At 34.2% G+C, this 72,089-nt stretch overlaps 1 protein-coding gene across 1 annotated transcript; it reads right to left on the reverse strand.

Moving 5' to 3' along the window:
* Positions 1–25,230: 25,230 nt before the first annotated feature.
* On the reverse strand, positions 25,231–49,773 carry HNF4G (hepatocyte nuclear factor 4 gamma). Its single transcript, XM_030763518.2, has 10 exons — positions 49,638–49,773; positions 46,415–46,586; positions 42,897–42,991; positions 40,103–40,209; positions 38,381–38,536; positions 34,453–34,540; positions 32,246–32,398; positions 31,881–32,117; positions 30,803–30,925; positions 25,231–26,136 (listed from the first exon to the last, which is right to left on the reverse strand). Exons 1-10 carry the CDS (start codon positions 49,771–49,773, stop codon positions 26,015–26,017), a joined length of 1,389 nt encoding a protein of 462 aa, XP_030619378.1. The 3' UTR covers positions 25,231–26,014.
* Positions 49,774–72,089: the final 22,316 nt, after the last annotated feature.

Genomic DNA, 72,089 nt, shown 5'->3' on the forward strand with positions numbered 1-72,089 from the left:
CAAAATCAGTATCTTGAAGATGTATTTGCACTTCCAAGTCCATTGCAGCATTATTCACAATAACCAGATATGGAAACAACTTAAGTTTTCATTCATGCATAAATGGATTAAGAAGATGTGACATATAAATGTACATATATTATATATGTATACATAAATTTATGTATCATATCTTTTTATACATACATTCCATTATACATATGTGTGTGTATATATATATGTATATATATATAAAATGGAATATTATTCAACCATGAAAAAGAAGGAAATCTTCCATTTGCAACAACATCAATAAATTTAGGAAACACTATGCTAAGTGAAATTAACCAAAGAAAGACATAACCATATGACTTCACTTATACACGGAACTTTAAAAAATAATTAGAACTCATAGAAACAGAGAGTACATTGGTGGTTATCAGGGCTTGAGGGAAGAGTGGGGCAGATGGGGAGATGCTGCTCAAAGGGTCAAGTCTTCAACTATAAAATGAAGAAACTCTGGGGTTCTAATGTACAGTATGGTAACTATAGTTAATAACAGTAACTATAGTTAATAACTATAGTTAACAACAGTGTGTTGTATACTTGAAATTTGCTAAGATAGTAGAACTTAAGCCTTCTCACCACACACACAAGAAAGATAAATACACAAGGTTGATAAATGTGTTAATTAACCAGATTATGGTAAATATATATATATATATATATATACATATATACATAAAATCGTCACATTGTAGGGCTTCCCTGGTGGCGCAGTGGTTGAGAGTCCGCCTGCTGATGCAGGGGACGCGGGTTCGTGCTCCGGTCTGGGAAAATCCCGCATGCCGCTGAGTGGCTGGGCCCGTGAGCCATGACAGCTGAGCCTGCACGTCCGGAGCCTGTGCTCCGCAATGGGAGAGGCCACAACAGTGAGAGGCCCGCGTACGGCAAAAAAAAAGAAAAAAAATATTATCACATTGTACACTTTAAATATATACAATTTTGTTTGTCAATTATACCCCAATAAAGCTAAAAAAAAAAGGAAAACTATATCTGAGTAACAATTCCATCTAAAGCAATGAGAGAACAGAGATGACTAGCAATTTACAGCTATATTTTATGACGTCATATGCTAAAATATGACTGGGCACAGGGCTTCAGAGTAAAGAAAACATTATCTTTATATATATATATATATTTTTTTAATAGCAAAGATTGGGATAAATTTAGTCATTAAATGAAATCTTTTTGCTAGTTGATGTTTTATGAATAGCTTACATAACTGGCAGAGACAATTAAAAACATTACTGAAATATCCCTTGGTTAGCCAATTGATCACATGCTTCATCTGAAGAAATTCACCATATACACCCTGACAACAAAATAACACACACAAAAATTATTCTAACATCCAAATTAGCTTCACTTTTCTTCTTATTGGTTTTGTGTTTCCTTCCACGAGTTTGTTACACTCTCAATAAGTCATTTAATATTCTTAGCACATTTATTCCTCTATAGAAATGCAGCTACTGTTTGCTTTTATTTCTAAAAATGTTTTTTTCCAGCAAAGTTTGGAAACATCTCTGAGGTATGTTTAGGGAGACAGGTACCTATTTTAGCAAGCTATTATGAAAAATAGCATATACACTTCCAAGATTTCTTGAAAAATATATCTCCCTGAAGTACATGTTACATTAGGATGTAAGAGGATTCTATGACTAATTTAAAATGTTCTTTATTTGTTTCTCAAAGAGTAGCCTAAAAATAAAGTTCTAAATATTTAAAACATTTCTTTGATTAGTGCTTTGCACCGTGTAGCTCTTCAGGGGATGTTTAATAAGATCTAATGATCACAAACTGACATAAATCCCTGTAATGGAAAATTCAAATTAGATACAGTAACACTCACCTATTAAGACTGAGACAGAGTTAACACCTGAGATGTTTTTTCTCTCTCATTTCTTATGTTTGACTTGTCACACTTATTTTCATTGATATGCTCATTAATTTACTTAATTGTTTTTGAAGGACAGTAACACTGTGACAAAATCATTGAAACCAGCTGATAGACCATTCTACAGAGTTGATACATAGCTCATCAGGTACCCGAATAAATGTTGGATAAAGTAGGATTGAAAATAATTTTCTAATTTGTAATTTTCTGTTGTCTGTTTCTTCTTATTAGGCATTTTAATATTACTTTTTTGCTTCCCTCCCCTTTGTCAAGCTCTCTCTCTCTCTCTCTGTCTCTTTCATACAATAATCATAATTACCATTTATACCTTGACAGAACTGAATTTACCTCCTATCCCTTTGAGTCCTCATGCTTTTTTCTCTGCTAGGATCAATTGTCATACTTAAGGTATGTTCTCTTTGCATTTTGATCAAATAAAATATTAACTCTACCTTTTATCCCATTGTTATCATTCCCTCTAGTTACTTAATTATTACTTTATAGCTTAAATCAAGTGTTTTTATCTAATATTTTCAAATTTCTTTTTATCACCTAGTTTATAGACAAAATTTGGGGTTATGGTCATATATACATTACTATGGGTCCATCAATCATGGGATTTTCAAATTTTTTATGGTCTTTTATGAATATCTTACATAACAGACAGGGACAAATAAAACAATTTTGGACTGAAATGTCCCTTGATTAGCCATCTGATCATACACTGATTCTAACAATTTGCATCATATACCTCTACCGAAATAATCCCACAAATTATTATTCTAACATGGAAATTAGCTTCTTATTGGTATTTCTTTTTGTTTTAAGAAGTTAAAAATCACAAGTGAATATTCAATGCATCAAATCTTACTATCAATGATATTGAGTACATAAGAATCCTGAGGATATAAATAATGTAGAAGACAATAAACAAAAGGAAACCTAAATATTTTTCACCTTAATTTTGCTGAAAACTTATTAATGATTTATACAACACCATATAAACTTTTTTTTTTTTGGTTCAGGTAAGAACTATTAATGGTAGCCACATTTTTAAAAAATATGACAGTCTCATAGAGAATGTTATTATTTTCCATTAGAGCTCAAGCCATTAAATCCATTATCCATTTTTGTTTCCTTGTCAATGCAATCTGTCTCTTTGCTTTGCCCCTATTAGCACCACATTGAAAAATTGAATCGGTTCCCTAAGTTAGTCTCTAACCTCTTTTATTATTTGAAAGAGAGCTTAGTGCTTGGAAACTTGTTCAGGGAAATAGAATTCCCTTCCAAAAATTTTCTGCAGCACATACATCAGTATTGCAAACATGTTCACCAGTGAGCCCCTGGCCTGTTGTCGAAGAATTGCTGAACAAAATGACTGAGGTCAATATAGGATCTCTCAGAGGCTCAGCTAATTTATATGTTACAGGTGATGCTGATCCCTTCAGATTAAGAGAAAAGCCCCTGCATTCTAAGGCCCACTGTATGTGGGGAGTATGGGAGTGGGAGGATTGTTTGTCTGGTCTATGTGCTTGGACCTAAAAAGAAAAACCTTAATATATTTAATTGCCAGTTTTAGATACCTTAGAAGATGCTCCTTTTTTAATCCAGGTAGATTCAAAAATTAAATTCCATATTAAATTATTTTATTTATAGTTTGATAAAACTACCGATCATTATTAAATATAATTTTCCTATATTGGATCAGCTAGAATAATTTGAGTGCGAATGAGGTCATTAAAAAAGTCAAGTTTTTTTTTTTTTTTCTCAGATGTATGGGAAAATATGATAGACTAATTAGCAAATTTCAGCCACCTCAGCCATCGTGAACTCTGATCTCTGTCTCCTGGTCTCCTCACCTCAGTGAGACCACTCTCCCTGCTGTATGGATTCTTCTCGCCACATCATGGTCTCCAAAGCTGGACTCTTCCCCCATACAAAGAGCCAAGTTGACTGTAGGGCTCATATCATTGCTTCTTTTCAAAGGGATCACAGTCCTGCACTTTCAACTCTCCAGAGAAATGACTAAAAACAGTGGTTTCATTTATTCTGTCCAGTTTTCTATTTATGTTCTTTACAGTGACAGAGTAAGTCCTTTCTCATTGACTCCTCATAACAAGAAGCAGAAATCTCTTTTCATTTTGTGAGTTTATTACCAAATTGAACAACAATAACTAGCTATAGTTATTTTTATAACTTTTTCCCTTTAACCTTTGCTTTAATTGTGTAACAACTTCTTCTGATATAGAGATGCAATCTTCTGATTCTATTTATCACCCTACTCAAGTTCTGTGTACTTTCGCTTTTTTGCTTCAGGTAGAAGACCTCCTTTTAACAATTTTTGTAAGGCAGGTGTAGTGGTGATGAACTCCCTCAGCTTTTGTTTATTGGGGAAATCCTTTATTTATTCTTCATATCTGAAGGATAACTTTGCTGGATTCTTGCCTGACAGTTTTCATTTTTCAAAATTTTGAGTATGTCACTCCACTCTCTCCTGGCCTGTAGAGTTTCTGCTGAGAAATCTGCTGATAGCCTGATGGGAGGTCCTTTGTAGGTTGCCATCTTTTTTTTCCCTGACTGCCTTTAAAATTTTTTCTTTGTCATCGATTTTTTGACAGTTTTGATATAATGCGTCTTGAAGAAGGTCTTTTTGCATTGAGGTAATTAGGTGTTCTCTTATCTTAAAGGACTTGTATATCCAGTTCATTCCCCAGATTTGGGAAGTTCTCAACTATTATTTCTTTAAATAAACTCTGTTTCTTTTCCTTCTCTTCTCCTTCTATGATACCCATTACACTCATGTTGCCTTTCCTAAGGGTGTCAGATAGTTCTCACAGAATTTCTTCATTTTTTTTAGATCTTATTTCTCTCTTCTCTTCTACCTGTATTATTTCTAGATTCCTATCTTCGAGTTCACATATTCTGTCTTCCATATTGTCTGTTCTATTTCTAATGCTTTCTAATGCATTCTTCATCTCATTTATTGAGTTCTTTAGCTCCAGAATTTGTTTGTTCATTTTTAGAGTTTCAATCTTTTTAATAAAATATTCCTTCCGTTCATAAAATCTGGAGAGACAGGCTCATCCAGAGAGATATAGCAACTGAGATTGACTTACATGGAACAGAAGCTGCTGGAGCAATAACCTGGTAGAAGTATCAAAAATATAATTTTGATGAATTGCTGGAGGCTGATTATGGACCTGCTGAATTGTTGAAATCAGGTTAAAAAAAAAAAAAAAGCTTTACCTACAGAAGAAAGGTGTTCACTACTTCAGTTGTGCCAGCAATGAAATAACACATCAAGCACCATAAAAAACCATGACAACATGGTATCACAAAAGAAAATGAGAATTCTCCAGAAACCAAGCTTAAAGACACAGAATATTGTGATCTAACTGATAGGGAATTCAAAATAGCTGTCACAATAAAAAACAATGTACTACAAGAAAACTAAGAAACGCAGTTCAATGAGCTCAGGAATAAAATTAACGAACAGCTCAACAGGTTAGTAATTACTTTCTTTTGTTTTTCAGTAGGTGGTGCTATAGCACAAGTTTTGGGTTCTCTTACCTATGCTGCCTCTGGTTATCTTGGAGAATCAGCACTTTGCATCTTCCACAGCCTCTGCCAGAGGTACTGTCCAATGCTCTTGTGGATGCTGTTTATGGGTCGCTGGTGCCTTGCTGCTGACGGTGTCACTGTTGCTGCTGGCATAGTCACCGGGCACTGGGATGGTGGGTACATTTGCCATTTCCAGTGTCGCCTGAGTTTCGGGCTCTGCTTCCACAGAGGGCAGGGGAGCCAGGGCCGTGAGCGTTTCTGCTGTATTTGAGGTTTTTGGGTTTGCAGGTGCTGCCACTGCGAGTGGTGATGCCACAGTTGCAGGTTCCTCCATGGCTGGAGAGGCGGGGTCACAGGTCCCACTGTAGCTGCTGCCCGACTCCTTGTGGCTGCGGGCACTGCTGTAGCTGGGAGGCTAAATTTGTGTGTATCACCTCTCCTGCTTCAACCACGTGCTCTGGGGCTGCAGGCTCAGCCATAGCAGTCAGGGGGCTAGGATCACAGGCACCACCTCCACTGTTTCCAGGGTTATGCCTCCTGTATGTGATCCAGTCCACCCACCTTTAGATGTACAGATGTGTGGGACTCTGTGGCATCCTGGAATGTTGGGCAGAGAAACCTTTGTTGAGTTATGGATGTTTAGCTGGTTGTAGATTGAAGGGGAGAGAAAAATGGAACATCTCATGCAGCCACGTTGCTGACTTAATGATTCAATTTTATTGCTTCTTCTCATATCACTTATACTCCTTTTAAAAAATATTTTACTGGTTACTCTAGAGTTTACAAAGTATATTTCAAAATAATGCGTAAATTAAATCTTCACATACTATACTGCTGTACATGTTGTGCAGGTAACTTTGAATATTCCCAATTCCTCCCTCCCATTCCTTGTGACATTGTTGTCATTCACTTCACTTATTCATGTGCTATAATCGTCCATTATATTGTTACTATTGTTGCTTTAAACAGTTATCTTTTAGATCAATTTAAAATAAGGAAAATAAAACACTTTACCTTTATTTCTTCTCTAATGCTCTTGTTTTCTTTATGTAAATCCAAATTTCTGATTCAAGTTACCAGTTTTCTTCCACCAGAAGAACTTCTTTTAACATTTTTTACAGAAAAAGTCTATTAGCAATAAATTTCCTCAATTTTTGTTTGTCTGAGAATGTCTACTTTTCTATCACTTTTGGAACATAATTTCACTGGCTATAGAATTCTAGGTTGGTGGAGCTTGCATGATTTTTAGTGAGAATTCTATACTTCTCAACCTTTTTCTTATAGAGGTAATTTTTTTTCCTTCAAGATTCGACAGAGTTATAAAGGAATATTTCTTGGGGTTCTATGAGAACCTCAGAGTGTTCTAGAGGGAAAACCCAGAAAAGTATGGGGCCCTCTCTAAAACCATGGTCTTCAGGAGTTTCTCACTTTTGTGCTAATCCATAATCAGCCTCCAGCAACTCATCAAAATTCTACTTTTGATAGTCCTACCAGTTTTGTGGCTGTAGCAGCTTCTGTTCCATATAAATCAATCTCACATGCTACATGTCTCTTTATGAACCTGTCTCTCCGATTTTATGGTGTCAGCTTTCTGTACCTCCTTCCTCTCCAAGAAAAGCTGTTGATATTGTTTGTTCAGCTTTTTTCTTGTTGTAAGGATGGGAGTGATGATTTCCAAACTCTTTTTAATGTAATTAATTTATTTATTTAATTTTTAAATTTTTTGGCTACATTGGGTCTTCGTTGCAGCAAGCGGATCTTGATTGCAGCATTACAGGATCTTTCGTTGTGGCGTGCAGGCTCTTTGTTGTAGTGTGCGGGCTTCTCTCTAGTTGTGGTGTGCGGATTTTTCTCTCTCTAATTGTGTTTCACGGGCTCCAGAGTGCGTGGGCTCTATAGTTTGTGGCATGCAGGCACTCTAGTTGAGGCATGCGGGCTCAGTAGTTGTGGCGTGCAGGCTTCATTGCCCTGCGTCATGTGGGATCTTAGTTTCCCTACCAGGGATTGAACCCACATCCCCATGCATTGGACAGCAGATTCTTTACCACTGGACCACCAGGGAAGTCCCTAAACTCTCTTTATGTATGAGATGAAACTTAAAGTCCTCCTTCTTGTGTTTTCAATCTTGCTGTAAGATAGTTTTATCGGGTGAAATAAACATAAAATGGATTTCTGTTTCAGACAATCTAGATTCAAGTCCTGTTTCTCCACTTAATAAGTGAGTGACTTGAGACAAATCATTCTACCAAGCATCAGTTTCCTCATTTGAAATTGGGCTAAAAATTTGCACCTAGGACTTCCCTGGTGGGGCAGCAGTTAAAAATCTGCCTGTCAATGCAGGAGACATGGGTTTGAACCCTGGTCCGGGAAGATCCCACATGCCGTGGACGAACTAGGCCATGTGCCACAACTACTGAAGACCGCACACCTAGAACATGTGCTCCACAACAAGAGAAGCCATCACAATGAGAAGCCCGCGCACCACAGCGAAGAGTAGCCTCTGCTCTTCGAAACTAGAGAAAGCCCACGCAGCACCGAAGATCCAATGCAGCCAAAAATAAATAAATAAATAACAAATAAATCTATTAAAAAAAATGTACCTAGAGTGTCTATTTTTGGCAATAGTGCATTAGATATTTGCAAACCAAATCTTCCACTAACAACACTAGAAAAAAGAGAGGGAAGAAAAAACACTTTTAAATATTTATTTTAAGGCATTAAAATAGTGAGGAATTGTATGACTACAAGCTAAGAGAGAAGGGAAGCCAAAGAGGGACCACCTTTTCCCTCCAGGTAATTACTAATTCCAGAGGTGGTGGCTGAGAAGCTGAGAAGCTAAGCAGAATTTTTGTTAGATTCACAGACAGTGGAGACTGAAAATTGAGTTCAGGGCCCTACAAGCAAGAGGGGTCCAGGAAAATACTCTAGGAGTTCCACTGAGACCTTGAAGTCTATTCACTCCAGCCACAAGGGTAACTAGGCTACTTTTCAATTGGCCTTCATCTACTATTGGGTTAATGTTATTTTGGAATTCATTTGTGTGGTTTCAAGCTAGCAGGCTTGTTCATTTTTGTCAATTTCGCTTGAAGGATGTAAAATTAAAAGCTTGTTGAAGTACTTGTTAGGAGGCCAAAAAAAAGGGCATGTATATTATCATAGGGTTGAGGAATCTCACAAAGTTGTAACAGCCTACTTCAGTGCGCAAAAATAAAATAGATTTTGTCACACAGTGATTTTGAAACTGCGATTAATATGCAACTGCTTTTGCATATTTGGCTTTCAGTCATTCTTCTTCCTAATATAATTCAAGGTAACAGAATTATGAAGAACACTGGTACAAAGCTTAAAGATTAACTATGTTGCAGGATTTTATTAGTGGGATCTAAATGCCTAACACTTGTTATGGAAGAAAATGTTCAAAATGTTTCAAAGTTGAATTTGAAAAATCCAAGTCTATTTGGAGATCATTTCTACTCCTTAAACTTTTCCCTTTACTCCACCCTATCCAGGCCCTAACTTCAATTCTCTTTTTTATTTTGTTTTTCATGTATGCATATTACCTCATTATTGGGAACATCATCTGTAGTTATCATGTAAATGATCATAATAAATGCATAATATATAATTATATTTATAAAATTGTATAAATAAAATAATATATATAATTATTTATATAATCATATATATGGCTTATAGATATCTCCGATATTTAGTATCATATATAAAACCTTAACTTAATTGAACACTATGCATCCCAATGTTTTCAGGACTGGGCACTCCCAAGCCCAAAGTCCAAATCTGCAAGTGAGTCACAACTGGACACCAAGTAATATTGTCAGAAGGCTATTTTTAAACCAGTTAGTCCTCCTATTTTTATTCTAAAATGTCTGTACATTAAACTAAAGCAAGCGTCTGATTAATAAAGGAAAATACCTTTGATTTATTTGTGTAGCTATTTTCAATAAAGGCAATTACAAGGTTGAATTGCTGCAGTGATTATCTAGGTTTTCTAATAGTTTTACCTAATTAGACATCCAGTTTCAACTCTATAGAGTCCCTTTCACCCATCTCAGATCACTTCCCTTCCTGTTCTTGGTTTCTGTTAACTTTTACTCTCCAAATTAGAAAATCTCCTACTGGGAATTAGATGCTAACAGAGATTTCTTCAGCATACAGTATTATAAGAACAAACATTGATAACTCTCTTGATCAGACTATTGGTATGAAATGTTTAGCCTAAAGTTCAAAAAAGGAGAAGATTTATGTATAAGTATAAAGAGCTCGAAAACATCTTACTGGAGCTACAGAAGACCTAGAGTGTACTTTAACAGTCAGTTGGATATGAGTGTATGACTCTGTACTTCATTCAATGATGAAAATACAAGATACATCTGAAAGTGAAAGCTGGATAATAGTAAAAGATAGAAAATTATAGATTTAAGATATAGTCTTGGAAAAACAAAAGGATAACATTTCACAAATTCTTAATTAGCTAAAAAAAGAACTACTGCCAGTCAATAACTTCAGGAATTATTTTTTAGAATGCTAATAAGAATAAATTTTCTTTCTTAATTGTACATCCCTAGTTTTTCCAGTGAGATATGGTTTGACATTTGGAGTTACTTCAAGCCATTATGATTTCATTGTTTCCTAATTTCAATTTATAACCACTGCCATTCAGTAAAATTCACACTGAACTTGGAAGTATCAAAACACTTCCAAGATGAAAGACTGCCAAATTCAAAGACTACTTTTTTTTTTCTCCTTAATGCTTGAGAGCCAGTTTTATTGTGATTTGTTAAATACCTTCATAGTTTTGAGTGTGTACATCCACGAGTCTTGTTGCAACTTCCATGGCTGCCAACACTAAAATAGTGTTATGAGCACATTCCTTACATGGGATGAAATTACTCAAGGTGGAAGATGATCTGATATATTATTTTCAGCATTATGCTTCTTTAAAATATGTTCATCTGAGAAATGCAATTCTGTGCCAGTAAAGGAATGAGTAACTATTAATGCAATTCCTGGAAATTTAAACTTAAATTTACTAGTATTCCCAAATTCCTTAGAGTACTTTTTCCTATAATTAATAAAAGAACAAAGAATCATAGAATGTGAATCTGATTTTCAATATCTGTTTCATTAGCTTTATTTAAGAAGTTTCCAAAATTTTCACACTTGAACTAACAAGACTTCCTGTTGGTGTGTATATGCTGTAATAAAACAATCAAAATCAGTGTATTTTTAAAATTAATGGCAATTGAATGACAATACATTTAGTATTTACATAAAAATAGATACCAGAAAGAGGAAGTGATCCACAATGTCACGTTTTTATGTTTTCACCTATTGGAAAGTAGTATTTATTGATAAAAATTACAAAATGACATTTTAAAAGACAATGTCAACAAATCAGCTTTTACAATTAACATTTTTATCATAAGCATTACTGTAAGTGACGTAGACCACAAAACTGAACAAGATTTTACGTGTTCATTTCAGTTGATTTTCTTTAAAAATAGCTGGTCAATGATGACACACAATATATGAACTCAAATCAAACTACAGCTAGGAGTACAGTGGGAATGAAGATATTGCCTTACTATGGTCTTGAACTGAGTTACTGGAAGCACACTGGCAGAAAACTAGCCAATTATTATTTGCTTTTTTACCTGCATGTTTCCATCATGGAAACCTCCATCATTATACATTTTTTAAAAGTTTTTGTTTTATTGTATTTTAAAGCAGGATTAAATCAACTTTATTTTTTAGTGCAATATTAGATTCACAGAAAGGTGGAACAGAAAGTACAGAGAGTTCCCATATACCCCTTACCCCCACTCTGAAAAACCCCCATCCCTTTTTAATGTCTCCCACTGCAATGGTTCATTGATTTGGTACAATCAATGAACCTATGTTGATACATCATTATCACCCAAAGTCCATATTTTACATTAGGGATCACTCTTGGTATATTCTGTGGGTTTTCACAAATGTGGAATGAAATGTATCCACAATCATAGTATCATACAGAATAGTTTCAATGCCCTAAAAATCCTCCCTGCTCCAAAATCCTTCGTGCTTTGCCTATTCATCCCTTTCTCCTACCAACTCCTGGCAACCACTCGTCTTTTTTCTGTTTCCATAATACATTTTGCCTTTTCCAGAATGTCATATAGCTGGAAATGTACAGTATGTAGCCGTTTCATATTGGTTTCTTTCACTTAGTAATGTGCATTTAAAATTCCTCTGTGTCCTTTCATAGCCTGATAGTTCATTTCTTCCTAGCGCTGAAAAATATCCCACTGCTTGGATGTACCAAAGTTCATTCATTCGCCTACTTGAAGGACATCTTGGTTGCTTCCAAATTTTGGAAATTATGAATAACGCTGCTGTGAACATCTGTGTGCAGATGGCTGTGTGGACAAAAATTTTCAACTCCTTTGGGTAAATACCAAAGAGCATGATTGCTGGATCACATGGTAAGAGTATGTTTGGTTTTGTAAGAAACTGCCAACCTGTTTTTACAACTGGCTGTGTAAGTGTATATACTACCACAATGAATGAGAGTTCCCTTTGCTTTCCATCCTTGTCAGTATTTGGTATTGTCAGTGTTCCAGATTTTGGACACTTTAATAGGTATATCGTGATATTTAATTGTTGTTTTGAAACGCCTTTCCCTGATGACACACGAAAGATATATCGTTAGGGAAAGGCGCCATATGTTTATCATTGCTTATCATCACCATATGCTTATTTATCATTCACATATTTTCTTTGGTGAGGTATCTCTCCAGGACTGTTGCTCAGTTTTAATTGGGTTACTGGGGGGAGGTGTTGAATTTTAAGAATCTTTGTCTCTATTTTTGATGAGTCCTTTATCACTATGTTTTACAATTATTTTTTCCTAGTCTGTAACTTGTCTTTCTATTCTCTTGACAGTATCTTGCACAAAAGTTTTTATCAATTTTTGCTGCCATGGATTATGCTATTTGTTTTGTATTCCAAAAGTCATTAACATACCCAAAGTCATCTAGATTTTCTCCGACATTATCATCTCAAAATTTATAGTTTTGAGTTTTACATATATGTCTATGATCCATTTTGAATTGATTTTTGTGAAGGGTGTGAGATCTGTGTCTAAATTCATATTTTCACATGTGGATGTCCAGTTGTTCCAGCATCGTTGGTTGAAAAGATTATCTTTTCTCCATTGTATTGGCTTTGGGACCTTTGTCAAAGACCAGCTGACTATAGTTATGTGGGTCTATTTCTGGAATCTCTATTACTTTTCCCTGATCTGTCAATTCTTTCACCAACATGACACTCTTGATTACTGTAGCTTTGCAGCAAGTCTTGAAGTTGGGTAGTGTCGTTCCTCCAACTTTTTGTTTTTCTCTTTCAATACACTGTATTTTGTTGGCCCAGAATGTGGTCTGTCTTGGTGAATGTTCTATGTGAGCTTGAGAAAAGTGTGTATTCTACTGTTATTGGATGAAGTGCTCTATAGATATCAATTTTATCCGGTTGATCAATGATGTTGTTGAGTTCAATTATGTCCTTACTTACTTTCTGCCTGCTGGATCTGTCCACATCTGATAGGGGAGTATTGAAGTCTCCAATATAACAGTACCTTCATCTATTTCCCCTTGCAGTTCTAGAGGTTTTTACCATATGCATTTTGATGCTCTGTAGTTAGGCAAATACACATTAAGGATTGTTATATGTTCTTGGAGAATTGCCCCCTTTATCATTATGTAGTGCCCCTATTTATGGCGTATAATTTCCCTTGCTCTGTAGTATACATACTCTGTCTGAAATTAATATAGCTATTCTTGCTTTATTTTGATTACTATTAGCATAGTATATCTTTCTCCAACCCTTTACTTTTGATCTATGTGAGACTTTATATTTAACATAGTTTTCTTGAAGACAACATATAGCTGAGCTTTGGTTTTTGATCTACTTTAACGATTTCTGCCTTTTAATTGGCGTTAATTAGACCATTGACATTTAAAGTGGCTATTGATATAATTGGATTTGGTTGTCTTTTTTTCTGCATTTTGTGGTTTTAATGAGCAATTTATGTGATTCCATTTTCTTTACTATCTTAGCATATTAGTTATAATTTCATTTACATTTTTTCAGAGGTTGCCTTAGTGTTTTCAGTATGCATTTAAAACCAATCTAAGTCAACTCTCAAGTAACACTATACCATTGCACAAGTAGTGCAAGTACCTTATAGTAACCAAAATTTTCCTAATTCCTCTCTCCTGTCTCTTATATCATCGCTCTCAATTCATTTAACTTATCATTTAGGTACACTCAGGGAATACTGTGTTGTTACTACTATTTTGAACAAACAGTTAAGTATTATATCAATTAAGAATAAAAAGAATAAAAGTTTTTATTTTACCTTCATTTATTACTTCTCTGATGCTCATCCTTTATGTAGATCTGAGTTTCTGACCTATATTCGTTTTCCCTCTTTCTAAATAACTTCTTTTAGCATGTCTTGCAAACTAGGTCTACAACTTTGTCTCTGAAGTTGAATGTCTCTGTCTTTTAATTAATTAATTAAACAAATATTTGTTATGTAAGCTACATTCTATGTTATTCTACTAGGAGTACAACGATAAATAAATTCAACATGATTTCTTATCCCAATAGCTTAAATTCTAAATGGGCTGGTGGGGGGAGAAAGAGTAGGCAAATGAACAAACAACATAATAAAAAGATTGTTCGTTCAGATACATGTTTAAAGGCATTCATTATGGTAATGAGGAAAACAGTACCTCAGGGGACAGAGTAAAGATTCTCTGAAGAGGTAACATATGAGCTGAAACACGAACTGTTAACAATGTATTAACCATATGAAGAGTATTCTGAATAGAAAAAAAGCCCTAAATTACACTAAAATAAATAACGATGATGATGAGGATGCAAGTCCAGCGTACTAAGTGAAGAGGATTGAATGGGAAATGATTATGTCGAAGAGATAGGGCGTGTAAATTATCTAGAGCTTGGTGGGGGCATGGCATGGAATTGAAATTTTACTCAAAGAGTAGTGGGAAACCATTAGAGGTTTCGAAGGGGTACTGCCATGATTATTTATGTTTAATTATGGCACACAAATCCGAACTTCCAACATAATGCCTTTCTCATTTAGCCTAACATTCGATTTTACAATTTACCAAGGCATCTTTCTGTGCTAAATTATCAGAGAAAAAAAATGACTACCCCTTTCAAAAGATATGTTTGAACAAACCAAAATATTTTCATGTGTATTAATTGTAATTTCATTTATTAAAATATACCTTTAAGTAAATAACTTCTTTTTTATATTTATTGCTACTAAAATTTTATTTTTTTTAGCTGTTAAAAATGCACAAGTTGAAGAAATTGTTTTGTAGTTGTTCAAAGGGTTTTCTAGGGAAAGCTTGTTTTTGTATCTGATCTTATCTGAATCCACCTGGGAGTCAGGAGACAGTCTTGGCCCCAGAATGAACTGCTGTGAATGCTTGGCTGGATCTCAAAATCCATGTGTGACTAGCACTTTGAGCTTTCTGTAATTACAGAAAATTCTCAACCTATAGGAATGAACTTAGAGTCAGTCTCATTTATAGCACTCTTGCAATTGCACCTGTGTAATTATTTATGCCACACAGAGGAACAAGAGCACAGACTGGCACTCAGGCTGTCTAGATCAGGCTGTATTGCCACATAAAACTTGAACTTCTGGGCTATGTCCTTGGGGTCATTCTAGATACCTGGTTCAGGTGCACCATCAATTCCTGGATAAGAATTAACCACTTCCTTGTATGTTTACCATTCTCTTTCCAGCCAGGCATTTCTTATATAATAATAAAAATATGTATTAAAGTAGATATTGTATATCCTTTTTAAATTATTGTTTATAAATTCAAAAAGCTTTTTGCTACAACATATACGTATATTTGTTGGGTTTATTTTTCATAGTTCAATAATGATAGTGTTTGTAGTCATGTTGATAAAATGTTGGTCAGTAGGTCCTTGGGTATTTTACATAACTCTCTATTGCAATGCTTTACTAGAACACAGCATTGTCACATTAGAGTGACTTATAAAAGAATACTCAATATATTTTAAAATTCCTGTATATATTCAAGTTATGATCAATACAAGATTATGTGGATCACTTTTTAAAGGAGGAATATAACCTGAGTGTTTATTTAATTGGTTAAAAAAATGGATTATTCACCTATGTTCTAATAGAATTATTAAGATGACTTAACATAAATAGCCTGACAAAGAACCTCATTGTTTTTTAAAATGATATTTTAAAGATAAATTCCTCCAAAATATGTTCTAAGAAACTAAGGGAAGGTCTATCTCAATGCCAAAATATACTTAAAACAAATATCTAATATTTCCATTAGATCATGATTTTGCATTAGTTTTTGATGCCTTAATTTATCTGAAAATAGAATAAACTCAGAAATGTTTCATAGTTTTCAGTGTTTCAGTGCAAACATTTTTCATTAGATTATTTTATAAATTTTATTTCTTGATTTTTACAAATCTGATTTTTACAAATTTTATTTTTAATGATAATATTTAATTTATATGGTTAATAATTTTATTTTGCCGTTACCTATGATAGTATATAAATATGAATTAATTCTCTATGTTGTTTCAGATTGGGTTCCCTAGGGATCAGACTCTGAATTTAGCATGTAGTATATTTATTAGGGAAGGCTTTCAGGATCTGAAACAGGAGGGAAGGGGACAGGGCACAACCTTTAAAAGAATGACATAGCCACAGGACATGAGAAAAGATGGTTAGAACCAATTAGGTCCAAGATGGCGGAAGATTCGACTTCCAGTGGACCTTGAGCCTCATTATACACTCATTGTAATACATTAGCATATGCTAAATGACACACCCACAGGTGCCAGGATAGTTCTGAGGCCAACCATAAAAGGTCAAAAAGTGGGAGGTGGCTCAATTCCTGGAAATCTCCACCTCTTCCTCGAAATAGTTGGAATAATCCTCCCACTCATTAGCCTAAGAAATTACCCAGCCCATAAAAACTAACCACCTCATATTTCAGGGCCTGTCTCACCTTCTGAGATGGTCCACACTCTCTGGAGTGTATTTCTCTCAAGGCTGTTCTCACCTTTTGAGACAGACCACATTCTGTCTATGGAATGTGCATCTCTCTAAATAAATCCACTTCTTAACCTATCACTTTGTCTCTCACTGAATTCTTTCTGTGATGAGACATAACGAACCTGAGCTTCATTAAATCCTCAGACCAGGGGTGTGATCTCAATTAAAAGACAGTGGGTTCAAGTCCCCTGAGTTGTGGGGTTTCAGACCTACACCCTTAAAGAGGATAGAGGCGGGCTTCCCTGGTGGCGCAGTGGTTGAGAGTCCGCCTGCCGATGCAGGGGACGCGGGTTCATGCCCCAGTCCGGGAGGATCCCACGCGCCACGGAGCGGCTGGGCCCGTGGGCCATGGCCGCTGGGCCTGCGCGTCCAGAGCCTGTGCTCAGCAATGGGAGAGGCCACAGCACTGAGAGGCCGCGTACCGCAAAAAAAAAGAGGATAGAGGCAAACTTTGGGAAAGAAGAAGTTGTGATGCAGACTCAAAAAAGACCTCAGTCAATCCCATAATGAGCTCTGAAACTGGACAGCTGTCCAGAGTTTTCCTAAGTTGGGGGAGGAGGGCTAGGCTTCTCTGCCCCTGCACTGACCAATCCTTGGATGCAGGCTGCTCCCGAGGAAGAAGGTATGGTGATGAATGAGGTGACTTTCGGTAATTTTCAGAGATATCTGCCCACTGATTGTTCCTAGCCAGCTGCATTCCAGCAACTGGCAAAATAAGTCCTTTAGTCTACGGTGTACCTTGTGCCTCTCTGGTGCATATCTTCCTCTAAATTTAGTTAGCAGCTCCTCTGTGATTCTGGAGAGCCCCTTTTCTAGGGGAAAATTAACAAAGAAAGGTAAGTGGAATAGATTTGATAACGATACCAAGCAGGACCTTCTGGGGGTCCTGGGCACAAAAGTCTTTCTGTGTCCCCCATTTCTTCATTACAGGAAATAGGCTTCATTCAGCCTCCGTGACCTTCCCTGAGTTCCAAAGAGCAGGTTCAAACATTTGCTGATTAGGGAAGGGAGGGGATGTGAGACAAGGGAGGAACAGTCAGAAGAAACAATAGTACAGCCTTGGGGCAGGGTCCTGGTTCCCCCTCAAGGGATACACAGAACAATACCTTTGAGCGGTTTTGCAGATACTGAAACTCCCACCAGGTGGGAGAAGTTAACAGTGTGTTGTCCACAAGCACGTAGACCAGTTGGAACCAGAAGGTTGATGATGCCGACTCCCACATACCTCACCAACAACCAGTCAGAAAAATGTCCCTGAGCTGATAATGCCCTCTTCTTTGAACCATTACTACAAAACTCCTCACCACTCCTTCCAGGTCAGGACACATACTTGTGAGGGCATAAACCTGCTATGGTTCCCTAATGCCTGGCAAAGCAATAAAGCTATTTTCCACTTCACCCAAAATTCTGTCTCTGAGAATTAATTCGGTGTTGGATTACAGGTGCCAGATTCAGCTTCAATAACCCACCAATGAAGATGTTCTTAAGGCTGCAGCTGATCATTATTGCCCCCTTCTTCTACTACCTAGAGTCTCCTCACCTTCGGCTGAACCTCTGTAGTCTCAGTGGCTTGCATGGCTGGCGTGATCCAGACCTTCATCTCAGGGATCTGAGTCTCCAATTACCAAGCTCTTCTCAGGCACTGGCTGCGGAACTTGTCCATTTTCATTCACAGATGGGCAACGGGGCACCAAGAGATGCCCAAAGGATCACCTGCTCTCTGCTCCCACTGTGTAGCAGCAACCCTACTTCCTGATAATCAGGGGCAACTACCCCTGCTCAGATAGTGATTCTTCTTTTAGTGTCCTGGTCTCTTGGAAATCGTATAAATAGAAAATATTTGTAAATGGAAGTCTTCTTCAGAATTACCTCTTTAGAGCCAATACTTCTAATCACTGAGAGCCCAGAGTTATGGGCACAGAGAGCACAAATTCCCCAAATGGGCTGGGAATCATTTTTCTACCATTTGATTTCCAGATCTAATTATTTTACTTTCTGGAGATACAGTTAGAACATGTAATGTGTCCTGAAGGATAGACTCCTATCCTCAACATTTATTATCTGCAAGCTGTTTCCTCTGATGGATATTCAAGAAGCCATTTCTTCTCTCCGTAAACTCAACAGCTTCTGGCTGAATAGGAACCAATATCATGTTTGATAAGATATCAGGCTGATCGAGATATCTTCTGACTATATTATGGCAAAAGGCAGGAAAGTCAACATAGCCTTGGATCAACTCTGTCAATGTAGATCGTTGGCTGTTCCAAATGATAGTACTAAACAGTTTCTGATCTGGCATCCTGCTGCAGCTTGGAGCCAAGCTGCCCCAGGGGCAGGGCGGGGCTGGGCAGGTGGACAGACACACAGATCCTCGGACCAGGGACTGCAGCACCACCTCCTTCCTCCCCTGATCCTTTTTTTTTTTTTTTTTTGCGGTATGCGGGCCTCTCACTGCTGTGGCCTCTCCCGTTGCGGAGCACAGGCTCCGGACGCGCAGGCTCAGCGGCCATGTCTCACGGGCCTAGCCGCTCCGCGGCATGTGGAATCTTCCCGGACTGGGGCACGAACCCGTGTCCTCTGCATCGGCAGGCGGACTCTCAACCACTGCGCCACCAGGGAAGCCCCCCTGATCCATTTTTGACCAGAATGAAAAAGAATGCATTCATTAGATCAGTAGCCACATACCTCATACCTGTAGCCATGTTAATCCACTGCAATTAAGGCTACTACTCTACTTGGTTGAAATTTGTGGCAGTCTACTCTTATTCTCCAGGATTTCTCTGTCTTTTTAGAATCCATTTTGATGAATTAAATTGAGATATAACAGAGACTACTATTCTTGCATTCTATAGGTTTTTAAGGGATAATAATATGTTTCCTCCCCCTCTCCCACACCAGCTTCAAATATGATATTCTTTTAGTTACTGACGTTTTCTGGAGAGTGGGAACACTTTCTAGGCTTCCTCTTGGCATTCACCACTAAGATAGTTTTTATCCAGCAGGACAAGGAACAGATGGCTGGATTCCGACAACCTCAAAGTGTGTCCAACCCACTGAGGTACTAGAGAAATGATTATCAGATTGACTTTTGGACTCAGCAAAATCACTGTATCAGTTAAGATTCAATCATAGAAACAGAAACACAAGAAGTTATATACAATTATGAACTTATTTTAAGACTTTGATATTACATAGTTTTAGGGCTGGTTTAATACTCTACATAAAATTGCTGCTTCTGTAAATAGTTCTGTGGCCTGAAGTCAACAAGGTATTAGTTGGAAAGGAAATATGGACATAATGGGTAAAAGCAAGGACAGACTGGAGTGTGTGAAGATGAGTTGGAATCCACAAGGGCACATCAGAACTCTTACTGATGACTCTTTGCCTCTAAGAATCCAACTGCAATCAAGTGAATGACGTGCCTGAGGATCTCGAGTCATTTCTCAAGGAGCTAACCTTGCTCATGGCCTGGGAGTCAGAGAAACAATGGCAGCAAAATTAGCCAGAACTGAGGGAAGTGAAAATGACTACTTCCCCACACAAACAAGGGCAGCCAGCAATTAAGTGACAGATGTATGAGCTGCAAATGCACCTGGTACCTTGTACTAATCTTCTGAGCATAGAAGGACATGGCTGCTCCTTCACTTATGCTTTCCCAATTCACACAAACAAATTTTCTCTTGTGGCCTGAACTAACCCAGAAATTCAGGGACAGGAATTTTTGTAACATAATTTCAGTTAGTTATTTTGAAACAAATCCACCACACTCATTGTGGGCTGATCCTAGGCCATGGCTCTATTTATTATCTAGCTTCCTTATGCTACCATTCTAACAGGGGTCCATGAAGATGCTTCAGGTTTCCAGGTATCAGTGTCAAGCAAGAACCTCTTGCAACAATTCCAAAATGCTTATTTATTTTCCTTCCTCCAGGGAATGTTTATCTGAGTAAATGACCATAGGTCTGTTTGGAAAAGGACTGGGGGAATCCTTAAAATATATACCTGCTATAGAGATATAGGGCCTGTCTGTCCTGGAGGCCCTTTTTCAGCCAATGAATTCTGGGTTAGAAAATAGACCTAAGTTTGGGAACTTGGCAAGATACTGCAATTTTAAAAATTCATTTGGCAACCCTCAGCTCATCATCCTTGTTTCTTCCTTCCTTCCTCCTTCATTCTATCTCATTTTTCTCTTCCTTCTCTCCTTCCTTTCTTCTTTCTTTCCTTCCCTCCCTCCCTCCCTCCCTCCTTCTCACCCTGCCTTCCTCTGTTCCTTCATTCTTTCTTTATGTTTGCATAGATTGAAAAATATCCTTGTTGGCTATTTATCTTGTTACCGCTATGGTCTCTTTGGGTCTAGTCACCATCTTCATAGCTCTTTGCAGATCAAGCCCCTTTAGGTACTACTGTAAACTTGGTGCTCATTAAAATGCTTGTGCTTGTCTGCATCACCACTCAGCCTCCATGATTTTAGGGTTCTTGCCAGGAGGCTAAACTCTGTATCCTAGTAGGTTGTTTCCATATTAATATAATCTCCCTTATTCAGCTTTTTGTTATGTCCCTCCTGGATCCTACTCCCTGGAATCCAGTTCTAACAGAACCAACTTCCTAACTGCATATCTCATTATGTTGGAGATATAATTCCCCCTTATTCTCTCAGCAAGCCTAGCACTTCCAAGACCCGGCAATGTTGTGACTTAACCCTCAATATTGGTTTAGTCAACAGGAGAGGAGGAGGGGATATGTCCTGAGGGGCATATGTCTTGTCTGGAGAAAAGGCCTTTGCTTGTCCTCAAGCAGTGAGTTCTCCTTACCAGAAAGAGTCTTACTCTTTTTTTTTTGCGGTACGTGGGCCTCTCACTGTTGTGGTCTCTCCCGTCGCGGAGCCCAGGCTCCGAACGTGCAGGCTCAGCGGCCATGGCTCACGGGCCCAGCCGCTCCGCCGCATGTGGGATCTTCCCGGACCGGGGCACGAACCCGTGTCCCCTGCATCGGCAGGCGGACTCTCAACCACCGCGCCACCAGGGAAGCCCTAGATTCTTACCCTTAACAGCAAGAGTAAGGCATTTCTGCAAAGAGTTCCAGAGTATCTGGGAGTTCAAAATTTTCTATAGAAGTTCCTATCTCAATTTCAAGGTCCCATTTTTCCCAATCAGGGCCCTTACCCTGGTGTAGCTGACTTGCCTCGTTTGAGAATTTAACCTCTCTGGGAACTCTGCTTACACTTTTGACTAAATCGTGGGCATGGCTTAAACCTTCTCTGTCTGCCCGACTATTATAGTACTCTGAAGTTAAGATTTCTCCACCCCTTCTGTGACTGAATGCAACTCCTCTCACTTGGAAATTGCTGTGGCCCTGACCCTCCTTCATTGATCAACATTTCTGCCTCAAGGGAAATCAGATGAATCTCACTAGGAGCCCTCTATACTGGGTCACTGCCATAGCCCCTTATGTTCTTTGATTTGACCTTCATTGACTACTGCATGCTCTTCCTTGGTCTCAGCCTCTAGTGTTAAATCATTGAAGATTCTGAGGTCTCTATTTGTGGAATTTCACATTACTTTCCCAGAAGCACCATTGTGCCTGTGCTTAATCACAGACTGGTCTACATTTCCTTTACTCTGATGTCATCACCCCATATTTTTCAGGAAAAAATTTTTTTTAAGTTTCAGTACCTGTATAGATTTTTCTTATTTTTGAGAAGTGTTTCTCTGGGCAATTTAGTGGGATTGGAGGGAAAGAAGAGACATAAGTTAAAAAAATCATCTCAAATAATCAAGCTGAAATGGATGTCATATCACACTCAAACATGGGGTTATGATAAACTTCACTATTAATATGTTTGATGTGTTTTCTTTTTTCTAAGTCACATTCATTCTGTGAACTGGAGCTAGGACTATTCTTACTTCTGCTATAAGATTAGGGTATATATCTTCTATTCTCCACAGAGATATAAAAATTACCTGTTTCACATTTTAAACGATGGTTTGAAAATTATTTAAATCGTGACTACTAAGTAAAAATATTGATTTTTTTTAAGAAATCGGGAGAATGTGGTGAGGATGAAGTGTCTGTATACAAAGGAACTCAAAAAATGAAAAGAAATTGCAAAATATGATTAAAAAAACCATGTGCTTTCAAATCTTGGGGAAAAATATCAGCGAAAATAGCTGCAATAATTGAATAAAGTTACTAAAGAGCAGTACATGCAGAGCAGGGGAGTGATGGGATGGAGGATGGCAGGATTTCAATGTACACCTTAAGTATAATTTGTGTTTTAAATGACGTATACATGTTACCCTGATAAGAGTGAAAATAAAATAAAACCTAGTAGAATTCTATAAAAATAAAATCACTGGTCTTAATAATATAAGAAATGGTACAAAGAAGCTTTAAATATGAACGAAGGATACCAGGAATTAAAACATTTAGGTTAAAAATTTACATGCCAGGGCTTCCCTGGTGGTGCAGTGGTTGAGAGTCCGCCTTCCGATACGGGGGACGCGGGTTCGTGCCCCGGTCCGGGAAGATCCCACATGCCGCGGAGCGGCTGGGCCCGTGAGCCATGGCCGCTGAGCCTGCACGTCTGGAGCCTGGGCTCCGCAACGGGAGAGGCCACAACAGTGAGAGGCCCGTGTACCGAAATAAAAAAAGAAAAAATTTACATGCCAAATTTATGTACAGTGTTTAAGTCAGCCTAGGGCATCTGTTTTAATTATTGGGACAAAACTTTCAAGCAAAACTACATAATTAAAGTGCAAATATGAGGCTCTTCCTTCAATCAGTGTCCCACTCTACAATTATTTGAAGATGTGCTAATTAATTTCGCTCTTGGCCTCTAAAGACCAGTATTTTGCACACTCTATGTAAATTTAAATGACAATATAAAAGACACTATCAGTATCTCTAAAATTATGAAATCATTTTTGAACACTAAGGAAGGACCACATTTTAGGGTTTTTTTTTTTTTTTTTTTCTCAATTTTTATTTAGAAAGTTCAGTGAAACAATATGGTATCACAGTTTAGAAATATTTTAATCTCACTATAATTTAACATTAAAAAACTAGTAATTTCTGATTTTCAACAATGAAATTTATAAAAATAATTTTACATTTATAAAATGAATCATTATTTCACAATAAATTATTCTTTTTTATTACCTGAAAAAAGGTTTGTGCTATATAAAAGCAATAACTTTGCTTATCGACATTTTGAAGATATGCTGAAAACTTCAGTTCCCCTTTGTCCAGCATGTTTGGCAGTTAAGTATACAAAAATATTATATTACACATTCCCTGACCATAGTATTTAAAACAAATTTGTTAGCAATAATTTCTAAAACATGGCTGTTTAGTAAATATATGCAGATAAGTTAGAAGGTTCACTAAAAATGAATTATATGTTTTACAATCTAAAGATTTTTTTTTAATGTCTTCTGAGAGAACAACACAAAAAATTAAACAGAAAACTACAAAATATATTTCCATTTATAAAAATCAAAAGCATTCTTATTCATGAAATAGAGATACTAGCGTAAATTTTTTTTAAAATGAGTTAATTCTTTTTTCTGTCCTCACTCTCTCTCAAAGATATATTTTTCAGTTTCCAGGTACCAGCTCTGCAAGGAATTTTATTGATTCTATTAAATCAATGATAGCTTCTAAGTAATCATTTTTCCTTTTTAAGAGTTAATAAGTTAGTTACAGTTAACACAAGCTTTTTATTTGCAGGGTAAGTGGGGGGCTATGAAATCATAATCATAGAAATTTTGAAAGGTTCTGTAAAAATCATTGAATTCAGCCTCTTGCAGCTTGGAGAACCCTTTTTATGTCATTAATAATTACTAAATCAGTTTTCCCCTGCTTCAGCAAATGAAGTGTGTGTGTGTGTGTGTGTGTGTGTGTGTGTGTGTGTGTGAGAAAGAGAGAGGGAGGCATCACTGTTTCTTGAGGCAGCCTGTCAATCGTTTTAAATGAGCTCCAGATTTAGATAATATCAAATTGTCAAATAGTTTTGGGCTCCAATGAACTACATTCCTCAGTCCACTGGATTTTTTGAAAATGTGCTGAGCCACTGATTTAAATTTGTCTTTGCTTTCATCATAACCTACCTGTTATATATTTTAGATTCCTTAAAAGTACAAAAGTGGTTTCTTATTCATGTTGCAACAAATTTACACTCATTTACATGTAAATATGTGTTAACAGGTAACACAATGGATAATATTCAATCATCACTCAATTGCATATATTTAAAAACCACAGTAAGAAGCTCACATTTTCATTCTATACCAAAGATTTAATCTCCTTAAACCAGACCTGGACTTGAATATGGCTCTCCTACTTTTTAGGTTAATGAACTTTGGTTACATTATTGAAACCCTCTAAGCTAAAGGTTTCTTCCCTTTACAAGAGAAAGATAATAATACCTCTCTTACAGGGTTGCTCTGAGGATTAAATGAGGCAACACGTGTGTGACAGATGGCTACTTTGTCTCCCGATAGCAGAAGCCCAGTGATATACAGTTTTTGTTGGCACAAGGCTTTCTACCTAACACTCCCAGCCTCTCCGAGAACAAGATGGGGGCATGGGCTAAGTTCTAGTCAATGGATGTCTGCTTCTAGATTGTTTTAGGAAAGGGAAATAAATGTCTGTCTTGGTTGAGCCACTCTTTTAAGAGTTTCTTTTTTACAGTTTAACCTGTATCCTAACTGATAAAACTAACATGTTTTATTTTAACATACATCTTCAAATATAGGCAGATTTCAAGGAATACCCCAGTCATCTATGGAATGCCTATTTATAATTTTCTAAACTTTATATAGGCATATTTAACTGTGGGCCAAAAAGATACTTCTTAGCCACGGGATACCCATAAGTGATTTTTCTTCAAAGAAATATACCCTATTCTACACTGACTGATTTATTTTTTGAATTTGCAAGTTTAAAATTTATTTAAAAACTTGGTTCATTTAATATTAATCTGGGATTTCTGATCTACTGTTCACAGTCAAAAAAGAATACTTAGCTCTGCATCACATCACCATAAGCAATTATTTACAGATTTAAATTAATAATAAGACAACAAATGAAAGTAGTATATAAGATTCAACTGGTTCATGCACAGTACAAGTTTATACTATATAAACGTATTGAAGCTCAGATATACATTGGTTGCATCTAAAGGTTTTAAACAATAGCAACAACAAACAAAATGAGCATATAAACAAGAAAACAGGATACCATCTTATAACAGCACCATGAAGAAGCCTTGGCTAAGAGTTTGCCAAAAGTGCTATCCTGAGATATTTCAAGACCAACAACTTTTCACATTTATGCAGTGCCGTTCAGAAGTAAACATATTCTCACAGTTGCTTCTGTTTGGAGAGAGGCTGGTGTGAAATGACTGAAGCTTGATTTGCAGCTATTTTGTACGGTTCTTGTCCAGAGCCTTGAGGTGGGGAAGGAAGTGGGGTTTCTGGAGTTGCTAAAAAAAGAATCAGAGAATTGTATGTAATGGTGACAGTCACCTTGGCCCATCCCATTAAGTCCTTCATGACATCAATATGCATTACTTTATTTTGGATATGTTTTTAAAAGATCATATATAAAGTAGTGATTATAATACATTATCAGGTCATTGACATACTATTGGAGATGCACTCCCATCTTACTGTCCCAATTAGCATTAAACTAAATCATACTTAAAAATCTTGACAGTCACTTTAAGGTGTCTTCTGACTTTCTTAATAGCATTTATGAACTCTGATTCTCTCATAAACCCAGCAGAAAAAAAGTTAAAATGAAAAGAATTAACAGAAAGCTAGTTTTTGTATATTTTTTATACAATATAAATTTTATATTGTAAATCAAAATTGCAATCAAAAAAGCACATAAAATAAAACATATTTGGTTTAGATTTTACTAATTCAAACATTAGATGACATAAAAAAATTAAGGTAAGATAACTTTTCAAGTGCTTTGAAATCTATGTTGTAGTTAAAAGCATCTAAAAAATACTGGCTTTGTCACTTCCAAGTTATTCTATTACAAATACACTTGGCGGTCCCTTCCCTGTCAATGCAAAGAGCACTGAGTAATTTAAAAAAATGAGTTACAGTTTGAATAATTCATTGCTGATAACAGTATTTCTTTCTATTGACAAATTTTAACCATATTACAAAATAATCTAGAAGCCATTCTATAATTGTTAAAAGCTTGAAATATTTTAGCACTCACATTATTATTCCGTATATTTAACAGAACAAATAGAAAATGTTTAATGATCAGACTGAGGCATTGCAAACTTCTTAGATTTTTTTTTCCCAGTTTTTAAAAATTCCATACAAAATGAGAACAGTCCCTTTTTGCCTGGTTTTCTTTAATGTATTAACTTTATATTATTAAGTGTGAATTAGCAGTTACTTAGAAACAATGTCTTTAGATATAATTTAATTGACAAAAGAATTACCAAATTTGCTTTAAAAATTATTCCTGGATATTTAGGATGGATCTAACACTCAAGTAGTCTGCTCTAAAGGACCAAGAAAATATGCATGAACTTAAATATGTATGTGTATAATATAAATGTGTTATATATATAACACATACACATATAATATAAATGTGTATGCTTGTGTTTAATATTTTGCTTTGTGTAAAATATAAACTGTTCCAAATGAGCACAAGCAAAGCAAAATTTTCCTTTACAAATGAATTTCTTAAATATTATGTTGAGAGAGGGAAAATAAAAATAAAAAGTGTGATGATGTGATTCTAAAAATGTTAGGGTCAGCAAACATGCTTTTAAAATACTACAAAGCTAGCATTTAAAAAGTAAACGATTGGGCTTCCCTGGTGGCGCAGTGGTTGGGAGTCCGCCTGCCGGTGCGGGGGACGTGGGTTCGTGCCCCGGTCTGGGAGGATCACACATGCCGCGGAGCGGCTGGGCCTGTGGGCCATGGCTGCTGGGCCTGCGTGTCCGGAGCCTGTGCTCCGCAGCGGGAGAGGTCACAGCAGTGAGAGGCCCACATACCGCCAAAAAAAAAAAAAAAAAAAAAAGTAAATGATTTAACCACCAGCAGAATTGTTAAACTTTCTTGTCAGTTGATACCTACAATGTTCAATATGTTGTTAATGTGCTTTATTTTCCAAGTTTATGAATAACTGATCTCTAAGAGACACAACTTCCTAGACTCTTTGGTATGGTATTGGGCTTGCCTCTCTCTGCTCTAGACTGTTAATTAAATGAAAGTGGTAACATCTGCTTTGCAAGAATGGTCCCAGTATGGTTCCTCAAAAAATTAAAACCAGAACTTCCATAGTATCCAGCAATTCCACTCCTGGGTATATATCTGAAGAAAACAGAAACGCTAATTTGAAAAGATACATGCACCTCAACGTTCATAGCAGCTTTATTTACAATAGCCAAGATATGGAAGCCGCCTAAGTGTCCATTAACAGATGAATGGACAAGGAAGATGTGAAAAAAATATATAGAGATATATTTATATATATATTGAATATTATATATTTTATATATCATTTATATATATATGAATATTACTCAGCCATAAAAAAGAATGGAATTTTGCCACTTGCAACAACTTGGATGGACCTGTAGGGTATTATGCATAGTGAAATAAGTCAAACAGAGAAAGACAAATACTGTATGTTTTCACTTATATGTGGAAACTAAACAATAAAACAAAGGAATAAATATAACAAAACAGAAATAGACTCATAGATACAGAGAACAAACTAGTGGTTACCTGTAAGAAGTTGGGGAGAGGGAAGGGGAAGACACAAGAAGGGGATTGAGAGGCACAAACTACTAGGTATAAGATACAAGGATGTGATGTACAACACAGGGAATATAACCAATAACTTTAAACGGAATATAATCTATAAAAATATTGAATCAACATGTTGTACACCTGAAACCAATATACCATCATAAATCAACTGTACTTCAAGGAAAAAACAGAAGAGAATGTTCCCAAACTAATGTCTTTCAACTACATTGGGACCTACAGATTAAATGTGCTATAGTATACATCATTTGTATTTTTTTCTAACAATTTCATTTCTGCCTCTGTCGTATACTCAAAGAACTTTGTGTTTCATACACTATTTACACATGGATCTACCAGTGTGTGTATCTAAAGAACAGCAGTGATAGCATGCATTTCTGTGGATTCTACTCTCCCTACCACTAGGTAGCAGTCAGATGGAATGGTACTCACTTAATTTTGTTGCATTGCACTGAACATTTGGGTAAAACAACACTGTAGCTAGTTATTAAGGGCAATTGTAAATTCAGTAGGCAATGCTGGTACCCATAATAATTATATGACAATAACTGAAGGCATCTCAGTGAGGTAGCTGGTTTAGTGTTCAGAGGCAATAGATCAAAAGTAAATCTGGAATTAATTAGTATGAATTCAGAAGCAATTAATTCTAGATATTTTTGTCAAATAGAGATTTTTTTAATCTCCAATGCGACATATAAAAATAAAATTTGTGTTAAATCTGCAATAATATCAGATTAACTATCTACTAGCAATCCCTAGTATTTATATAGTCACTTTAGTTCCAAAGTTCCAAAGCAGCCCACGTTTGGCACAATTATGATATACACGAATGTCAGTTATCACAGCTTTGTTAAATAGCACCAGTCTTTCGAAAACATGATTCAAATTTCACTTAGCTTGCTAACTCTAATTAACTGTGAGTATTGCATAAACTCACAAACTTCACTGTGTTACAAACTTCACTGATAACTCTTCAGTCTACAAATAATTACCTAAAATATTAGATGTGCATTTTGATCAGTGACCAATCACATCACATCCTTCCTTCTGTCCATGATTATTCAATGAGCATATTTCCTTCAGTTCATACACTGACAACAAACTGTGTAGTTGTGTTGCCTCCTCATCTCCCTCTCAGTGACAAATCCACATGACAATTTGCAAAAATGGACAACTGAAAAGAGAATTGGCCAAAAGGGGAGAATGTGCAGTAAAGAAACAAAAAGTGATAATGTTGGAAATGAAATTCAAATCGAACATAAATGGAGTTATAGAAGAAAGAGCTGACGATGGAAATGTTGACACTACCATTGTTTGAGTCCCTAAAAATTCAGCCAAGAACTTAGTGAAGGAAAGCTTGTCAACAGAAATGAGGAACTAGTTGCACTGAAAAGGTTGAAGAGGTCCCAAAGGGAGTGAAACTGGCAAAAAACTTCACATCAAATGGATTCTCAGAGATATTTTAGGACATTAAAAATGCAAAGGATAAAATGTTGGAAACTGACCCAAACTTCCAAAAGAGTAAAATCCATCAAAGATGGTCACTTCCTCTTGTAAGTCATTAGAAGAGAACATGGCAAGCAGTGTTTAAACTACTCTTCATATTTTTTTACAAAAAAATAAAACACATTAATTCTCAGTGTTATTAATATTTTAAATTATGGTACACTAAGAGTTAAAACTACTATTTTTTTTTAGTTTCCCTATACATTTATAACCTATAGCTAAAAGAGTTCTTGATGTTTTGACAAATGTATTTAAAGGTCACAAGCAATCATAATTTTCCTGTTGATTATTAAGATTCCTTTGCATGGTTCCACCTTGTATAGTCATTTTTATGGTCCTGTACTACCAGGCAAAGCTAGGACATCCTGTATGTTCTTTTGTGCTCCTAAACCTATGAATAAGAAAGATTTAGTACTTACATCTCCATTTTAGGGAGAAAACTCATACCTAAGAAGAATAAGTGACTTGCTTCACAATCTCCCACAATTAAATCTTGGAGAAGAAATTATATCCAATTTTTATAATTTCTGGGCACAAATAGATTCTTTCCCCAAATTCCACCTTTTCTCAGGTAATTAAGTTTAAGAAATACTATGTTTCAAAAGTAGCCCTGGGGGCTTCCCTGGTGGCGCAGTGGTTGAGAGTCCGCCTGCCGATGCAGGGGACATGGGTTCGTGCCCCGGTCCCGGGAGATCCCATATGTCGCGGAGCGGCTAGGCCCGTGAGCCATGGCCGCTGAGCCTGCGCGTCCGGAGCCTGTGCTCCGCAACAGGAGAGGCCGCAACAGTGAGAGGTCTGCGTACCGCTAAAAAAAAAAGTAGCCCAGATACTTACAGATCTGGTCTGTATGAACCAGTGTTGACATTGGACCCAAAAGTATAGTTTGTCCAGTTAATGGATCTTGAGATAAATGTGGGTGCATTGGATGATGGAGATGGTTAGCCTCACTGGAAGTACCTACAGAAGATAAAAAGATGCTTACATTAGTGATATTTAATCAGGAACAGCAAGTTTACCTTGGAACAATTGTTTTGATTGACAGCTTGAATATTGCTATTTTTGCAAAGTGCTTTTTGGAAGTTCAAAAATAAATTAATAGAGCCACTGCCATGTTAAAGACAATGTCAGCTTTCACTGTACATTGGTTAGATTAATGTTGTGTCATATTATGTTGTATATTAATAATGGACCTTCTGTGCAGTTTCCTGGAATCATTAGGTTTGCTGCCTGTTGTTAAGTCAATTCCAAGAATCACTTACCTTAAGTTTACAGTATTTGGGATCACCCTACTAGCATAAACAACTTTTATTTCAGAAAGATATCATTAGAAACACATTAAGCACTAGAAAACTAAAATTATACTAAATTAAAATAAAGTGATTTTATAAGGAAATTTAATCTAGATCAGAATACAAAATAAATGATTTCTTAAGTTGTTCCTGACATCTACTGCAGCAATGAAATCTCATTTTTCCCTTTTCATTGTGTTGTGTCAGTTAATTACTTCAGGAGCACAATGTTTATTTTTAAAGTATTTACTATATATATTTTTTGGTTTTGTTGCAATTCCGATATCCTTGAGCTTTTAGAGGAGTCAAGGCATAGAAAAATATAATATACTCCAAGAAGTACTAACAATAGGAGATATAGTTCTATTTACCATATTTGGGAGGATCTGAAAATTGAGGAAAGAGGGACAGGGTAGAGTAAAGATGGTGGAGGTGAGTACAAATGGAGGGGAGGTTTGAATGTGTTCAAGTATTTCTGTTCCCATCCAATGGGTTTTGCAGACTTTCTAAATATAAAATACTGAGTTCATTACATCATGGACAAAAGGTAAATAGGTCAAGTTGCTCTAAAGTACTGTAGTATGATGTTAATAAATAAAATAGAAATTCTTAAATATACTCACCACCCAGTAACATCTCCTGAAGTAAGTTGTCGATTTTAACCATCCCAAAAAGTTTAATGAATTGTATCTGCTCAATCATTTGCCAAGTGATGCTCTGCAGCGTGGGCAGGAGTAGAAGCAGTTCCCCAAACCTGCCCCGGGAGTCGTACTGCCTGTCGTTGATGTAGTCCTCCAAACTCAGCTGCACTTGGAACCGCATGTTCTTAATCTTTACTGGATCACTTAGCCCTTTTGCATCTAATAAAGGAATAAAAAGGGCAATCTAAATACTTAACCTTACTAGAGTGTAACAGAAAATATTCTAGTATTTAAAAAGTAGTTTAATTTTCACTGCAATTATTTTTAATGGATCTTTGGAAACAAACCTGGATCAAAAAATACAATTGCCTTCAAACAAGCATATTCATTGTCATCAATCTGAATTTCTTGAAATGGTCGGACCAGCTCGTCTAGAACCCGGTTGGCCACACGGCTAATCTCAACTTCACTGCTGTTGCGGTGAATAATGTAATTGTTTCCTAGGTAAAAAAAATAAAATAAAATAATCACCCTCCTCACACACACAAAATTGTCAGACTTTGCTTAATTTTTTACAAACCAATATTTTAAATGGTCTTCCCTTGAAGAGACAGGAATAGTACTTCCTCTTTCAAGAACATTGTTAGTTATGTTAGAAAAACTTTAGAACACTTACAGGATCAATGACATTGATAATATGATCACATGCATTTTAACAGCCTCGGTCACTTGTGATAATACTAAAGTACAGACTAATAGCAAGCTAATTATTGACAAGGGAGAAACAAGATATAATGATTAGCTTTCCACTATATCAGTTATCTATTGGTGTTTTACTCATTAATGAGCATATTACAAAACCTAAAGAATCTCTCTTGCTTACAGTGAACTAAAAATGGCATTCCTCTAGTGGTCTAGGTGTATATACATGTAACAACTACTGAGACACAATTTTAATAAGCCTAAGTAGACGAGGCTGATTTTTGAAAATTAGCACGTATAGTCTCATGAGTTGCCTCATTAAATAGTAAATTCTCTCTTCCTGGACTTGTTTAAGTAGAGGCGGGACGATCACTTTACAGGGCTGTATTCAAAGGAGTTCAGAAATTGGACAGAGAACTGGACCACCTAATCCCTAAAGGCATTCTACCTTAGAAAGTCTCGGGCTATAATATGATACTATTATAGCTTCTAAAACATTAGAAAATTGGAAGCTTATTTTAGCCCCTAAAATAGCTGCTAAATTTTTATTTTCTGGTTTTATAAAAAACAGAATAGGGCTTCCCTGGTGGCGCAATGGTTGAGAGTCAACAAACCAGAATATTTTGACTTCTTTCACTGCAGGCAAAGACAATCTTCAGTATAAATAATAATGTGCAATAATAATAATGTGCAAAATTATTCAAAAAATGTAGCCCTGCTCTTCTTATGAAAAGTTAAAGTACCTAATTATTTAGGGTAAAACAATTTAGAACTATGTAGTAGAACTGTTTTGATTTCTATGTATATTGTATTCACATTTATAATGAGAACACTATTGCAGGGGAACTAAAAATGCAAGAGAAAGTTTAACAGAATTTAAAAGCAGTCATATCATGTGGTTTAGAATCCTGGCTCTATCCCTTACTTGCTTTGTGACCTTAGGTAAGTTTTCTTGGCCTTCATTTCTTCACCTACGAAACGGCTGAAAATAATAGTACATATCCCTCAGGGTTATTGTGAAGATTAAATGAGAGAGTGTATATATAAACATGTAAAGCACTTAAAGCAATGCATCGTACATACTAAGTCCTCAGTAAATATTAGCTATTGTGATATTATGTTCAATTTATTTATATTTGGGACAAAATATCTATCACAAAAATGGAATAAGACAATTTAATCATCATTTCACACAGCCAGAGGGAGGCAGAGCTTATAAACATTAGAGGAATCTCAAATATCCCAACAGGAAACCTAACTTTATACGTTAAGTAGGGGATCAGGGTACTTCCTTAATGAAGACACAAGCTTTTCCTTTGTGTCTTATCCCACCTACCATCCTACTTTTGTGTGTTATAGCACTGCTCTTTAACTCTCAGAATTTTTCAGACATTGTCACAAAAAATTTTTTTTAACTTGGGGTTCTGTAGCATATCATGGGCAATGAGATCATAGGAGATAAACACGTTCCTTAGAAGAGTATAAAATAATATATACTATAATTATTAGGTAGACACTGAGAGTGTATGAAACAACACTGGGACTCCATAAGATGGTGACATAAATCACTAACTCTTTGTCCTGATATGATTTAAACATACCTCAATGTTATGTTTATTGAGCAACATCTTTTATTTTTAAATCTTAGTGCACCCTGAACATCCACGCTGAACTTCCCTGAATTAACGGCAAGGAAAAACAGGGCTTGAGTGAGGACCTGACCAACTAAGTCCAATTTGTGAAGTGACAGAACCATTTGGCAGTGTCTATGAATGCCTGGTACATAGAGAATAGGCCCCATGGAAGTATGAAGCATGCATAATTTTTTCTCAAATTAAAAAAAAAACCTTACCCAAAAGCAAAATATCTTTATACACCATGGATCTCTTTGTAGCTCCAAGCAGTAAATGTTCCCCTGCGTGAGCTCTCAACAGTGCCACCTTAATGAAAAATTCCAAGTTTAACAATTAATTATAAAATATAATGATTAAAAGATTATATAAGCCTGATTAACTTAGTATTCTTTAAGACTGGGACTTTTTTTGTTTTAACAACTACAGTATTCATAGATTCTTGCCATGATTAAGGCTTCCATTTTTCTACTTTTAGCATATCAACAGAGTTTTACTTTTCAAAATTTCTAAAACTAACAAGTCAATACAATGGCAGCAAAAAAAAAGAAAAAGAAAAAGAAAAGCAGAAGAGTTTAGTGTTTGGGAGTGAATGATGTTTGGGCATAGAGTCAAACAAACCAGAGTTCAAATTCCGGCTTGGCCACTTACTCCTCTTTAAACTTGGGTTAGCTGACCACCAGTGTGTTTGGGACTCATTTGTTTTCATCTATCAAATGGAGATAGTGATAAAAATCTGAAAGTGTAGCTATGAGGAGTAAAGGAGAAAATATATGTAAAACAAGATCTCTTATACATAATCAACTGAATAAACAAAAGGAAAACAAAGATTGGTGATATAGCGAAATGAGTATGGGGGATCTGGGTTCTGACACTTTCTAGATTGAACCTTTAACTCTGCACTAAGCTCTCAAAGGAGCGCCATTGCCTGCTGAATATCACCAGTAGGAAGACTAGGAAGCATTTCAAATTTAACACATCAAAGTAATGCTTCTCCAACATCTTCATCTCCTTAGTAAATGGCACCATCATCCAAATGCTTTTTCACACCAAAAACAAGGGTCTATTTGGATCCCTCTCTCATTGTACAGCAAATCCTAGTGTTGCTTCTCCATTGCTAAGGCCCCTGGCCAAGCCTTGGTCATTCTTCGCCTGGCCCACCAAAATACACTCCAAAGAGCTACTAGGTATTCCTGCTTCCTTTCTGGTTCCTCCATCCTAAGTCCTTCTTGCCAGAGCTTCTACGATGATATCTTGTAATAATAATAATCACTTAATATCACTCCTCTGCTAAAAACTCTTCACTGGTTTCTTACTGTCCTTAGAATAAAACCCAAAAACCTCAACCATGGCCTACCATGAGGTTATGGCTCAATGCTTTTGCCCCCCTGCCCACGTCCCTGGTTTCATCTTACAACATCCTTTGCTCACTTTTCTCCAGGCACACTATGCCTGCCTGCCTCAGAGCCTTTGAACTTGCCTCTCCTGTACCCAGAATGCTTTCTCCTCAGATCTTGACATGCTTAGCCCCTTGCCACTCAGGTCTCAAGAAAAATCTTCTTTAATCCCCAATTTAAAGGATCTGCTACCACTCCACTCCCAGTCATTCTCCAACAACTCATCCCATTTCATTTTATAGAACTCTTCCCCACCTAGAATTAACTTACCCATTATCTGTATATTTTTATGTCTGCCTCTCCCAAATAGAATGCAAATTTTATGAGAATAGTGATGTAATCTGTATTTTTACTGCCAGATACTCACAGTTCCTAAAACTGAACAGTAATCCTAAGAAATATTTGTTTGATGAATACACTGAGTGAATTTAACTGATATATGGTTCAGTTTTAAAAGCTGTTAAGTTTTTAAAGAGATTATAAAACTTATGCCACAGAGCTCCCGAGAGTATTAAATAAAATAATGTAATATGTAATGCATTTGAAGCCCGAGTGCCTTATCCATAATAGACATTCACCAATCCATGGCTATTAATGTTATATTAAAGTGTCAGTTAGTAAATGAAAACTATTATTGACAAGTTACAGGATTTCAATTTCCCAATTTTAAATCATTGTCTTAATACATGTCAGCAACTTTTTTAAAAAAAAGAGTGGTAATAAAAATATAAAACTGATAAATAACATAACCCTACTTATATGGCTTGGGGTGAGACAAGTAAGTTTTAGCAATTTAGCATTATTCACTCTGAAATAACCTTCTGAGCCAAGCTATCTTTATGATATGTCCACAACCATGACTCATACCAGGAAGGGAGTTACAGAACATGTTAAGAATGATTTCAGATTTCACAGTATTTTCTTTTTGTAACCAGGTGAAATGCTCTCCTAGAAATATAACTGCTAACTTTCTGTGATCACTTATTTTCTGGTTATATATATATTTTGCCCTTCTTTGATTTTTAAACAATCATGTACTTTTCCCTTTGATTGTTTCTTTGTCTTTGTTTATCAGTGATAAAGAGCATTGGTCGGAGGGTATAAAAATAGACACTGGTTATATTATATATCATGGTTTATTTAACCTGGGGGAACTGGAAATTTTCAAATTATTTACATCTACAGAATATTATATACTACTTAGAAGAGTTAAAAATGAATCTGAAACTAATAATCTAATCTTTATAGACTAATTAGAACATTAAACTTCTTAACTACTTTTTTTTTTGTTAAGAAAGTGGATTGCTTTATTAGAAACAGTGAATATAAAAAGGAGATTGATTTCAGGTAAGAACTCTTTAAAAATATTTCAAGACTATACAAGTAAAAACTTTTTACAAAGATGTTCAGCATTCCTTTTCCCTTGGTTCATTTTAAAGAACCTAAATATTTTATTTACTTCAAGACATCAAAACGTTAGACTGCTGGTGAGTTAAGCTCCTTGAGATAATTCAAAATATCAAATATCTCAATTTTGAGAACTTATATATTTGATGCTAGTAATTAAAACATTATATTATATTGATATACTTTTTTTTTTTTTTTACTGATTTGAATACAGTATGTTGATAATCTGAAGTGTAAGGTCACTTGAGAAATGAGATCAGCTAATTTTTTTAACTTTCAAGTCGTATTTTAGCCACTAAGTTCTGTTACAATTCTGCAGGTTTAAAGAAAAAGTCAGATTAAGTCTCATCAGTGCCCCTACTGCTGGTCATTTTTATGGGTAACTAGAAGTTTCCCCCTCCCTCTAGAATAGTCAAGGTTTATAGACCTGTTAACACTGATTAAATGGCAGTACTTTCCAGTATGTTTACATTTACAATACATAATGTAATAATAAATATAAAACGGATAAACTTGAAGGTTGCTTACAGGTTAATTTATCAGACAAACTCCAATGTGCATAACCTTGCAGAAAGTCTGGGGAAAATTAGAGTTCATAAACTGTGAAAGGTAGAGACAAGTGTCTTAGCTACTTCTTTAAACATATTGGAAAGTGAACTTTTAACTATTAACTAAAATATCTTAATATACATATGACAAAGTATGAAAATGTCTATATTAGGAAAAGATCACTACCTCTGAATTCTATTTTCAGTAGATTTCAGAACACAATTCTACAGACTTTTTTTTTTACCAGATTTATACTTTTTATACAGTAAATGCTAGAATAAAACTGACAACATGAAAGGCACAATTTTACATGTTAAGTGCATAAAAGTGCCTACAAAGACACCAACACAACCTGTGTGGTTTCTGTCTAGAAGTGGCCTGGTATTTCTGAAGAATTTTATATGCACGTTTAGTAAACACTAACACACAGTGGGGTACCATTTGCCTTACAGACATTTATTCTTCCAATACTTTATCTCACAATGGCAGTTATCTACTACCTGTCTTTCTCCCTTACTTAAGCTTTTTAAACTTCAGGAGGGAAGAACATAGGCTTGATCAACCCTCATCCTATCAATAAATTTGTAAGACCCCTAAAATAGAATTTAAACAGTCTGTCTCTCAGTAGACTGTTTAACTTCAAGGAGAATGAACAAGAAAACCAATCTTTCTCTCAGATAATTTAACCTTTGTCCAATATAGTAAATCTACTATAAATATAATTAAAAGAACTGAAAAACTTAGCAAAGTTCAAAAAACATTTTTTTAAAGCATTCATAATCTCTTTAAATTATACCTGATCATCCAGTGGTAACTCACAAAAGGCAGGAATATATTTAGCCCATTCCACCAAGACTAAGAGCTGCTGTTTCATGGATTCACAGACATCACCAATACTGGCAATTTTCTTAATATTTATGTCAGTGCTCACACCAGGGCTTGAGACTGAGATCTAGCATTAAGAAGAACATTATATTAATTCATCACTGAACATAACACAAGACCACTATTTCTCTTTTTTCCACAACTGCAATAAGTAAGCCCCATTGAAGTGGGCACTATCATTGTCACAGTATCTTGAAATATACTAAACATTTAAAATTGAGAAATCAAATACCTATCAATTCAAGTTAAATTGACAACATTCACTGCACAGCACCATGGTCTGGGAGTACTATCTTATTTTCTGGCCAAACCTGTAAAATAAGTTACCACAACTTTCAGGGAGTTTCATAATTCAAAATGACTATACAAAGAGCTATGGAGTATCCACATGAACTATGTTGTATGATTTTATTTTTAATTGAAGATGATAGTTCCATTAAGAAAGCCCATCTTTAATTTGTTGTAATTTAGGAAGGAAAGTTTCCATTGGATAAAGTTTACCAACTGAGGAGAAAAGATTTAGATGAGAAGTTGCTGCATTTAATGGAAACCCACCCAAATAAAGTTAAGAAACCAATCTTGGACTCAGCAAGTTGAAAATCTCAATGTATAATGATAAATTTTTTAAATGACATATAATTTTGAACTATCTAAGATATAAGTAGTGTTCAAATGCCTTTCTGCTGAAAAAAATCACTTTCTAAAAGTTCTTCTAAACTTAATTTTTGAACATGTGTGTGTGTGTGTGTGTGTGTGTGTGTACATGTCTTTCTGCAGTGTATGTCTATTTCCTCACAGTTCCTTTCAGGGCATTCTCGAAATACTTTATAGGACCATCAAGTAATCTTCACGTAATGATGATGATAATGGTGATGTTAACTTCATCATTTACCCTTGTGTTATCAAAAATGAAAGTAGTTGCATTGACTCATTATAGAACCTGATTAATAGCTATTTCATTGTTTGCTTTATAATAGAAAAATACCATTAACATTTCTAATATGGGCAATGGTAAAACAAACTTTCTTCAAAAGGTTTCTTTATTTGATTCTTAAGTGATTTACTTTTATTTATATAACTAATCACTTATATTTTTAACTTTAGAACTGATATCCTCATTCTAGAAATTTCAAATAATAAAGTTTCTCCTGTGTTTTCTAAATTCTGGTTCTTCCCTTAAATACCTGTTTCCAAAGCAGATTTTAAGGTGAGTTCTTGAATCTAGAAGTCATTTTCAAGGAAGGAAGCTCTAATGATAGGCCTCAACTAAACACCCCCAAAGCTGTGATAATTGATTTCCAGATTCAATCAGTAAAACAAGATACTGCTCCCAGGGCATTGTGCTATGCATTAAGTATTTTAAATCAACCTTGCAAACAAACTTTTAACACTCAGACTGAAATGCATTTAATTTTTCCATTTAAAAAGTAGGAACTTGCCTAAGAAAAGTTAAAATTGAGTCAACAGTCCAACTAATATTTTCAAAGTAAAATTCTTCAATTTGCATAGGTGTAATTTATTATAGTAATGAGCACATTTGAATGAACTTAAATCATTTTAGTATTATGCCTAAATAAACATCTGATTCTATTAAACAGGGCTGGATGCTGGTGCAGCAGTAATGCAGCAGTACCTGGCGAGACCGAACTTCTGCTTGTGCCAGTGTGTTAATGGAGGGGATGTTGCTGCCATCAAATGTGCTTCTTCTGGTGCTTATTCTATCACGTTCGTTTTGCACAGCTAGGGGAGAAAATCACAGTATTTACTGGTCGGTTTTCTTCGATATATCTCAGAATATACGGTTTGAAGTAAAAACAACGTTACTATAAAAGGAGAAATGGGATGCCTCTAAAAGACCTTGGAGGGGGGTGCTTGAGGCAGGGAGAAAAGTATGACTGAAGGTATGTTTCATTCTGTACCATTTTTAAAGTAGAAAGAGCCAGGCTTGTCACTACAGTTCATAAAATACTGCCTTTTGGAACTTCATGATGGCACTCATGCTAGAAAGTGTTGGGTCAGCCAGTTCAGCCATGCTGTATTTTTACGAGGTTGGTTTTCCATTCTCTCAAAGTTAATAAAACCATAAGATAACTAGAGGAAGAGTACAACCTGTGAGATTGACCAGGTCAAAGATAAGAGTGTATTCGCTGTCAGAAAATATGAGTCATACATTTTGAAACTCCCATTTTTCTTTTTCTTTTAAAACACTAGCAAAAATGGAAAGTAAATTTATTTTAGTTAAGGTGATTTTCAGATCACAATCCTATGATCTCTTATGAAACAATGTCCTCAGGACAGTTTACAAACATTAATAAGGCAAAAATTGCAGCATGTAGGGGTCTCTCTTGAGAACATTGAGATTAGAATATCAGCATTTTGGAACAATGAAGAAATATTAAGTATTTATATGAAAGTCTCCTAAGAAAGAGATCTCTTTGTTTCAGAAAGGAAAAAAAGAATAAAGTGTATCCCCAAATTTTTTATTGAAAACTAAATTTTTAAAAATAAGGAAGAGGGAGAGGCTTAGTATGAATTTGTATACTTGTAATACATAGAATAATAGAAGTCAGATGTCAAAGTTGGATTTCAAACCTTAAAAGGTAAAATTATCTTCTCTTAACCAAAAAGAATGGAAACAAAATCTGTAGCCCCTAAATTATTTACACTAATGCTCTATCCAATTCTGCTGGAAAGATAAGACATTAAACTATCCGAATTTTTTTCTGTAATTATTCTTTTATTAAAGAAATTCACCAATTTCTATGCCAAAATCTGCTATCTAACCAAACTTACTATTAACTATCAACTCCACTAATTTGAAAGAGAAAATATTAAACTTCTTGCCTTTAAGAGTGAGTAATCTTTAGTTAGAGTGAATCATTAATATTTTATTTTTAAATCATATTTACTGGTAGCTTACTTCCTCTCTCTCTTTTTTTTTTTTTTTAGCAAATTGACTTTTCAGCCTAAACTGACTCATTTGGAAATGTATACATGGAGGTAAAAAAATTAAAATGTAAGTTATGCTTTTATGAATTTCGTTTACATGACCAATCTTTAGAAAAATGCTAAAAGATATTGTGAACATTTGTAATTATCTTGCAGCTACCTTTTTTGACATAAAACCATATTTATATACGTTTCCATCTAACTAACCTTAATATTATGTTATTAGTGTAAATAAGAAAAATATATCTACTTTGAAAGCTAAAAGTTACTTCCTAATCTAGTTAGGAAAAATTAATACATTATTCCATGAACAGTATAAGATATACTTTCACTGTTTTTGAAAATAATTTTATTTAGCAGACTGTAAAACTCTTAACAGAATTGTAGAATCATGGTTTGCTTTTACATTGGTAGGAGTGAAGCAGAGGTTCAAGTAGAAATGAATGAAGATAATTGACAAAGCATGTAATTAATCCCATAAACTACCAAATAGGCCACTAGAAATAAGTCATGTTGAAATGAAAGTGTTTTTCCTTTAACTTTGTGAACTTTATTTTGCCTTCTTTTCTGAGACTAGCAACTGAATGCAATGAATGGAATTTTTGTCTCTTGAAAATACTGAGTGACAAAGAAAAAAACTATGTTTAAGATCAGTTTGATATTTTTCACATATCTAATTTAATTTTTTAATAATATATGAAACAGTTCTGAAAAATATCTCTTTGTATGTGATAGTGATAGGGATAAGCATGTGACAAAATGATAAACAGAAAATTGTATAGCAGCTATTACCTGCCAAACATTTAAATGTGCTAAACACATTTGTTTTGCTAAATTAACCATAGTTAGAACGTAGGATAATATAATTAGATTATTTAATATGTTCAAAATGAAATTAGTGCACATTAAAATAGAGCATCTAGTCCATTGTCTCTGTCTTTGAATAGAATATAAGCTCCCTGACGGGGGATTATTTTGTTCAGTATGTTCACTACTGAAACCTCAGCACCCACAACAGTGTCTGGAGAGCAGCAGTGCTCAATAAATTTGTTAAATAAATAAATGAATGCATGAAAAGTCAATGTTCAGTTAATGTTTATGAAATGAATAAAGATATTCAATTGTTATTGAGAATGAAAAATCCATTTAAAATTCATTTATAATTGCATCCTATTAATATAGTTTGCCATTTAGCTTTTGAACAAGACATTGGAATATTTTTTCAGACAATAATTTTCTTGCCAGGGATTATGCAGTAGTGGATAGAACATGTCAAATCGGTCAGCAGGTAAAGACTGGCTCTACCACTCACCAGTAGGTATCAGTGTCCTTGAGTAAATTCTTAAACTCGAGGAACCACAGATTCTTCACTGAGGATAATCAGAACTCATGTAAAGGTTATTGTGATTAAATGAGAACATGTGTGTATAACACTTTTCATCAATAATGTTAATAATCATTATGTTATATATTATTACCTTCTTTTTTCATTCCTGCTCTAAAGCACTTTCTTAATCGACAGTATCTACATTGATTCCTTTTGTCTTTGTCAACAACACATTGCCGACTGAACCTACAACACCAAAAAAATATATTAGTTTGCAGAAAACTGTTATTTATCAAGAAAAGCAGACAGACTTTAAAAAGTATAGTCAAATTTAGATCAACAGAAAGAATGTATAAGAACAATTAACTATGACTTTTCTAATCTCATGATCGACATGAAAATACAAGCCTCACCTCTCATGCAGTCTTTCTAATAAAACAATACTGAATGATATCTCACTTTTGGCCAGTATCCATGATCATTTCTATCTTGAGCCATGAAAGCCAAACCTAGTTTAAAAATTGTGGCATACAAATTCTAACGCTTACTGCTAAATGATTTCAGTGTGACGGGGAACTTCACTCCTCTGGACTTTCATGCTTTTCTCTATTTAAAAATTTTTCTATTAATTTCACATCATATCCAATTGGAGTTTACTCTAAATTCCAAATTACATATCAAGAAGCAATTGAATAAAGTATAAAGAGTAGAGTCTCTGAAAACTTAGGTACCACGTCACACCCACTACAGTGGCTATAATCAGAAAAAACAGACAACAGCAAATGATGAGGTTGTGGAAAAACTGGACCTCTCCCACACTGTTACTTATAATACAAAATGATGTGGCTGCTTAGGGAAACAGTTTGGTAGTTTTTCAAAAAGTTAAACAAGAGTTACCAAATGACCCAGCAATTCCACTCCTAGGTATACAGCCAAGAGAAATGAAAACATATATTCACACAAACACTTATACACAAATGTCCATAGCAGCATTATTCATAATAGCCAAAAAGTGGGGACAACCCAAATGCCCATCAGCTGATGAACAGATAAACAAAGTGTGGTGTACCCACACAATGGAATATTACACCTGGCAATAAATAAGAATGAAGCGCTGATACATGCTACAACATGGATGAACCTTGAAAACACTATTCTAAGTGAAAGAAGTCAGACAAAAAAGGTCACATATTGTGTAATTTCGTTTATGTCAAATGTGCAAAAGAGGCAAATCTGGGCTTCCCTGGTGGCGCAGTGGTTGAGAGTTCTCCTGCCGATGCAGGGGACACGGGTTCGTGCCCCGGTCCGGGAAGATCACACACGCCGCGGAGCGGCTGGGCCTGTGAGCCATGGCTGCTGAGCCTGCGCGTCCGGAGCCTGTGCTCCTCAATGGGGGAGAGGCCACAACGGTGAGAGCCCCGCGTACCGCAAAAAAAAGAAAAAAAAAAAGACAAATCTATAGAGACAGAAAGTAGATTAGTAGTTACCTCATATTGGTGGGGAGGGAGTTGGGGGGAATGAGGAGTGACTACTAAAGGGTACTAAGAGGTTTCTTTATAGGATGGTGAAATATTCTAAATTGAACGTAGTGATGATTGTACAGCTCTGTGAATATAATAAAAAAATGAATTGCATACTAAAAGAAAAAAAAAAAGTACAGTCTCTGGAATTAGACCTGACCTTGATTCCCAGGTCAACATTCACTGTCTATAGAACTTGAAAATGTTATTTAACTTTCCAAGTTAACCCACAATTGTAAAATAGGGAAAACTTGCCGTCACAGGCTGTTAACTGAGCATACTTAAAAGACTATGAGATGAGCAAAACCTGAGCTTAAAAAACCTTTTTGCCCCTAAACTTACATCAATATAATATTTTCCAAATGGAAAATCATGGCATTTGCTTAATACCAATACATGTAAAGAAAGCTAAGTTGGCAGCAGTATTCATGATGGGAAGGTGGGAGGAGTAAAGCCATACATGTCGTCGGAATAGTTTTTACATTTCCAAAATTTGTTATGGGAACGTTTCTTTCCCACTTTTCTCATACAGGAAGGGTGGAAATCTTGAAAGCTCTGTGTGCTGACATTCTCTGACTCTTAAAAGTTCTTGTTGGGGTGTTCAACTCAATATTCTGTAATAACCTCTATGGAAAAAGAATCTGAAAAAGAATAGGTATATGTATATGTATAACTGATTCACTTTTCTGTACACCTGAAACTAACACAACATTGTAAATCAACTATGGTCCAACATAAAGTAAAAAATTAATTTTCTGTACACCTGAAACTAACACAACATTGTAAATCAACTATGGTCCAACATAAAGTAAAAAATTAAATTAAAAAAAAGTTGCTGTTGGATTTAGTTGCTTGGATGGTCATTTTTCATATACATATATATATATATATATATATATATATATATATATATATATTTCACCTTCAACAGAACACATAACTTAAAAATTGTAAAAAGTATTGTTTACATGTTATTTTGTATGTATTTTAGTTATTAATCTTTTAGAAGCACTCAATATTTGATGTAATCATAGAGAAAATGCTTTGGATGAAGGAAATCTGCTTGATTACTTTACACCTCTCAAGTCTGGCTGTATATAAAAGCAAGAACATACTCTTTTTTGTTTACCAAGAAGGTTTTAAAGTGGATGATTTAGATTTTTATACCTACTTTAAGCTCTCCTAAAAAAATTACTAGAGAACACTAGCTTAACTTTTCCCACATCCCTAGAAGTCAAATGGCATCATATTGTAAGAGAGTTAACTTCTTCCCAAACATCCAACTTGTACCTAAAACACCTTAACAATCCTACACATGACTTTCAGAGACAGAGCACACACAGATATTTTTCTGTTAAAGTCAGTCATTTTTTAATAACCCATATTTAACACAGATATAATCTGTATTCAAGAACTGTCATTCTGAACACTCAAAGGGAAATATCTAACGCTAAATCATGCTATGATGTTGACTTTTTTTTAAAAAAGCCTACTAGAAGCGTGTGATACATAAAATATAAATACATTTTAGACAAACATGAAATTCAATTACAAAATTGTGGCATGAGAAATACATCTAAAACTTTAGAGCTGAAAATTTCATTTTATTCAGTAACATCAACAAGCTACCAAAATCATCTGCCTTTTTATAATTTTGTTCCAAGACTCAGGATGTGATGACGTAAAAAGATAAGCAATATGCAGAAACATACACGCATTGTGAAACCATTTAAATACAGATTTACATATGGCTCTTGGTATATGAACACGTGGAGAAACAATAAAGAAACACAAGGAAAAGACAAACACCAAATTTCAGATGGTATTTACCTCTGGGAGAGAGGGGAGAAAGAGAAAGTGATAGGGGAGGTGTTCACTGGAGGCTTCAATTATATTGGTCTAAACTGGGTGGTAAGCATGGGGATTTTTTAATATACATTTTATAAGTCTAAGATGTTTCATAAAAAAGAACCACCCGTGTGACTGCATGTGTATACACACCCACACATCCTCACTTTTCATGTCGCTTATAAATTTTGTTCTTAGAGTTACAGAAATTTGAAAGCTCTGAATTTTATTCCCGTACTTCTTGCATGGCATTTTGAAACACCTCTAAAGATCTCTTTCTGGGAAGGAGCATTTCAAGTACCTGCAGGAATAAACGTGACTCTTGCGGATACTGCGTCTGAAGAAGCCCTTGCACCCGTCACAGCTGGAGGCGCCATAGTGCTTTCCTGTCGCTCTGTCCCCACATATAGCACATAGACAGTTGACACCATTATCTGTGGTATTCATACTTGTTGTCTCTGGGACAGAACTATCTGTTAAAGAAAGACAAAGTGGTAGAGTGCAAGTTAGTACTGAGTATTTCTTACATAAATTGGCCTACTAATTATTCATGGGAGGGAAATAGTCCCTTCCTCAGCTTCTTGGAAGCTCCACACCAGTGCTCTCCTTTTATCCACTGGCTGTTTCTGCCAGTCTCCGTTCCAAACTCCCCACTCGTATTTTGGAGGATTAAAATTTGGTATACCATAGGGCTCAGTCCCTCAACTATACCCTTTCCCTAGGGAAGCTCATCCAGTCCCATGATATTAAACATCATCTGTATAATGAAAAATCCCCACATTTTATTTCTAGGCCCGATGTCTCCCACGGGTATCAGTCTGAAATGCCCAAATACCTACTGAACAACTTCACTTTGGAGTTTAATAAGAATTTCAAATTAATGTATCAAAAATAGAACTCTGATTTTTTTTTTTTCTCCTAGAACTTGTTCTTCCTTCAGTCTTCCCTAGTCAGTCAGTGGTACCATCTGGTACCTAAGGCCAATAATCTGGCCTTTACTGAATTCTCGCCTTCGTTGCTCACATCCAATCCACGAGTTATATTTAAAATACATATCGAATCCAGACCTTTTCAGCCTTTTACCATGGCCACCCTTATCCAATCGAACATAATCTTTTCCCTGGATTATTGCAATAGCTTCCTACCTAATTTCTCAAATACTTCCACCCTGGTTCCCCTACTGTTTATTATCAGAAAGCCGGCAATGTGCTCTTGGCATAAGAAATTCACATCACATTAGCCTTCTGCATCCAACCTTTAGATACAAAATAAAGCCTACACATATTCCCATGGCCTGTAGAGCCCAGAGTGAAAAGGTTCCCCTCCCATCTCTCTGATCCCATTATCTGGCACTACTTTTCATCCTGTTCACTAGTCTCTAGTAATGTTGCCTCTTTTTTTTTTTTTTTCTCCTTGAATTCTGTTCCCATCTCAGAGCCTTTATACTTGCTAACCCTTCTGCCTGGAAGGGAAGCTCTTCCTCAAGAATTTCTATGAGCTGGCTACCCAGTTTCTGCTCAAATCTCACATTTTCTGTGAAACATTCTGTAAACACATATCTAAAAGAGTCATCTCTCATTTGCCCTTCAAGTAGAACCTAGTACCCTGCTTATATTTTAAACTAACCACTTCATTTTCAAAAATTATAATATGCTTTGGTCTGTTCATTTATTACCCATCTTTCCACATAGAATAAAAACTTCATGATGTCAGAGGATTTATCTGTCTTAGTCACCCCTCTGCCTTCCAGCTCTTAGAACTACGCCTTCCATAAAGTGAGAAGTAATTGTTTTGAAGAAAGACGCTTCAAAAAATCCACATCGATATTTTTACTTAAATATTTCTTAAATTAGTTAATATTGTTTAAAACATCTTTACAATTATCTATGTACTCAAAAGATATTAAATAAATAAGAATATATTATACACTTTAATTAATAATAAATTATATAATAATGTAAATATAATAACAATTAATTATTATATTTCCAATATAAAAAGGATAAAATCAAAGACTGTTATGTCCAAATTACATTCTGTGACAATATATGTATTCTACTTACTAATACTTCTGAGTTGACAAATATTGTCATATATAACTTCATAAAGTTACAAAAATCTTCAGTGAGAATATGCTTAAGGGTAATCATGTGACATTTTAGAATTTAAATGCTAGTAATTTTTCTTTTGATAACATAAACAAAATAGATATTAGAAATATGGCAGAAGTGTTAAGGATTGACTGTGTTCTGGAAGATTATATGGAAACAAAAAAAATATTCAACTCTTGCTTCCAGTTTAATGTCATACTTACATATTATTAACAAGAATTTACATATTATTACGAGAAAACAAGTTAGACAACACTTTGGAAATAGCCATATAAGTCAGTTGTTTTAGTAAATATTTATGATAAATCTGTCCCTACTATTTAGTAATCTATAGCCTTTAAAAAATTCATGAGTCTATTGAGGTAAATACTTTATTAAATACCTTAGTCAAATCTAAACATAAGGATTAAAAATAGTGACTTCCTGATAGAGGCACTGTCAATTGATTTTAACCCCTTTGTGCTAAAATTTCAGAATTCATCTTCTGAAAATGCTTAGAAATCTTCCCACTAATAAATTATTGTTGTTTATTGCAAATATTACAGCTATAGCGGTCACTGAAATTGTACAGCATAGTAGAACGTTAAGATATCCTGAGTACAAGATATATTCTCAGTCCTGAGCTAAACACACACACACACACACACACACACACACACAGAATTTTCCAAAGCATACATAATTTGCAGATTTTATGAGTTCTAACAATTATAACTGATCTTGGACAAAATTTTTACATGAAAAAATATCTAAATTCAAAGTCAGTAGTAAACTGTATTCTATAAAGACATGAGCCCTAAACAAGTCATGTCTTATTTAAAGTTAAAATGTTACAGTAGATAAATACCAAGAGCTTTGTGAGGCTAAACATTAGCTTGTCAAGTGCAGTTATAATATAAACCCTTATTTCTTTTCATATTTGTGTTCAATGCAAAAGCTTGATAGTAATGTTAAATACAGTTTCTCATCAGCAGCAGTTGAGAACTGGAATAATGAAAGAAGGCAACCAGTAAAACTCTCCAGTGTTCTAAGGACAATTTTCCATATGTCATTTTAAATGTTGCATAGAAAATATACTTTACAGCCAACCTGCCAATATTACTCATTACTGTGATTTACAGTAAATAAAATAACTGCTGAAGCTACTCTTTCTATCTAAGTGGCCCATGACAGAATTCCGAGGTTACTTTATTATGCATAGCTAAGCTTTTTCTATCTCAAACATAAGATAGCCATAGCATTATTAATTTAAATTTTGTGATGAAGTGCAAAAGCCTCAGATTTGTGGCCTTAAAAAACAAGCCCTGAATTCTCCAGCAATAAAACACACGGAACCACCACCTGGGAAGCTCAGTTTTCCTGCTCTCATTATACTTACTTTTCTTTTTTATCTACAAGCAGATGAGAACTCACCATTTGAATTATACAGAATCTGCATAGTTTCAAACTCCAAAGTTGTGTAAGTTGGGTCCAAAACTTCACTGTAATTTGCCATCTCCATGTCCAGTATCGGTTCCGATACCCTCATCATTGATTTAGATACACACATACGAGTGGCACCACAGGCCCAGAGTGTGTGATGGCTGTTGGGCTTTCAATCTGTGAGGGATAATCCAAAGTTAACTGTAACTGAGTGACTTATGTGCTACAGTGGGAGGAGCTGTAAAACTGTAAACTCCTTCAGCAGGCCATATTCTGCTTACTTCTTTTTCTTTTATGGTGTACGAAAGCAATTCATTGTGATAATGTTGGAATGCTTCATGAAATCACCTTATCTGAAGTGCTTAGTGGACTAACGTGATTTCCTAAATGGATTTCCAGTAGACAATAAATGATGTCATTAAGAGGATTAAAAATAGAAAAGAGAATACCTCTGATTTTGAACTGTCATTATAGCATCATTTCTCCCATTTAAGCGGCTGAAATCTCATGCCCCATGTTCTAAAAAAATGAGAATCACTTTACTGTTATAAATAGGGTAAGTCAAGACTGTAAGCTAACACTTAACATAAGCACTTAATAATTTCAAGTTTCCTTAGCTAACTTTATGTTGAGGAAAAACAAATTTTCAATTTGAAATGACAGGGATTTATGATATATTCCAGTAGAAGCCTGGGCATAGCCCTAATATGGCCTGAAACACATTCTCTTTAGTTATCAATCTATGAGTCAGTGTCCCTTGCATGTTTGTAAATGTTCCAAGGGCAGAACCAGTGCAGTTGCTAGTATCTTGTAGGCATTCGATAAGTAATTGTTAGACAACCACGGTGAGATGCTGGGAAGCTTGCCATGGCATGCAGCCTGAGAGCCCTTAAAAACTGCTTCAGGGAGGCCCCTTGGAAAAGATGTGCAGGAGGCTGAATACCAGTGTGCATTGAAGACAGGGTAGGAAAGAAAGCTAAATCCTCAGTCTCCATATTGGAGAGTCAATGGAGAACACTAAAACCGAAAGTACAAGAAGCAGCATGTCACTTAAAGTCATGAGGTAATAGTGGGGGGAAAAAAAGAAAGAAAAAAGAAGGCTAAAAGAAGTGCCTCTGAGAACGATGTCCGTTTACCTTTTTTGTTTTTTGTTTTGTAGAATTCTTGGGAGAAACTTTGTAGAATTATTTAATTCTTAAATCTACGTGCTTTTATAACTTTAATAAAAATAAAAACAACAAAAAAGACAAAAATAATAATAAATAAATAAATGTTACATGAATAAGGTTTCACATATTTTTACTTCTGATGTCAGTTACATTCTAGACATTAAACTGAACATATGTAGATTTACACGTTCCCATCATCAACTTTCTCATACATAACATTTATAAAGCACACTATATCTTTTATGTGTATGTGTGACAAGAAGCATTTAGAGTGTGGGGAAATTTAGAAGATAATATTCAAAGGTTATATTTTATTTCTGAGAATATGTTTATTGATTTTATCTTCCAAGAAAGAATTCCAGCCACATTTACATTATAAAGTCAGAATTTCATTTTCCACATTTGTTAACAATTACTGCAAAGTAATATTTCTTATTCAATTTCTTAACACCATAGACTTTGTGACTACTGTATCTTAGAAATTATTATATTTTTCATCAGGGAAGACTGGCCTCTTAAACTCAAAGCCATGTGAAGAAAATAGCAGAGTCATTTCAGCAGCCAGCGTCACTAAATCAAACAGGGATCACTGGAATAGTCCTCTTGCCTTTATATTCTGTAGGATTCTTAATTATGAGGATAATATTGGGGGGATAAATTTCAGGGACTGATTTTAGAAGGTTAACTGTAGTAGTTGTTTTTGAAGGGCACAACATGAAAATCCTGTGGTTTTCATTTACATGAAGTGGTTCTCATTTGTGGTGAAGTAGCACAGACCTGTTGTGTTTCCTATGTGAACACAAAGAGTGCATTGTGCATTGCCCACAGTCTTTCACATGCACGTTGTGACGAACCGATGCTGAGGTATGTCACCAATGGGAGTGTACCAACAGAAGGAAAAGAAGCAAAGAAAAAGGTCGAGAACCATTCATTTATAAGACTGCAAAACACTTAAGAGTAATGTGATAAAAAGAGAAATGTGGATATAGATCAGGAGAACAATGCTGTCATAGTTTTATTGGTCTACTCCATCCTGTGTCCATGGGTGGCATCACCATGGATCAGGGCACTGCACTCAAAAGTGGAAGGAGCTTTAAATTCATCTCAGCACAGATCCTCAAGTAGCCACTGGCAATTAGAGCTGGTTTTCAAGATGAAACACATTATTGTAAATTATTTTCTTCACTTTATCAAGTAAAAACTTGAGAATTTCCAGAAGATACAGAGGATTGAAATAGCAGGCATATCTCTTCAATGGGGGCAGTCTGTCTTAATGATCTTCAGATGTGGAAACTCCCACAGAATTCAGTCAGCCTCACTCTAGTGAAGGAAAGATTCTCTTTGTTTTTGTTTTGTTTTGTTTTTAATCTTCTAAGACATTACAAAGTAGAGTAGAAGTCCTCTTTTCTTAAATTCTAGAACTGGTAATTTACTGAACTAGTTAAGCAAATAAAATAATTGAAACAAAGAGTCATAAAAATGGTATATCTATACTTAATATGTATAATTGTTACTGTTTTGTTGGATAACCAAGACCTTTTATTTGAGTAAGAATCCAAATAAATGGATTTTTTCTTTTTAAATTGAAGTATATATAGAATATACATACATATATTCTTTTTCAGATTCTTTTCCATTATAGGTTATTGTAAGATATTGACTATAATTCCCTGTGCTATACAGTAGAACCTTGTTACTTACCTATGTTGTATAAAGTAGTGTGTACCTGTTAATCCCAAACTCTTAAGTTATCCTTTCCCACCCCACCCTGCTTTCCCCTTTGGTAACCATACATTTTTTTTCTATGTCTGTGAGTCTGTTTCTGTTTTGTAAATAAGTTCACTTGTATCATTTTTTAAGATTCCATATGTAAGTGATATCATAGGATGTTTGTCTTTGCCTGGCTTGCTTCACTTAGTATGATAATCTCTAGGTCTATCCATGTTGCTGCAAATGGCATTATTTCATTCTTTGTTATGGCTGAGTAATATTCAATTGTATATATGTGCCACATCTTTTTTATCCATTCATCTGTCAATGGACACTTAGTTTTCTTCCATGTCTTGGCTATTGTAAATAGTGTTGCTATGAACATTAGGGTGCATGTATCTTTTGAATTAGAGTTTTCTCTGGATATATGCCCAGGAGTGGGATTGCTGGATCACATGGTAACTATTTTTAGTTTTTTAAGGGACTTCCATACAGCTCTCCATGGCAGCCGCACCAATTTACATTGGGGATTGTTTATTATTATTATTTTTTTAATAAATCCCATACACTACCTTTGATTTCTTGTATTTTTTTTTAAGTGGAGAAAAAGTCAAAGGTATCTGTAAAGCAACTGGAATACAGAAGCCTTCTAGAATTTTATACTTTTTGAAATATATTTTAATCAACTTGCTTTTATTCACTTCCAAAGTACTTTCCTTGGTTTTTATAGGGAAATTTTTTTCTTTTAACCCTCATATTTCATTAGATTATGCAATATTTAACTAAATTATAGAGTAAAATAACAAGAATAAATGGCATTAATATGCTAGGTAAAAAAATACAAGTGATCCTTGATAACTATATAGAGTTGATGAGATGGTCAGAGGACACTGCGGCACTAATAACAATAGCCAAGGTGGAAACAATACAAATGTCCATAATGGATGAATGGATTAAAAAAAATGTGATATATAATGGAAAACTATTCGGCTTTAAAAAGGAATGAACTAGTGATACATACTACAACACGGATGAGCCTTAAAAACATTATGATAAATAGAATAAGCCCATCACAGAAATACAAATACTGCAAGATTGCACTAATATGAGAAATCTAAAATAGTCATCCTTATAGATTCAAAGAGAGGAATGGTGGTTGCCAGGGGCCAGGGGGAAGGAGAAAGGGGAAGTTACTAATTAAAAGGTTTAAAATTTTATTGAAGCAAGATGAGTAAGTTCTAAAGATCTGCCATACAACATTGTACCAGCCAACAATAATGTATAACACAACTTAAAAATTTATTAAAAAGGCAGCACTTATGTTAGATATTCTTAGCACAATAAAATCAAAAGATTTATGATGAACTGAATTACAATATGGGAAAATTATCAACCTTATTAGTAATCAGAGAAATGTATAAAAAAACAATGTTGGTAAAAAAAAAAAAAAAGATGCCTTCTACTTAAGGAAAGTAGCCTACCCTGGAAACTAAATTAGTATCTTCTACAAAGGAAGTTGAGAACCTGAGTCAATGCAGGGAGCTGGCTAAGTAGAGATTAGATTTTTCTCTTGAATTGATTTTAACATGAGATAACTTGTTTTTTAAAATTAACTTGTATTCCTCCATAAGACAAATCCCTCCTATCTACTTTTAAAATTAATTAGGCTTCATTCAGAATATTTTTGTTTGCTTAAAGAGGAGTAAGGAAGGACAATGAGGAGGGTGAGAAAGAAAGGAAATAAAGAGATAACAAAAAAAGAAAATGTCACAGAGAAATAATTTTCGTCATGGTTACTTTGGATTTTTAATAATGCATATCATAATCAAGCAAGTATCACTCTTTAGTGTTTTGTGTTTTCCCTTTCAATAGTGATTGTGACATTTTCATAACTTAGTAACTTTGATTTTTGGAAACATGTCACTTGGCACAATTGAACAAAAGAAAATTATACCATTTAATTGTACAGTATAAAATGTAGATGTGTAAAACAGTTATGGTATTTGTTTATATATTTTCATATTAAAATTCAGGTATTTCCAGTAAAGGGACAGATGAAAAGTCCAGGGAGATTTTCATAATTGCTTCATCAAGTACTTCTTATGGATAAATTCATTAAGGCTACATTAGATTAAAAGCTTAAATAGTCATAGGAAAAAATGTATTAATTTTATGCCTAGGTGATACAGAAATGATTGTCCTTAAATAAATGGGACTTATGTTGTTAAACCCTACCTTCAACATAATAAACTTATGAGTAATTTTAAATTTACTTCTTACTGTTTAATTGGGAGAATCATCAAATATTCATGCTACTTCCTAACGCAGCAATTTGTAATAATTAACATACATTTTCTAAAATAGAGATATATAAACTTAATCTACATTCAAAAATATAAATATACATCATAAACTATGATCTACTGAAAGCTCCTTAAACAGAGGTCACTTTGCAGTATCTGTTCTGTATGCTGAACAAAATGTTATTGTTTTTTAGTGTGATCTCATGGCTTGTAGGCTAAGATATACCTTCTTACTCCTAGTTAGGTCATATACCTCAGAAAGAAAGACAACATTATTTGTAGATAAAATGTCAGTTTTAAATAGCATAACTAATGTTCTTGAAAAATGTTAAAGCAATGGTTCCTTAAACTGGCATGTGAAATATGATATTTAAATTTCTTTAGAGCAACATAACAAGAGATGAAAACAACATAGGATTTAAAGAAAACAACTCAGTTCACTATTGACTGACTATTCAAGATAATAGCAGAAACATTGCTATCTTATCTGTAAGAATATTAAGCCTGTTAAATAGTTCTATACTTTAATTAAATCATTCATTCAGAGCCTGATTCAAAATAGAAAACAGGCTAGTAAAAATCAATGTTATTCTCATAAAAGAATTTTCATGAAAATAATTTGGAATATTAACATTAAAACATTTTATTTTAAAGTTTTACTTAACAAAATTTGTTCTGTAAATGTATTCCTTTGAGATTACTTTTCATTACCAAAAGTACCAAAAGTACTATACTAATCCCAAAAATAGTTTCTTTTGTTTCCATGTTCCACTTTTTCAACTCTGAAGATTACACAAATGTGACCACTAAAAGTTTGATGAAGAATAGCAATCCAAATCAACCCAGTATACGTATGTTTTCTCTTAACATTTTTATTGGAGTATAATTGCTTTACAATGGTGTGTTAGTTTCTGCTTTATAACAAAGTGAATCAGTTATACATATACATATATCCCCATATCTCTTCCCTCTTGTGTCTCCCTCCCTCCTACCTGCCCAATCCCACCCCTGTAAGTGGTAACAAAGCACTGAGCTGATCTTCCTGTGCTATGCGGCTGCTTCCCACTAGCTGTCTATTTTACACTTGGTAGTGTATATATGGACATATATACACTACCACTCTCTCACTTTGTCCCAGCTTACCCTTCCCCCTCCCCATGTCCTCAAGTCCATTCTCTAGTAGGTCTGCGACTTTATTCCCATCTTGCCCCTAGGTTCTTCATGACCATTTTCTTTTCTTTTTTTTTAGATTCCATATGTATGTGTTAGCATACGGTATTTTTCTCTTTCTTACTTACTTCACTCTGTATGACAGACTCTAGGTCCATCTACCTCACTACAAATAACTTAATTTCATTTCTTTTTATGGCTGAGTAATATTCCATTGTATATATGTGCCACATCTCCTTTATCCATTCATCTGTTGATGGACACTTAGGCTGCTTCCATGTCCTGGCTGTTGTAAATAGAGCTGCAATGAACATTGTGGTACATGACTCTTTTTGAATTATGTTTTTCTCGGGGTATATGCCCAGTAGTGGGATTGCTGGGTTGTATGGTAGTTCTAGTTTTAGTTTTTAAGGAACCTCCATACTGTTCTCCATAGTGGCTGTATCAATTTACATTCCCACCAACAGTGTATGACAGTTACCTTTTCTCCAAATCCTCTCCAGGATTTATTGTTTGTAGATTTTTTGATGATGGCCATTCTGACTGGTGTGAGATGATATCACACTGTAGTTTTGATTTGCATTTCTCTAATGATTAATGATGTTGAGCATTCTTTCATGTGTTTGTTGGCAATCTGTATATCTTCTTTGGAGAAATGTCTATTTAGGTCTTCTGCCTATTTTTGGATTGGGTTGTTTGTTTTTTTGATATTGAGCTGCATGAGCTGCTTGTAAATTTTGGAGATTAATCCTTTGTCAGTTGCTTCATTTGCAAATATTTTCTCCCATTCTGAGGGTTGTCTTTACATCTTGTTTATGGTTTCCTTTGCTGTGCAAAAGCTTTTAAGTTTCATTGGGTCCCATTTGTTTATTTTTGTTTTTATTTCCATTTCTCTAGGAGGTGGGTCAAAAAGGATCTTGCTGTGATTTATGTCATAGAGTGTTCTGCCTATGTTTTCCTCTAAGAGTTTGATAGTGTCTGGCCTTACATTTAGGTCTTTAATCCATTTTGAGTTTATTTTTGTGTATGGTGTTAGGGATTATTCTAATTTCATTCTTTTACATGTAGCTGTCCAGTTTTTCCAACACCACTTATTGAAGAGGCTGTCTTTTCTCTATTGTATATTCTTGTCTCCTTTATCAAAGATAAGGTGACCATATGTGCATGGGTTTATCTCTGCAACCCAGTATATTTTTCAGTGTAAACTGGAAACCAATAAGAGGAGAACTCCACCCAATAAAATGGATTATTAATTCAAAGCAAAGGCACCTTTCATTTCTCAAAAAAAAAAGTCAATTAAAAAAATCATTATTTTCCTGGCTGCCACTGTCTTAATCATCAGCCCTTTTTCGAAATAGAAATCTTGTCTCTTATCCTTTCTACTTTCAATGAGGGAAAACAAACATATTTAAAAATTAAAACAAATCAAAATAGGCATTTTAATCTTCAAAGTAAGTTGCTATCACTGACATGCAAAGAAAGCAGTCTGAAATTGGATCTAATGACAGGATTCTATTTTCAAAGTGGTTCATAGATTCTTTCTTAAAGCACGGATTATATATCATTTTTAGATAAACAAAAATAATTTTTCCTTGTCTTTTTTTCCTTCTTCAATCTAGCTGATGATCGTGCAATGACCAGCAGAACCACAAAACTCATTAGGTCATTTAAACTAAAGTCATTACCTACATTAAAAAATATACAGTATTATTTTTATTGAAATATACTCGTTTTAGAACTGGTGGAAAAAAATTAAAATTAAACTGCACGTTCATAAATTTTACTTACAAAGTTTTCTAATTCCTTTGAAATAATTATAATTATTCAATAGCTTATTGCTCAGTTCATATTGTCTTTCAACTCATGACTATACCCCAAGGAAACAATTTTACATCCCTATTTTAGATCCACCTTTTATCTGATCAATGCAAACAACTCACATCACTACTAAAAATTGCTAAATAAATAAATTGGACAGAGATACACAGCATCTTGTGAAATACCTGAATTAGTTTAGAAATGTTACTTTTTTTATAATATTTATGGTTTACCTCAGCTACTCATTTCTTTCTATATGCTCATTAAAACATCAGATTGTTATTTAAAACTAGTTATACAATAAGTGTAAAACCCTGAACTAAAGAAGAGTGAAAATGGTATCATAATTAAATCAGTTACTGTTAAGATAGACAAAAGGAGGACTGCGCAGCTGAGACCTAAATGTAACCAAGAAAACACTTTGAGTAAAAGCTTAGAGGTGATATGAGAAATCTGCATATATTAAACCTACCTTCAAGGTCAGTTGCCTCATGATTCAAAACAGACTCTCCTTTCCAGAAGATAAGGAGCTGATTAGTACTAAATTATTAACTGGAATATAGATTATACTGGTAAGGAAAATTAAAAAAAGTCTGGATATAAGCAACATGTTAGGATTCGACAGTCACTATTTCTGCATTTGGTTTTTACAATCAGTATTATCATTGTTGCCACTGCAAACTCAGCAAAGTTAGTCAGAATATTTAAGATTGTTGTGGCACTCTGATACCAAAGATGCTGTATTATGCAAAATAAAGGGAAGAAAGTTATCAGTTTGAGCCAGTACCTATCTCAAATATGTTCTAAAGTGGTATAATGTTTAATAAAAATAGCAGCAGTTCTACTATGCTGAGTGCACTGACTTGAACATTTTGAATAAATGTATTATAATGACCATAAACTTTTGCATCTGGGAGACCAATGCATACATACATACACATATACACACATAAGAGTTATGTTTTCTTCATTTTAAAAATGTAGTAGTAGATTATACACACAGTCATATCGTCAAGAACAGCTCAACATTCCTCCTTAAAGCTTTCTTACATACACAGGGAGAACAAAATAATTGTTGTTCTCCCTGTGTATGTAATAATGTGATAATTGATTTATTTTATTATTTTATTTATTTGGCTGAGTTGGGTCTTCCTTGCTGCGCGTGGGCTTTCTCTAGTTGCGGCAAGCGGGGGCTACTCTTCCTTGCGGTGCACGGGCTTTTCATTGCTGTGTCTTCTCTTGTTGTGGAGCACGGGCTCTAGGCGCGCGGGCTTCAGTAGTTGCAGCACGTGGCTCAGTTTTTGTGGCACACGGGTCCTAGAGCACAGGTTCAGTAGTTGTAGCTCACGGGCTTAGTTGCTCTGCAGCATGTGGGATCTTCCCGGACCGTGGATTGAACCCGTGTCCCCTGCAGTGGCAGGTGGATTCTTAACCACTGTGCCACCAGGGAAGTCTCTGTGATAACTGATTTAGATGAAACTAATTAAGATTTGCATCTCTATTTAATATAGTTAGGTATTTGGTCAACTCAACTGAAATGTTAAATATTTCACCACAATTTATGTAAATTTCTTTTTAAAAAACGCAATATTCGTTGGTTTTTTGAAAATACCATAATGAAGTATGTCTTTTGGATTAAGAATATAGACGATTAAAATGATATTAATAGCAAACAAATATTAATTTAATTTGAGCCAAATGTCACAGGTAAGGTCACGGCTTTTGCCAAAGTGCTAAGTTTCAAAATTAAAGTATCAGAAGCTATCACCACTATCAAGTAAGCAATTTGGAATTGCTTAATGTGTAACATACATTAGGTCAGTGATTCACAAATTCTGCTGCACGTTAGAATCATCTGGAGAACTTTTAAAGATCCCAAGGCCCAAGTTGCATCAGATACCAATTACATTAGAATGTCTGTGGTGGTAGTCAGGTATCAGTGTTTTTAAAATTCTTTAGGAGATTCCAAAGTGCTGAAAATTTGGGAGACCATTGCTTTAAGCTGCTAAGTTCTAGAAAGGCAAAGATTTTATATTTTCTATTTATTATTATGTCTTTAGGGCCTAGAATAGTGTCTTCCACATGGTAAACATTCCACATATACTTACTGAATGTGTGAATAAAATATATATGCAAATAATTAACTTTGACAGAGCATAGCATTAATATTGAGCACAGAAGTAAATTTTGTATGTAACGTACTTTTCCAGTGACTGAGTATTTCTACATGAACAAATAGAGAAATTTCCTGCCCTCATGAAACTTACAATAAAATAATAATAATAATTTATTTCTCTATAAAGAGGTGGATAATTGAACCATTGTGTTTCCATTGGATTCACAAAGCTGAATTGAGAAATTCACTGTCTTATACATTTAGACCTTGAAACAGCAAACTTACTGGTATGTAGGTAGATCGAAAGAGGTGTAAACCCTCCTTAGTCTCTGATTCCTCAATGTCCGCTTTAATTCACATTGTTCTTTATTTTTAGGTATTTCAGTAGGAAGTTGCTGCAAACACTGTGTTAACAAATATGGAACTTTTGCTCCTAGGGGAAACACAGGGTGACCTTCCTGTGAGCTTCTGGTCACAACATTGTCATCAATGGATCAATTCATAAACTTGTTTTACGTGGGTTTCTGTTTAAAGACCCCTTATTTAATATCTATATTGTTGATTCATTACCATTGAACTCATTGTCAGCAACATTATAACTCATGCCTGAATGACGCTTATCTAACACACATAGTTTCTCTGTAAGGCAAATCATAGCCTTCAGCAATTAGGAACACTAGACAGTACTACCTTTGGGGTCATTTTAAACAGAAAAATCACCAACAAAAAGCACAAAAATGAGGGAAACATGGCACTAAATATGTTGTGAAAAGAACACTTGTTTACAGAACAGAGCTGAAACAAAAAGGCTGTGTTGTCTTATTTGACCTCAACTGGGAACGCCATCATCTAGCAACTCAAACTTTTCATTACTCGGCACTGCAAAAGTGTTTCAAGTATTGATATTGGGGTTAGAAATAAATTTTAGCAAGTAGTCAAATTCACAAACATGGAATCTGCGAATAATGAGGATCCACTGTATATACATATATGCATTATTACTGAGGTTTCCAATATGCAATAAACAGAAAGTTATTCATTGGCTGTATAACGTTAATTTTATTTTGAGGCAAAATAAAATCTTTTGGAGAATTACAAAGTCCTTTGTAGTCTATTTTTTAAATTCCTGTGTCAACCTGTTAAGGCACTACCAACCTTTAAAAAAGTTATGTGAATATATTTTTATGCCTAATATTTGTTTTAAATGTAAAGAAAAACATTGATATATATTAATAAACCCATTCCTTTTAAGTCTGTCCGTTTATGTTGAACCAGCCTCTAAATGTTTACTTTTATTTTTTGTTACAGGAAACTAAATAAGTTTTCAGTTCCAGGGCCCTAAAAGTAAAAACTCTATTTCCAAATCTTTTATTAAAAAACAAAACAAAACCAAAAAACCCTTCAGCTGGTAATTTCACTATGATTTTAGGTTATGATAGTAAATGAAATGCTTGTTCAGCCAAGCACTGTCACATTCACATTAATTAGGTCAATTTAATTTTTCAGTGATAAATATTCATTATAACAGATATGTTTTTCTAACTGTTCTCCTTTCAGTTATAGAAGAAAGAGAAAAGAAAAGAATGACAACTTAGGTCGGAAACATGAACCTCTGGAAAAGTTTAGGTAAGCCATGAATATGCAGAATTTAAATAAATTCAATATGTATTTGTATCAAAATGCAAAAATATGTTTTACTTAAGTGTTAAGAGCTTATCAGAATAATTTTATAGTGTTACTACTATTTACAAAATGAAATGAGTAAAAATTAATACCAAGTAGAAAAAAAACCAGTATGGTAAAAATGTATGGTAGCCAATCTATTTTTCATGGAAATGAAGCTTATACAATTTTGAGGGCTCTTGAAGAATAACAAATTGCTAGAAACACATTGCCCTAACCAGGACCTTAGGAGAGGCTCAGACAACTGATGAGTCTTGAAATTTAAGTTTCATTAGCTTCACTTGAAATCTACCTCTGACTTACCAAATATAGTAACTGGTTTTATTTAAAATTATATAATCCTGATTTCATCTTTACCTGTGTGACACCCTCCCCATTTTTCCTCATTCTTCTCATAGATGTTCATTCTTTAGCTTGCTGCTATTTTCTTTTCCTTTGGAATCTCATGCATTTAAAATTACTATCACTATTTAGAAATATGAATCCAAATTTTTATTGCAGTGATTACTCCATTGCAAAATATAATTTTATATCCCCAATTTTTGATTAATCCTTTTCTCTCTGGAATGCATTTTTGTCACATACAGTAAAACTTTGCTGCAATAATGTAAGTAGGGACCAAAAATATACAGAATTATTTGTTTCTGATCAGTTATAATCAAACTAAGTGTTAATGAAATGTCTTGGTAATCTTTTTTACTAAATTTCACACTCTCTCTTTATTATGGACTTTAGAAAGATTTTTAAAAAACTCATTGAATCTCTTTACCCTAAAATATTTGCAATAGTTCACAAATTACATCCGCATGCTTACATTCTACTGTATACCAGCTTCCTGGTACATTCAACATACCCAAACTAAGAAGACTCACATAGATACTCTCCACTTTTTCATTTATTGTTCATTGTTATAGTCCAAAATATTGGAACGATTAGTTTATCATACATCTAGCAGGGAGGTCAATGTGTTTGTATGAATGAGGAAAGAAGAAAATGAAATAAAGGATTAAAATTTTTTCTACATAAAGACCTCATTGCAGCAATGGGGGCTACTTAGAGAGCTTATGTGATAATGATAGAGATATAATGTACAAATGCCTTGATTCTAGAAGTCAAATTAGCATCTAGGAAAAGCATGAAGGAGAAGAAATTCATTATCCTGTGGCTTCAAGGACTATTCCTTTGTGTTATCTACAGAGAGCTGAGATTCAAAACAAGCCTTTCTGGTTCCAAAGTCTTTGCTTCTTCTCTTATGCCCTCTATTTGCTGGTATGCTTCAATTCACTTTGTCAAGATACTGAAAGACAAGTAACCAAATTCTAGTGAAAGTATTTCCATTATATAGGCATGACATAATTCCAGCTTTATATTAACTTATATGAAATATCACTTCACCAAAATTTAAGTGGCATATTAAGAAAATCATCAAGCTATAGCAGTGGTTCTCAGTGAAGGGTAATTTCCCCTCAGGGTGGAAATTTGCAAATGTCTGGAGACCTTTTCGGTTGTGACAACTTAGAGACAGCAGTGATGCTGATATACAGTGAGTACAGGCCAGGATTGCTGCAAACATCTTACAACAACAGAGTGATTGCTCACAGCAAAGAATTAAATATGTCAAATGTTAATAATGCTCAGGTTGAGAAAACTTGACCTACGTATGGTAGACCTAGGTCATGTATCCTCATTTAAAATTCAACATATTTTAAATGAGAATCAATTGTGAAAATATGTTCATGCTTTTTGAAAATTGTAAGGCTCAACTGTGATAACATGCTTCAGCCTTTTGGATATTATAAAGAAAGGATTAATCTCTATTTATTTACTTAAACCTTTATTTATTGAAATATTATAAAATAAATGTTCTTACAAATATATTCTGATATAATCTAAGCTACATAGACACAACCTCTTATATACTTCATCATAACCCCAGTATCTCCACAGTCAAGTAGTATTATGCACATTAAAAAAAGTTTGTTTAATTAATGAACTAATATACTAGCATAACAATTGCAATTCCTGGGCAGAATCTTCTACCCAGGTTTAAAATGAAATGAGTAAAAATGAATACCAAGTAGAAAAAAACTATATGGTAAAACTGTATGGTAATCAATCTATTTTTCATGGAAATGAAGCTTATAAAGTATAGCATTTTTTTTGAAAAGAGTTCATTTTAATAACTCCAAAGTTAATTTTAATAGCTATAAAACTTAAGAAATATTTGTTATTTCAACAGCTTTAAAATTTGATCTGATCATTACCAAATATTTATACTTTTGGATTTGAGTATGTTTTACTGTTATTTCTTATGTTATTTTCCATTGAAAATTATCCATATATAAAATATTTTATTTATATTATATCCTGCTTGAGATAATACTTTAAGAGTTAGATAACAGTAAATTTAAATGAAGCAAACTCAGCATTCTTTACATTTAACATTCCATATGTTAGTACTTCACTCCTGTTCCAAATTATTTATACAACAATTTACCTAAGATACTATCAAAATATTTTTTAAATTACAATCTGTTTATTAAAAAGACTCACTTTATGTTATTTGTAAAAGTCAGCTACTTTTATAGGAAAATAAATTCTGTTAGGCAGAAAAATAAACAAGAAAAGATATTTGGCAGACAAAATAAGCAAAAAGACACAGTAGAAGAGGAAAAAGGAACACAAATTTAGAGCACTAAGCGAAAGTAAAGTCATCATTTAAAAATTTACTAAGACTTAAAAACTTCTACTGTTATATTTGTGTGACTTCCATTAGAGGAATAGATAGTCCTGAAATCATAATGGTGGAAGGAGTTTCTTACATAATTTGACTTTGACTATTTCTTATATAACTAGTACTAATTGAGCTCTTTATATATTCCAGGCACTCTGCTAAGCTGTTTATTACCCTATTTACTATCCTATTGTACTATTTATTTATATCTATCAATTACAAATATTTAATACTATTTATCATACTACCATTATAATCCTTATTATACTATTACTAGATTATTATATTATTGTACTACTTACTATATCTTTACATATACTATTTGTTATTTATTTTATTATACTATTTACTAAGTCTTTAAACTATCCAAACAACTATAAAATGTAGGTACTATTACTTTTCATGTTTCACAAAAAAGGAGACCAGAGACATTAAATTATCTCATTGATTCATTTATTCAACAACAAAAAAATGGAAAGACACATTGATGTCTAAGGAGGAATAAAAAATAAGCCAATAGAGGAAGTAAAATGAAATCATAAAAGATGGCCAATTTAGCACAGAGAAGACAGGAAGAGAAAAAAAAAAGACACAAAACATAAATGGAACAAATAGAAAATAACTAGAAAAATGGTAGATTTTAATACAGTTGTATCAATAATCACTTTAAATACAAATGGCCTAAACATACCAGCTATAATACAGAGACTGTCGGATTGAATAAGAAAGTAAAATACAACTATATGCTGTCTACAGGAAACCTACTTAAAATATAACAACATAAATAGGTTAGAGGTTAGAAAAAAGACAAATGGTATATTATGCAATTACTAAGTAAAATAAAACTGTATTAATTTCAGACAAAGAGACTTCAGAACAAGGAATATTATCAGGGATAAAGAAGGCCTTTATATAACAATAAAAGGGTCATTCTTACTAAGACATAACAATCTTAAATATATATGCACTTAAAAATCTCCAAAAACGTAAGGCAAAATTCATAAATCTGAATAAAGCAATAGCTAAATCCACAACAGCACTCCTCTCTCTGTAATTGGTTGAACAAAGGGCATCAACTTAATAAAACACAGATGACTTAAACAACACAATCAACAAACTCTACCTAATTGAATTTATTGAATACTCCATCCAACCCCAGTGGAAAACACATTCTTTTCAAGTGCACATGGAATATTCACCAAGATGGAAAATATTCTGGATCACAAAATAAACTTTAACACATGTAGAGAGTAGAAATCATACAAAGTATGCTTTAGAAACATAACAGAATTAAACTAGAAATCAATAATAGAAAGATACTCAGAAAGAATCCTTTAATGTTGGAAATTAAGCAACACCCCTAAATAACCCATAAGTCCAAGAAGAAGACTTTATGAAAGAAATTTTTTTGAGCTAAATAAATACAACATATCAAAACTGTGGGATGAAACTAAAGCAGAACTTAGAGGAAATTATATAATATTAAGTGCATATATTAGAAAAGAAGAAAAATTTAAAATCAGTAACCTAAGTCTCCATTTAGGTAGAAACTGAAAACCATAGAAAAAAGACCAAAGTCCAAACAAAAAAAGCAGTGAAATAAGAAGTGTGCATGAAGTCATTCATTCAGCTAATAAGCTAATAGATTCAGGCAGTATGTCTCCAGAATTTACATGCTTAACTAGGACTGGAACACTGAAAAGACTAGTAAGCAAAGTAATATATAGACATTGATAAGCATGAACTAAGATAAATAACTAAAGTAATAATCAGCAATAACATTTAAATTAAGGAGGAAGTGATTCTTAAAGAATTTTAAAGGCTTATGTTATTTAGATGACAGATGTAGATATTAATTTCAAGCTTAAGTACAGTAAACAAGTTAACATTTTAATTTAGTAAGTAAAATAATATAAATATAATATTTAGTTTAAAGAGAGCAAAGGCTAAAAAAGTGGAGAAAAAAATAGAAGAGAAAGTAACTGATCAAAAAGAAAGCAGAAATATCGCTTCTCGGCCTTTTGGCTAAGATCAAGTGTAAAAAGAATGCAGAAATAGGGCTTCCCTGCTGGCGCAGTGGTTGAGAGTCCGCCTGCTGATGCAGGGGACGTGGGTTCGTGCCCCGGTCTGGGAGGATCCCACATGCCGCGGAGCGGCTAGGCCCGTGAGCCATGGCCGCTGAGCCTGCGTGTCCGGAGCCTGTGCTCCACAGCGGGAGAGGCCACAACAGTGAGAGGCCTGCGTACCACAAAAAAAATAATAATAAATAAAACAACAAAAAAAAAAGAATGCAGAAATAATTTGGAAAAAAAGAATAAACAAATCACAAAATACAATGACATGTACTGATTGATATATGTAATCATTATAAATGTCACAGTCATTTAGAGAAAATCCAGAAGTTGATAAATTTTCTAAAGTAAAACAATAGTAACAACATCTTGCTTTAGGCTATTTAAAAGGGGAAACACTAATCATAGAAAATTTGAAAGTGAAAGAATGAAAAAAATATACTAAGCCAACACAAACAAAAGAGAGGGCTATGCTAATATTAGATAAAAGGAACTTCAAGAAAAAAAGCATTATGAAGATGAACGAGGACAGTATGTAATAGGAAAATGCTACAATTCAACAGGAATATGTAAAATTTCTAAGCTTACATAGAGTTAATGGCATAGACTTGAACATATAAGGCAAAAAGGAGCAAAAATCGATAAAAAGACAAATCAGTGCTATTATTAAAATATTTTATGCATATCTTTTTGCAACTGATAGATGAAGCAGGAAAAATTTAACAAACTAATTGAATGAACATACATATACAGACGTTATCATCCAACAATTAAAAATATGTGTACTTGTCAATCATTCATGAATGTTTATAAAATCTGACCACAGAAAAAGTATCAAAATAAAAATAAAAAGTAATATTAAATAAATCATATTCCCTGAAAAATATGTAATAAAATTAGATATAAGAATCATAGAAATAATAAAAAACACACTTTATTTCAGAAATTTTAAAAATATTCTAAATAACTCAGGATTTGAGTTTGATATTATGAAGCAAAGTAGGGGGGAAAACCTACTTTGTGTGAAACTAAGCTATAGTCAGAGGAAAGTTTAGACTTTTGGTGTCCAATTTAAAAAGTCAGAAAACAAGCAGCAGAAAAAAATATATAATAAATATGAAATAGTGAAAAGAAACATCCATTATTGAAATAAAGCAAAGGTTAAACAAAGAGGTTCTATGTCATCAATTGTTTTTTGAGTAGATAATAAGTTGGAAATAAACATCTGGCAAGTCTTATGAAGAAAAAAGAGAAAACACACAAAGAATATTAGGAATTACAAAACCAACAAAGCCGTTACATCAGATATTTTAAAATAATATGTGAACATTATGAACAACTTGATGGCATTGATTACAAAATCTAGACCATATGGGCATTTTCCTAGACAAATTTAACTTACTAAATTTGATCAGAAGAAATAGAAAATCTGAATGAAGTCATTACTATCTTAAAAATTATATTGATTTATTAAAATCTACCAATAACGAAATTTCAGGCCCAGCAAGTTTTATAAGCAAATTATATCAGACACTTACAAAGCACACAAACTCAATCTTTTATACACTATTTTACAGCATAAACCAAAAATCTCTACTAATACGTTCTTAATTCTGAAATCAGGCAAGGACAGGTTAGAAGATACAATTCTTAAATAAAAATTAGCAAATTAAATCCAGCAATGTATAAAAATATAATAAAATATGACCAAGTTGGATACATTGTAGGAATGTTTGGATGGTTTAATATTTAAAAATCTATTGATGTAATCCTAATTTAACTTAAAGATTAAATTAATAAAGATGCTAATGTAAAGTGGAGTCATTTGATAATATTCAATATCCATTCACAATAAAAACTCTTAGCAAACTACAAATGCTAGTGAACTTTTAAAATAAAAAATCACATCAAACATTATTCTTAACAGTTACTGATTAAGATCATTGCTTTTAAACTCAAGAAAGAGATGAGATGGCAACTAGCATTGCTTTTATTCAATCTTGTACTAGAGGCCCTAACCAGAAGAGGAGTATAAGAAAAAAATCCATAAAAAATTCCAATCAAGTTAATTGTTCAAATAGAAAATGCAAAAGAATTTACAAGTACATTATTACTATTAATACAATCATTCAAACAGTCTGCATATACAAGTATCAATTGTATATGCTATACTGGCAACAAACTGATAAAAAATACTGGGTTTTTTTTTTAAAAGAAAAAAAAAAAACAACTCCCATGCACCAGAGGAACAAAAAAGTTAATGTACTTAGAAATGATGAAGAACATTATAAAACTTTATTGAAACTCATTAACATCAACTTAAATAAATGGAGACATATACCATGTTCTTGGATATCAACACTGCTCAAGTTAATCTACAACTTTAACTCAACCTTTAACCCATAGCCAGTGGTGTTTTCATTGTATTTGAACAAGTGATTGCATAATAGATGTAGAAGAGGAAACAGCCCATGCAATCCCAGATTATTCTGAAGAAGAACAGCAGAAAGGACTTCTCCAATTAGACATAAAGGCACACTTGCATATTATGAAGGGAGTGTGATATCATTATAGAGATCGTCAATATACAAGTAGAACAGAATAAAGCACTGAAAATAGAGCTATATCTGGATGAGAAGTTGATATCTGAATGCCATTCTAGGCCAATGGGTAAATGACAGATTAATTAATAAATGATCCTAAGACAACTGATTATACCTATAGAAATCATACAGTCAAATCCTTAACACAAAAGATACATAAAGTAGATAAATGATTTAAATATAAAAAGTAAATCTTTTAGAAAAAATAATTATATCAAATATATTTATTGTGTCAGTATAGGAAATGGAATAATAATAAAAGATTAAAAAAGCATGAAGAAAATATAAATACATCTGATTACATTAAATAAAAAAAACTTTTGATTTGTTTTTGTTTTATAATATCAAAAGATACCATAAGCAAAATGAAAAGACGAAGTGCTAACTGGATGAAACATTAAGCAGCAATATAAAATGGTGATTACAAGAAAATGTAAGAATACTGTGATAAAATTTTAATTTCAAAATTATTTTTAGTTACATAGCCTTCAACTATATAAAACACACACACAAATACACACACATAGATAGATGATAGATCTGTAGTCAGATGAGAAAGCGGAAAAGAGAGAAACAGAGACATAGAAAGAGAAAGAGATTCATCTATGGGCCATATCAATAACTTTTATCTTGCCACCATTTCCAAATGAATCATGATAATGCCTGTCAATATATCAGTGTCATATGATATCACTATATGATAGGCATTAGAATGCTCAGATTTCTCACCCTCACCCTCAATTGCTGAATTTCTTTTAGTCTACCCAATCCTGACTTAATACCTCCACTTAACCTCAGGTCCCCTGTCAGTCAAATCTTAGAGTCACAGCACCAGATGTGGATCCCAGAGTGACTCCCAAACTTTTGCACTTTTTACCACTTTCTCATGTTGGTTCAGTCCTTGGCTCTTCACAGTGAAAACTTCCTCATTACACAGAACTCACTAGAACTGAGAATAAGACCCTAAAATGCTAGCTACAAATATCTCATTCTGCTTCTCTTGTGATGCCCTCTCAGCTGATTTATATGTTGAGTAGATTCCTGTAAGTATGTCTGCCTCCATGGTACCTTGTAATCACTCTCTAATGAGACAATATACTCTTTATGAATTTTCTATTTGTGTATCTTCTCAACTGGACTTTTAGCCCTATAGTCACTTCTACTCAGTTCTCTTTGTGAGATTTTTGCTTTTTAGCTGTCAATTCTTACACTCATAAGTTTGGCAATCTCATCTTCTCTCACATAATTGCAATTATGTATATATGAATAATTTCCATGTATGTATATATATATATATATATATACACACACATATATAAACATCCAGAAATATGTATAGATATAGAATAGGGTTAGGTATAGAGAAAGAGAGAGACACATAGGGAGGAACAGAGATATTGCTAGGCTAACCCAGACCCACTCATCTACCACTATCTTTGTATCTCAAACTTAACATGTCCTAAATGGAAATTATCTCCTTCATAACCTTCCTACTACACTCCTGAGTCAAATATAATTCTCCAGCACTCTCTTACTCTATATTGGCACCATCATCAGCCCAGAAGACCAACATCACCAGCCCAGAAGGCCAACATCACCAGCCCAGAAGACCAACATAAAATCCTAAACTTTATTAAATTCTCCCTCTCTCCCATCTACACAATAATCAATTCCTGCCACACTGACTTCACTTTTATCCTTTTTCAAAATGAGGACTTTATTCTGTTTACCATGTTAAAATTAACTTTAGAATCATTTTGACAAGTTTTGCCCAAACTATAAATTAATTCAAAAGCTTCTGAATTATTAACATATGTTAGTTTTCTTACTCAGGAACCTGGTAATGCCATTTATTCCTTTTTATGTTTTCTTCAGATCACTTAATAAGCTTATAATTGTCTTAAACTTGACACACCTCTGCATACAATTTTTTCCAAACACCATGTATTTTTAAAAACACATGACTAAATTTTGATGGAATTAGTTAATACTTTTTGAGTCAGTTTCGTAACTTTATTATAAATATTAGTTTTGCAAAATATATTCTCTGTAAAAAGAATAATGATGCTTATCATCACCATTTCTCTTGCACACTTAATTATAAAAGTCATGTAAGCTTGACTGAAAAAAACCAAAATTTACAGAGTAAATAAATGACAATTTGAAAGTCAATTCTCCCTCTTCCCAGTGTCACTCCCCAGAGATAGGGATATAGAGATAGAGATTGTAATAAAATAGGTAGGAAGGTAAATAGATAGGTTATATAAAAAATAGATAACTATCTATCTATAATTCCTATATATAATCTATATATAAATACACAAAATATATGTTTCATAAATGCTCACACATATACACATATACATGTAAAATTTTCTATACACATAAACTTTTCAAATGGCTATAGAAATTTTCAGCCCAAATAAAATTGTAGTGTTCAACCATCAGGACATGAATATTATTCTACCTTTATACATGGAGATAGGTCTCATTTCTAGTCACTGCAAAAAAGGATTTTTTTTTATTATTATTATTTTTTTGTCAAAAGACATTTCAGTGGTTTCCACCTAGGTCACAAGAATTTGGAAGGGGAAAGTAATCCTTATAGAGTACATTTTGGTTTTATATGGGAGAAGAAAAATGGAATTTAGGAGAAGCCAGTGCATAAACAGCATATTCAAAAAATATTTAGGAACTATAATTAAGTGGTAGTGAGCCAGTTCAATCATGGAATCTACAGCTTTGAATTACAAAGAAGGTTAAAGAGAATGATATTCTAGTAATCAAGATATACACTACCTTGTAGGAATTAAGGAATACGAGAATGAGGTTGTTTGTTAATTATTTTCTCTGATTAGGTTACCTATTTCTCCTCATGTGCATTTAAATATTAATCAGAGATTCACTTTAGCACAAGATTATTCAAAAGGATAAAATGAGGGAAGAGTTCAAGTATAAGATAAACAGCCATTTAAACGGAGATAAGAGTTACCTGCTTACTAAGCTTAGAATTTAATAATTATGAAAGCTGCTTGTAAATTTTATGATCGATTTCATTTTTGCTA

This window comes from Delphinapterus leucas, chromosome 17, assembly GCF_059928025.1.
Source record: "Delphinapterus leucas isolate spDelLeu-1000000601 "Yukka" chromosome 17, BTC_Dleu_Yukka2, whole genome shotgun sequence".
NCBI classification, from domain to species: domain Eukaryota; kingdom Metazoa; phylum Chordata; class Mammalia; order Artiodactyla; family Monodontidae; genus Delphinapterus; species Delphinapterus leucas.

Coding starts and splice junctions, on each gene's coding strand:
- HNF4G (XM_030763518.2), bottom strand. CDS start 49,773: ATGTGTGTATCTAAATCAATGATGAGGGTATCGGAACCGATACTGGAC. Junction 46,587..49,637: donor GATTCTGTATAATTCAAATG/GTGAGTTCTCAT, acceptor TTTCTTTAACAG/ATAGTTCTGTCCCAGAGACA. Junction 40,210..42,896: donor AGCAGGAATGAAAAAAGAAG/GTAATAATATAT, acceptor TTTCTCCCCTAG/CTGTGCAAAACGAACGTGAT.